General features: G+C 43.8%; 2 protein-coding genes across 5 annotated transcripts in view; one reads left to right on the forward strand and one right to left on the reverse strand.

Moving 5' to 3' along the window:
• Positions 1-7757: 7757 nt before the first annotated feature.
• NT5E (5'-nucleotidase ecto) lies at positions 7758-50817 on the forward strand. Its single transcript, XM_080934548.1, has 9 exons — positions 7758-8113; positions 30354-30576; positions 33412-33600; positions 42661-42858; positions 43856-44010; positions 45501-45606; positions 46375-46524; positions 47950-48150; positions 49008-50817. Exons 1-9 carry the CDS (start codon positions 7769-7771, stop codon positions 49169-49171), a joined length of 1731 nt encoding a protein of 576 aa, XP_080790674.1. The 5' UTR covers positions 7758-7768; the 3' UTR covers positions 49172-50817.
• Positions 50818-56393: 5576 nt separating this feature from the next.
• SNX14 (sorting nexin 14) overlaps positions 56394-71667 on the reverse strand; it is a 73670-nt gene continuing 58396 nt past the window's right edge. For all 4 annotated transcript variants that reach the window (XM_080934472.1, XM_080934471.1, XM_080934470.1 and 1 more), the window contains 11 exons: positions 69247-69330; positions 67996-68096; positions 66494-66605; positions 64847-64887; positions 64617-64736; positions 61278-61401; positions 60938-61102; positions 60648-60743; positions 59539-59630; positions 58920-58976; positions 56394-56545 (listed from right to left, as the gene is read on the reverse strand). In XM_080934472.1, coding sequence (XP_080790598.1) covers positions 56507-56545; positions 58920-58976; positions 59539-59630; positions 60648-60743; positions 60938-61102; positions 61278-61401; positions 64617-64736; positions 64847-64887; positions 66494-66605; positions 67996-68096; positions 69247-69330 — 1031 coding nt within the window. In that variant the 3' untranslated portion in view covers positions 56394-56506. The remainder of the gene's footprint in view (positions 56546-58919; positions 58977-59538; positions 59631-60647; positions 60744-60937; positions 61103-61277; positions 61402-64616; positions 64737-64846; positions 64888-66493; positions 66606-67995; positions 68097-69246; positions 69331-71667) is intronic.

Below are 71667 nucleotides of genomic sequence, written 5' to 3' on the forward strand. Positions count from 1 at the left end.
ATCTGCTGTTAAAGCTTGTTATCATTAGAAGTGAAGAGATTGCATAGTGGTTAAAATGCTTGAACCTAAGAATCTCATATTTGATCAAGTCCAATGTATAAGTCATCTGGGATGAGACACATCATTGGGATTTACTGGCCAGGTAGGCCATCTCTCTCACTGAAACAGTGCGCTCCGGGTTCAGAGGGAGATACTTCCTCAAAAATTAAGGTGGAGAGGGACAGTGAACATTGCCAGGACCTCCAGACAGACATACACGGGCGAGCACACACACACACACACACACACACACACACAAGCACACACACACTGTATCGCCTGCATTAAATTAAAGCCTCCTTTAGCTTTAACACTGCATATGCTGTTCCCTAGTATGTGAATGAGACTTTACTGGACCAGATGACAGTCTTCAAGCACCAGAAGAGAACCCGGGCAGGTGCACTGCCGTGGTAGAGACCTTGCCTAATACGCATATGTCCAATCCCCCAGTGTTAACTCGATTAATTAAAATAATTAATCAATGAATTAATTAAAGAAAACCCATGGAACAAAAGGCCAAGATATGTCTTTAATCCCAGCAACTGGGAAATAGAGGCAGGAGTTCAAGGTCAACATCAGGAGCATGGGAAACCCAAGACAAGCCTGGGCTGCAGAAGACTTCGACTCAAAAAAAAAAAAAAAAAATCAATCAAATACTAGAGGTCAAATTTTTGTGCTATAACCGTCGTTATGGTTGTTGACACTAAACAGCCATAAATTCGCGATTTGCTTTATTAACATTCTGTCCATCAGTTGGTTGAACTCCGTGTCATGGAGAAATCCATGGGGACTATTTTGCTTCCTAGACTTGGGAAATCTAGACTGCTGGTCTCACGCACACTTAGTTTCACCCACTCCTCACAGCCTCCAAAGGAGACCACAGGTGCAGGCTGTGGCTGTGGTCACCGTACGGTCACTGCATGGTGTGGAGACCAGACAAAAGGGATGTCAAATACTTGGCAAAAGAAAAGACCACATTCAGGTAAAATTGCAGACTGGCCTAGGAATGTAAAGAAAGGACTGTCACTAATGTCTGGACAGTACAGAGATGTCCTGTTGGCTTGAAGGAGGCAATGCCGGCAGCCTGGGGCCTTGGATTGAAGCAGGCAGAAGGCAGGACTTCTGGAAGGTCCATGAAAGGTAAAGCTGGCTGGGTAGGGTGAAACTTTTAAAGGCCAGATTAGCAAGCTTGAACTTGTTCCAATAAATTAGCAAAGGTCATTTAGATCTGCATGCAAACAGGGTTTAGGGATAACAGGCAGCAGCAGGGAAGGAATTTCAGAAAAGGTTATGTGGCCTCGTTTCAGTTATAGAGGGGGCTGGTGAAATGGTTCCATCAATAAGTTCTGGCCAGACAAGCTTGAACACCTGACTGAAGATCTTCAGGACCCACTTTAAAAAGCTGTGCAGTGGGGCTGGAGAGATGGCTCAGTGGTTAAGAGCACTGACTGCTCTCCCAGAGGTCCTGAGTTCAATTCCCAGCAACCAACAACACAGTGGCTCACAACCATCTGTAATGGGACCTGATTCCCTCCTCTAGTGTGTGTCTGAAGACAGTGACAGTGTACTCGCATATAGAAAATAAATAAATAAACCTTTAAAAGGCTGGGCAGTTGTACACCTGTAACCCCAGCCAAGTGGTTATGTCCAGCTCCAAGGAACTTATATCCAAAGATATCGTGGAGAGAATGCTTGGCGAAGACATAGGACATCACACAAAAATGTCCACCCGCTGGAGGGATCAGTGATGTCACATTTGTCTAATGTACCTCAACAGGTGCAAGAAAGAGAAAGTATCTCCCTTTCACTGTGTTCCTGCTGAACCTGTTCTGCTTCAGTCTAACCATGTGAGGTAACCTCAGGCAGGCCCAACCTGAGGGAAAGTATACGAATATATAAGCACCCTCCGAAAGTGTCAATTTAGGGCCGGCTAGATGGGCATGTAATTTTAAAGAAAAGTTTAATACCAGGATAAAACAAGACAGAGGAAGCTGAGAGGTATCACTGGTTAGAGGAGACTAAAACTGTGAGCAAACTGAATATACTATAACCACATCCTGGGACAGAGAAGGGGGGTTCGAAATCAAAATTAGAAGTATAGTTTATTGCTCCGCATTCATGTTGTCTGAGCTGAGGACCAGGGAGAGGCTCAATCATTAAAGTTCTTGAGGCTCAGACCGGAGTTTGGTCCTCAGTGGCTACACAAAAGCCAAGCATGACATCAATCTCCAAGCACGTGCAAGCACATACACAACCCAAACACACACACACACACACACATTTATGCACAGACACACAAGTTTCCAACAGTAAAGACTGCAGGGGATGGTGAAAGGCAACTCTTCTGTTAAATGTGGGTTTGTTTTATTAGCGTTTTCCTCTTCTTAAAAAAAAAAAAAAAACTAAGAAAAACAAATGATAGTCCTCACCCTGAAAGGTATTCTTCTCCAAAGAAATGAGCCAACTCAAGTCAAACTGAAATATAAAGGCAGGTTTATTGCAGCTCTCAAGGAAGTTCATCAACCACAGGGAAGGGGGTCAGTGAAGTCATGCAGAGGGAGAAAAGGGGAGGGGGAAGAGAAAGAGAGAAAGCCAGAGAGAAGAATGAGAAGAGAGGAAGCCAAGATGTTGGGATTATATAGAGAAGAGCCTCTCTATGAGAGGAAGTCCAGTCCCTGGGCTGGAAGGTTCACTTGAGCGACCCTGGAGGCTACATTTGCCTTGGTAAGTTAAGTGGGTACCTCAGCCACTTGCCCTGACTCTGAATCCCAACATGAGCTTCCAGAAAGCCTGAAAGGAGCAGGACAAAGCCTTTCAAGGTCTGGTCCCCAGAGGGTGTTACAGAATTGGTGTCTTGTTGGCAGCAGAATCTGCCATGTCCTTTATGCTCAGGTATTGACGTTTTTCTGAGCTCCAAACCCCATATAAGAAAGTAAGGTCGCCAAAGATGTCACTCCAGCAAACAGAACATGGGAAACTAAAGCAAAACAACAAATAGTTTTTGTTTTTTGTTTTGTTTTTTTGTTTTGTTTTGTTTTGGTTTGGTTTGGTTTTTTTTTTTTTTTTTTTTTTTTTTTGCTTTATGTCATATTTAAAAAAAAAAAAAAAAAGGATTGCTAGTCTAAACCCAAACAACTAAACATTTAGAAAAGAACAGGGTGAATGGCCTCTTCCTAGCACCATATTTGGCAATATTTATTAGAGACTTTCAGGGGTCCTGCCTGTGCTTTGACAATAAAGATGCAGACCCATCTGTGCAGACAAGGCTGTTGGCCTTTGGCTGGGGCAGTCTCTCAGCTTCGTCTTACCTCACCCAGCTTCCTTGCCACTCACTCCCCACCGCTCTCACTGTCCTCCCTCCTGCTCCATTCGGCCTCTCATAACTCTCATCCCCACTGGCCCCCGCCACCAGCTCTTCATTCTACAAAAAGCCTCCTCTCTTTCTCACACAAAAAAGCAATTAGCATGGTGGAAGAGTTTTCAAAGCATATTCTGAGCTGGCTCAGCAGCTAACAGTTGAAAATACAGGGTTACACCTTCTTTTGCTACAATATGTGTGGGTGTAGGTCACCCCAACATTTGTTTCATTAATTTTCTGTATTTGTGTGTGTGCCTGAATATGTGTGTGTGTGTGTGTGTGTGTGTGTGTGTGTGTGTGTGTGTATCTACAGTGCATGTGTACAGATGACAGAAGAGGCCAGAATAAATCATGGGATCCCCCTGGAAATGGAGGTTCAGATGCCTGTGAGTCGCCCAGGGTGGGCATAAGAACTGAACCCAGGTTCCACTGGAAAGCAGAAAGTACTCTTAACCGCTGAGCCATCTCTCCAGACCCTTCAATAATTTCTTGGATATGACATCAAAAGTACATTAAGGAAAAGGAAAGGGGGAAAGGGGTGGGGGTGGGGGAACCAGATGACATTCAGCTCATCGGTGGCACACAATGCTGTTACCAGCACTAACAAATTAAACAAACAGACAAGCAAATAAACCGAAGCACTTGTGCATCAACTTTGTGTAGTTCAGCAGTGGAAAAAAAAAAAGCCCAGGTATTTGTAGCATCCACAGTGTACCTGTCTGTGTCCAACAGGGCAGTGTTGGGGTAGGTTTTGGAGAGAGAAGAAAATATTTGGAAGCCTGGGATTCTAGTTGTCCTCTGAGAGGCCCTAGCAGCAACTGACTGAGACAGAATCAGATACACCCAACCATTGGACTGAAGTCAGAGAGCCCTATGGTTGAATTAGGGGAAGGATTGAAGACGCTAAAGGGGAGAGAGACCCCATAGAAAGACCAGCAGTCTCAACTTACACACACCAGGAAGCTCCCAGAGACTGAGCCACCAACCAGGAGTATACATAGGCTGGTTCGAGGCCCCTGGCACATATGTTGCAGAGGTCTACCTGGTCTTGCCTCGGTGGGAGAAGATGTGCTTAATCCTTGAGAGACTTGAGGCCCCAGGGAAGGGGGAGGCCTGGTGCAGTGCAGGGGAGCACCCTCTCAGAGGCAAGGAGGAGGAGGAATGGAATGAGGAACTATGAGAATGGGGACTTGGGGGAGGGGCAACAATTGGAAGTTAATAAAATAATAAAAAAAAAAAAAAAAGAAAAAAATGTCTGGAAGCCATATTCGACATGTAAAGACTTTATATGAGCTGTGGCTGAACAAAGCAGGTAGGCAGCATCCTATGGCAAGGAACCAGTTAGAAAGCTACCCCAGAGTTCCAGCAGGCTCTGTGGGCTACGAAGGTCCAGTGGTAAGCAGCTGGACCAAGGGCACATGCTCAGTCCGGAGACAGTGAGCCAGCCTTATCTTCATAGTATTTTGCTCCACCCTGCTTACTTTAGGGACAAGAGTTTTATAAGTTAGACTACTCCAGCAATGACATCAATAGCTCAACGTGCCAAGGGATTGCTGACTTGGTATATAAACGGAAAGTAGGTTCTTTTCTAGGTAACACCAGCTTGCCCCAAACTCAGTGTTCATGAAAGGGCATCAGTGGTCCTCCAGCTAGCCCTTATTGAAATGTTCCTATCTCTGTCTTCTTTCATTGTTTCCTTGTGTCGGTAGGAGAATTGGGAATGAAAGGAGTGTGTTTCAGGGACACACTCCATTTCCCTGCGTGATCACACACCACTGAACACCGAAATGATATCTTCAAGTTATGTTATTTGCAGATAGTGAATTCCTACAGATTTGAGTCTGTAGCTCAGTTGGTAGAGTAATTGCCTGACACACAGGAAGCCCTGGGTTCAGTCCCCACTACTGTATGAACTGCATAGTGGTATGTGCTTTTAATCCCAGCACCAGGAAGACAGACACAAGAGGAGCAGGGCCCCAGGTCATAGTTGGCAGTATGACGAGCTGGAAGGCATCTTGAACTGCATGTAACCTTGTCAGAGAAAAGGAGGAAGAGTCCTTCAGTTAAAACAGAGGCAAAGGGCACAGACAGAAGGACAACAAAATGGCTCCATGGGTCAGGGAACTTCAAGCCTCATGACATACACACACACACACACACACACACACACACAATTAATAAATAAATGCAACTTTTAAAGTTTGGGCTTTTTTTCCCCTTGGGTTTTGTTTGTTTTGTGATAGGGTTTCTCTGTGTAGCCCTGGCTATCCCGTAACTCATTCTGTAGACCAGGCTATCCTCAAACTCAGACATCTGCATGCCTCTGCCTCCCAAATGCTGGGATTAAAGGTGTGTGCCGTCACCACCAGACTGATACAATTTTTAAAGGAAATGTCTACAAGAAAGGACACAAATGGTCCATAAGCCCATAAAAAGATGCTTAGCATTTCAAACTACAATGAGATATTGCACTTGCCCTAAGGTGACTACCATTTAAACAAACAAAACATTGTTGGTGAAAATGTACAGAATCTGGTCCTTGCGTGTGAGAACAGGCAACATAGCAGGTCCTTATCTCATCTCCCAACTAAATTATTTCATCAGCCATGAACCCTGGTCTCTGTCTGGTTTCACCTCTTATGAATAAGCTGCTATGAATGCAGGCATTCAGATACACACCTGGTGTGAAGTGTTCCTTGGCCTCTGAAAGAAAGGAACTGCTGCCGTACTGAGTCTTGAAGACATTTCACCAAGTGAAACAAACACAGTCAGAAAAGGACAGCTACAAGGTGCTTAGCGTGATCAAATCTATACAAACTGGTAATACAATGTTGATTGCCAGGGGCTGGGAAGGAAGGAAATGGAGAACTGGTTCTGGTTGGTTGGTAGTTTGGTTTGTTCGGTTTGGTGGTGGTGGTGGTAGTGTTGAGGGACGGCTTCTCTAACATAGCCTAAAACCTCCTACATTACCAGACTGTTTTCCTGCCTGGACTCCCAAGCAATTACAGATGACTGCCACTGTGTTGGGTGGGGGTCACTGTGTAATGAGTTTAGAATAATACTAGAAGGATGAAAAAGTTCTGGGAAATGAACGGTGGTAAATATCCCTAACTGTACGCTTAGCACAGTAGCTGGTAATGTACATCCTATATATTTGCACGATGTATATTCTACTGCAATCAAAAAGTAACTCGGTCGTGGGTGAGATAGGGTCTTGCTGTGTAGCCCATACATGTTCATGCACTTTCAACTCTCCTTACTAAGTCTCCTGAGTGCATGCCCCAACATGAAGAAGAGGTGTGTGTGTGTGTGTGTGTGTGTGTGTGTGTGTGTGTGTGTGTGTGTGTGTAAAACAATGCTGACCTGGTACATTCTGGAGATGTATGGGCATTAAATAACTTCTATACAGTGAGCAGCACACAAGGGGAACCACACTAATACTCTTTCCTTTCCCAGAACTCTTAGCTCGTTAATTATTACGTCATTCAAATGCAGGAGTTAATCCATTAGACAGGGAATTTGTGCTGCTGCGGCGATTCATATTTAATGCTTTGTTCATAACAAATATGGGTTCCCACTATTACCGCTAGAAAGCTTTACACACACACACAAACACACACACACACACACCACAAATAGGGGAGCAGTCCCCCCCCCCCCCGACATCCCCCTCCCGCACAGCCGTCAGGGGTTTACCCCCTAGGATCTGCCTTAGCTTTCAGAGCTGGCCCTGTGCCGCAGGGGGTCTTAACACTAAGGTTTCCACTGTAGATAAATGAAAGGCTGCATCCCAAAGATTGCTTGGCTCCTGAGATTCCAGATGGAACAACGCACAACAGTTGCATAGCGTCTTGGCCCGTGGTGTGTGTCCAGGTCCCACCGCGACAACCTCACAGCGCACTTCCCGGGCGGGCTCTGGACCCCCCCCCACCTCCCACGTTCGTCTTCCTTTCCACCCCCTCTCTTCTTTTTCGGCGACGAGCCACAGAGCAACGCAAACCGCTGTACACTCTTCTAAACAAATCGATGGCCTCGAGAGTGAGGATCAGCGACGCGGTTCCTGCAGTTGTCACCGCCGCCCAGGGACTGCGGCACCCAGCCTCTCCGACGTGCTTGCTCACCAGGCGAACAACCTTCTCTCTGTTCCCTACGGGCCACGTTTGCTAGGCCAGCGGCTCCAGGGTGCCTCGGGCGCCAGGGTCGTATCGGGTGACTCCGGGAGAGCGTCTGCCGGCGGGAGGGTTTGGGGCTGGAGGAGGCGGGTCCGGCCCCGCCCCGCCCTAGTCCACCCCGCAGCCTAGTAAAGGCCCCGGTGGCCGGTGCTCGCCGGGCTCCGGGCCAGTTCACCAGCTCAAGGCGCTCTAACCAGCCATGCGTCCCGCGGCCGCTACGGCACCCAAGTGGCTGCTTCTCACGCTGAGCGCTCTGCTAGCACTGTGGCCCGCAGCCAGAGCCTGGGAGCTCACGATCCTGCACACAAACGACGTGCACAGCCGGCTAGAGCAGACCAGCGATGACTCCACCAAGTGCCTCAACGCCAGTCTGTGCGTGGGCGGTGTAGCCCGGCTCTTCACCAAGGTGCAGCAGATCCGAAAGGAAGAACCCAACGTGCTGCTTTTGGATGCGGGCGACCAGTACCAGGGCACCATCTGGTTCACCGTTTACAAGGGCCTGGAAGTGGCACACTTCATGAACATCCTGGGCTACGATGCCATGGTAAGGAGAAGGCTCCCCGGGATAGGAGTCCCAGACCCAGGTGACAGGCTGGAGGACTCACTAGTGGGCTGGCACAGATAGTGCTCACAGATGTGCAGGTGGAACCCGACATAGGCCAGTGCGCAGTGAGAATGCAGACGGGCTTCCCTTTGATTATTTTCTTAAACTGATGTTACTGGGGTCCTGTAGCGAACTGAGATTATTAGAAAAGGGACCCTGAAAATTATCAAGGGCTGGAGACCCATCTCAGTCTCCTCCACATCTCTCATCTGCTCAGTCTTCCAAAGAATGCTTCATCCTTACTTTACTGAAAGGAAGAAAGGAAATCGGGTCAAAAGTGATTCAGGTCACCAACCTCCGAGGAGGAAAACACACCTGATTGGTTCTGAGGTCCCAGCGCAAGGAACTCACCTCTTGAGGTGGATTTTCAGTTCTGCTACTTTTCTGTAGCTTTATACTAGTTACTTATTCGGCCTCCGTGGCCAAATCTTCTGTAAAATGGGAAGGAGAATATTGACCTCAAAGCACTGTGTGCACATAATACAATCTCTGTAACTGTTAGTTCTGTGGCTCCCAGGCACCGCCTCACAGGAGCAAGTAAAAAGGAAATGTCCGGGAACCCAAATGCTGGGATTTCGGGAACCGATAAAACCGCTCGCTCGACTGTAGAGATTCTGAAAGAGCCTAACTGGAGCAATAAGGGGGCTGGGGGTGCAGCTAGATTGTCAGAGTGCTTGCTTAGAATTCCAAACGCCCTGGATTTGATCCCTGGCACTGCCCAAACTAGACTTGCAGGGCAGGCCTGGTAAAGAATGGAGGATCGGAAATTCAGAGCCATCCTTGGTTACAAAAGAGAGGCCAGCCTAGCATGAGATCCTATCTCAAAAGGAAGGAGAAAGGGGGTTAGGGAGACAAACAGACAGGCAGACAGACAGACAGGCACACACACACTGCAAGTGGGGGAGATTGGTTGAGAGAGATTAGTCCTCACTTCCCAATACTCTGTTGGAGGTGATGCCTTACTTGTTGAGAAGAGGTAAAGAAAATCAAATAAAACATAACTGAGAGGTAAAAGGTAATTGAACCACCACTCACATGCAACCTAGTGCGAATGCATAAGGGTAAAAGATTCTGTCCTGCTGTAGAAAAAAAACTGGAGACAACAACAGTAATAAACAAACAAACAAAAAGTAAGGGCTTTGCAAGAGAAATAACAGGGCAGGTTCTCTGTGAAGCCAGAGGGTGTGGAGGGAAAATAAGGTGGGGAAGGCAAACTACCCAGTGCTCAGAGAGGTCAGAGAAGGGTGAGAGCTCCCTTCCTACCGAATATTGGCTTAGAGACTCCCCATGCAGGGGCAGTTCCAAAGGAAGGCTCCTTAAGCCTCCAGAGTCAACTGGGGAAGGCCTTGCTCAGCAGAAGCCAGGCAGAAGAATCTCAGACTTCAAGAACTCTGCAGTCTCTCAGCGTTCTTTTTCCACAGCTAGACCTGCTAGAAGCTTTGCAAGCAGTAAAGGCAACAAAAGCATGTCCATAATTGGATTGTTAACTAGCTCATGTCTCTACTTCCTCCCAGAAGGGTAGGATAAACACCGCCTGAGTTTGTTTTGATTTCGTGTATAAACCACAACTTTACAGCCTTTTCCTTTTCTAACACTCTTTTCTTCTGAGTTGTGTAAATATTCCTTGGCAAAAACATGTCCCTCTTTAAGACAGAGTGAGCTCGCCGTGTAGTTAGACGAGGCCACAGCAATGAACTACAAGTCTGAGCTCATCATCTTTGAATGTTTAGAATACTTTCTGTGGGATGGAATTGCTTTCTTACAGATTTCATTCAGAGTAACTGAAGTGGGACCTGAGGAAGAATTAAGCTACATTGGCCAGTGTGGAGAGTGGGAGGAGAGGGAACATCAAAGTCAGAACGCATGCATGGAGTGAGTTGTGGGTGGGTTGAGTAGGCACGATTCGACCTGTGTGCCCCATAGCTTTCATGGCTGCAGCACGGGTTCCATGCTGCAGCCTTCCTATCTCACAGGGTTTCCACGGTCACGTTTCTTGTGTTTTACTAAGCCTTGGGAGCCTAGCGCCCTTCTGTTATAAAACTTCGCTAAATCAGTTGCCTGCGGAGTCTTGATTCTGGGATGCTGGAGACCCGGATCAGAGTGAACAGCTGCTGTAGAGGGGTGTCTCCAGTTCCCGGTAAATGGAAGCCAGTGTAGCCTCGGAAATTAGAGTAGGAGCCCCCCTCCCCCCAGGTTTCTACTGTAGACCTATGGAGGACCAGGATGAGCTTGAGAACCCTTTGGGTTCTGCTGCTAGACAGAAACGGAGGGAGAAGATGGCAGAAACCGCCAGATGTCTATCATAGTGGAAAGTCAGTGTGCCCTGAGGTAAAGGAGGGAAACTCACCAAGCTATTGCACAAACCAGCTCAGAGGTCAGGAAAGCACAGTACTGGATAATTTTTTTTTTCTCTTTAGAAACGAGGAGAAAGGGAGACAGGAAAAGAACACGAGGAAGCTACGTTGCTTGGGGATTCTCGTCCTTTCTCTTTTTTGGCCTGGTTATTTCTGAGCCTCATGTTCCTTAACTGGAAGGTGCTTATTAGAGCTTAGTTCCCTACACCTCGGGTTTTGGAAGGCAGAGGACATGACATCTGTCATTTGTGTAGGTCTGACAGCCTTCCCTCCATCATCATTTCTAAATTCCACTGTCTAGACTGTTCCTCTCAGTTTTTTTTTTTTCTTTTTAAGTTCTCAGATATCCTGGTCTTGAACTTGCTGTGTGATAGAGGATGTCCCTGAACCTCTGATCCCCCTGCCTCTGCCTTCCAAATGCTGCTTCTGTGTTCCTGCCTTGGTGATTTTTCTATTGCTGTGTCAGAAATACCATGACTAAGGCAACTTATTAAAGAAAACATTTAATTAGGCCTATGATTATAGAGGGATAGCTCTCATGACGGCAGAGCAAAGACATGGATGTTATCAGGGACAGCTGGTCCACAAGCAGGAGGCACACAGAGGGGGGCTCATGGGGAATTGTGTGTGTGTGTGTGTGTGCATGTGTGTGTGCATGTGCGTGTGCGTGTGTGTGTGTGTGTGCGTGTGTGTGTGTGCATGTGTGTGCGTGTGCGTGTGTGTGTGTGTGTGTATGTGTGTGTGCGTGTGTGTGTGTGTGCATGTGTGTGTGCATGTGTGTGTGCGTGTGTGTGTGTGTGTGTGTGTGTGTGTGTGTGTGTTGAAGCCTCAAAGCCCTCATCTAGTGACACATTTCCTCCAAACAAGGCCACACCTACTAATCTCTCAGAAACAATTCTGCCAACTGGGGACCATATGTTCAAACGTGAGAGCCTCTGTTCTGTTCTCATTCCGGCCACCACAGTAACCTTGCTTTTATGGTTTTCCACCTCTATCTACATGTGCAGTGTCCCTGTGCATCCTGGTGTGCATGGTGACCTCTTCACACATCATTCTCTGGTCAGTTTGGAGATGGCCTCTAATCAATCCCCCTGCCTCACAAATTCAGCTGTCCCAGATGACTTTTACTGACTCCACTGTGAAGATTTTTATATTCAAGGTCCCAGTGTGTATGATTGGTCCTTCCTTTCGCAAAGGGTTTAACCCCCATTTTCCTGAAGGTTTAACCCCCATTATTTTTGTGACACCCTGGCAAGAACATCAATCTCTGTACTATTACTCCTTTAAAAAAAGAAAGAAAGAAAAGATATTTTTATTTTTATGTATGTGTACCAGATGTGTGCTGGTGCCCATGGAAGCCAGATCCTCCGGAAATGGAGCTACTGGAAGCTGCTAGCCATCTGATGTGAATGCTGGACACCAAGTCCCTGCCCCCTGCAAGAGTAGCAAGTGCTCTTAACTGCTGAGCCATCTCCTCAGCCCACATTGTTACCTGCCCAGCTTGTCAGTAGTTTGTGTCTTTCTAATAACCAGACATAACAAAAGTTTTTTTTTTTTTTTCTGTTTTCATTGGATTTTTGTTTTGTTTAGAAGCACTCGAACTTTGATCCATGGCCAACTTTAGAAATAAATTTGATGGTATTCTACCTGTCAACATTCAGCTCTGGGCCTCTTAAGAAGGAACCCCCATTGCGGGGTATATTCAAATAATCTTTAAAAAAAAGAAAGAAAGAAAGAAAGAAAGAAATCTAGTTTGTCTGTCTGTTTTGGCCTGTGCTCTGGAAAGCTTATGGAAGAATTTGTTAACTTTATAGTGCAGGTTGCCAAGACTCTCACTGGAAAAGCGATTGCTACCCTACCCTCTGCCTTTTAAGACATGAGCCTGTGAGAACTGTTGGTTTAATTCCCTCTCCAGACACCAGATAAATAGAAGCTGAAGCAGCACCCCGAGGCCCTTCTCTAGAGACAGGCAGTCCTGAGGAATGTCTCGATGCTGTAAGATGCTTCAGTGAGGAGCACAGGTGTGGAGGCTCGGCCCTAGTGAAACTAAGATAAGATTGAGATAGGCCTGGCAGATCTACAAGTTTAAGCTCTTTTGTCCGGTGGCCAGGGCCCCTGCTCTTTAAGTAGAAGAAGTTTCCTAAGAGACTGAAGTGTCTTTTGTCATTCATAATGAACCTAGTTAATAGCTGAGGCTAATAGTTTGACTAGCTAGGTTGCTTTTGAACTGGGGCTCTAGATAACCTCAGGGTGGAACCCCGGGCTGAGATGTTCCTTGGAGGGTTACCTCATCCACCCACCTGCAGGAAAGTGGGGTGGGACTGGAAATTAAGTTCTGACAGGCTCTTAAGAGTAGAATTTGATGAGCTCTGAAGTTGCTAAGCACATGGAGTTTCTGTAGGGTGGGGTGCCTGAAAAGGCACAGAGGCTCTGTTTGTCCTCGCCCCGAACATTCGTTCCATTTGCCTATTCCTAGGTGTATCCTTCATAATAAGCCAGTAATAATAACTTTCGAAGTTCCATGAATTCCTCTAAGTAACTGTCAAATGGGAGCATGGGGTCATGGAAGACCTCCGCTTTGTAACTAGTCCATTGGAAGTACGGGCAGCCCGGGCTTCTGGACTGGGTGTCAGGGTGGGCACGGTTTTGTGTGATGGAGCCCTGCAACTTGTGGGAAATTGCACTACGTTAAGACAGTGCCGGGACTGAATTGTTGAACACCTTAGTTAGTGTTGCAGAAAACTGGAGAACTGCTTGATGCCAAAAACAAAAACAGAGCAAAGCAAAGTGATTCAGCTTTGGCATGTAAGTGTTAACCTGAGTTTGAGCCCCTAAATTTGGGGTGGGGGGAGAAGAAGGCAGAGCCAGGGAGGGAAAAAAAGCTTCATATGGTGGTTGTAGGATGTGGAGATTACTAATGGCCCAAAGTTCACAGACTGGTTACCCTGTAACACGTCACATGGCTGAGTCAGGAAGAGCAATCCTGCCTCAAGGTAGAAAGAATATTGACTCCCAGAAGTTGTCTTCTTACCATCATCACAATAGTCACTTGCACACACACACATACACACACACATACACACTACCTCACATCACACTATAGCAATGATGACAATAATAAATTAACTTAAAATTAAAAAAATAAACCTCAGCTGCTTAAAGGAATCATTTGAGAAAGATGAGCAGAAATGTATGAGAAGGTAAGAAAGAGGAATGGAAGTGAGCCAGGCAACTCTCTAGAGATGCAGTAAAGGCTCTGCTATGCTCACCTGAAAGGCTGGATCCACTAGCAACCAATTTTAATAGGAAAGCAACTTGGAATATGGCTAAGAGGGCACATCTACTATTTTTCTGTTGCTGTGATAAAAAAATACCATGACCAGAAGCAACTTAAGGAAGGATCACTTTGTTTGGGCTTTCAATTACAAAGGGAAAGTCCAAATGGTGGGAGAAGTAGGTTACCAGGCAGCTGAAAGGAAAGCTGAGGGATCACGCAAACCAGAGAGAGAGAGAGAGAGAGAGAGAGAGAAAGAGAGAGAGAGAGAGAGAGAGAGAGAGAGAGAGAGAGAGAGAGAGAGAACTAAAGTTATTATAAATTCCTCAAACCTCTGCCCTTGTCTCAAATGTTCTGTCCTGCAACCTTCCCAAACAACACCACAAACTGGGGGCCCAGTTGTCAAATACGGGAACCTATAAAGGTCTGTTTTCATTTAAACCACCCCCAGGGACCTTGGGGTGTGACACTGGCTAGCTGAAGCTCTCCCTATTATTTAGCATCTAAGGACAGTTATCAGGTGGCTTTCTTTACTTTTCCTGAATGAATGTTTGGCCTTGCGTGGATGTCTGTTCGCCCGGTGTGCACTTCATCCCTGTGGAGGTTAGAATTGGGTATCAGATCCCCCAGAGTTACAGGTGTCTATTAGCTACCCTGTGGGTGATGAAAACGGAAGCAAGGGTCTGTATAAGAGCAGCCAGTGCGCTTAACTGCTGAGCCATCTCCCCATCCCTTTCCCAGGCTGGTTAATGCCATGAAACATCTGTATCCATGTATTCATTATCTACATAGATAATGAATCTGATCCTCCCCATAGGTGCATAGGTGCAGGAGAGCTCATGCTGAGAAGCGCTTGGCAATGGGTCGTTCATAGAGAGGAGTCTTTGCTCATATGCTGTAGTTGGGGATGACTCAGAAGAGGCTCTTGTCTTAGTTATGGCTTCTGTTGCTGTGACAAAGAAACCATGACCAAACGAAAGAAACTTTGAGAAAAACCGGGTTTATTTCATCTTACACTTCCAGGGAGCAGTCCACCCCTGAGGAAATCTAAGAAGGAACTCAAGTAGGACAGGAACCTGAAGGCAGGAACTGAAGCATGAACCATGGAGTAGGGATGCCTTAATCGCTCGCTGGTCCTGGATTAATCAGACTTGCCTATAGGCAATTTGAATGGAAGTATTTTCTCAACTGAGGTTCCTCTTTCCCAGATAACTTCAGCTTCTGTCAAACTGGCCAAAACAAAGAAACGAAACCAAAACCGCCTAAGCAGGACAGGTGTAAAGCAAAGATGTCTACAAGGGTTTGAGCCTGTGGCATCAAAGTATTGGGGTGGGTAGCCTTTGGTACTCCTACATCTCCTACACAGGGCCACAGGTTCTTCTGTTGTAGCTCCCCACTGTGCTCTTCCGCTCTCTGTTACTACTGTAAAACATCCGAGATTGGATGTCCTATAAGGAAAAGAGGAAACACTGTAACTCATATTTTTGAGCTCTGGGAATTTCAAGGTCAGGCTGTTCCCCCATCCTTGCTGATGGGAACTCACTTACAGGGTCCTGAGGCAATGCTAGACCTCACATGAGGAGGGACTTGTGAATGATATACAGCCAACGTGGTTTTTATAACAGAGCCATCTTGGAATAGCGTGGTAATCCATTCATCCGTTAAGCTCTATGAGAATTGAGCCATTTTTTTTTAGACTTTATTTTAAAAAACAAAGATAAAAAAAATTTAAACATTTTTGCATAAATGTATACAAATACAACTGTGTCCGTGCTTGGCTTTTTTTTTTTTTTTTTTTTTTTTTAACAATGAGCAAAAAGTACATGTAATACAGGGTGTAACCCGGAATTTGTCAATGTGTTCTTGGTGGGTAAGGATTGAGCATGACTTTTTTTTGTTATGTTTTCTTTTCTTTTCTTTTTTTCTTGGACTTCACACAGTCTGAGAGTTGTTTCTGGGGCAGTGCAAGCCTCTGGGGTTAACATCCCACTATCAGTGACTGCATATTATGTCTGTTCTTTTGTGACTAGGTTATCTCACTCAGGATATTCTCTAGATGCAGCCATTTTCTTAAGAATTTGGTCAAGTCATTGTTTCTGGTGGCTGAGTAATATTCCATTGTGTAAATGTACCACAATTTTTGTATCCATTCATCTACTGAAGGACATCTGGGTTCTTTCCAGCTTCTGGCTATTATAAATAGAGCTGCTATGAACATTGTGGTGCATGTCTCTTTGTTGTATATTAAAGTGTCTCTGGGGTATATGCCCAGAAGTGGAATAGCTGGGTCTTCAGGTAGTACTATGTCCAATTTTCTGAGGTATCGCCAGACTGATTTCCAGAGTGGTTGTATCAGTTTACAACCCCACCAACAGTGGAGAAGTGTTCCTCTTTCTCCGCAACCTCACCAGCATCTGCTGTCATCTGAGTTTTGGATCTTGGCCAATCTGACTGGTGTGAGGTGGAATCTCAGGGTTGTTTTGATTTGCATTTCCCTGATGGCTAAGGATGTTGAGCACTTCCTCAGATGTTTGTCAGCCATTCGATATTCCTCAATTGAGAACGTTTTGTTTAGCTCTGTACCCCATTTTTTAATAGGGTTGTTTGATTCTCTGGTGTCTAGCTTTTTGAGTTCTTTGTATACCTTGGATATTAGGCCTCTATCTGATGTGGAGTTGGTAAAGATCTTTTCCCATTCTGTTGGCTGCCGTTTTGTTTTCTTGACAATGTCCTTAGCCTTACAGAAACTTTGCAATGAATTGAGCCATTTATGACCCAACACCTCTGAAAGATTCTACTTCTCGATGTCACACAGTAGAAATGAGATTTCCATTTGCGTTTTGGTGGGAACAGTCAAGTCACAGACACTTTTGATAGTGGGGCTGTTTCAAGGTCTAACCAGAGGTGTTGAGCACGCTGGGCGAGCACCCCACTAAGTAAGTTCCAGCTTCGGTACTCACCCAGGTTTTACATCTCAGTTCTTGCACCCATGTGAGTTTGGAAGTGGGTTCTCCAGCCACTTAGCTTCTGCCCAACCCTCTATTTCTAATCTGCCAGTGTAACTCCGTGCGTCTTTGAACTTAATTTTACACTTCAGGGTAAGTTTGCTTGGTGACTTATTTCTGCCTCACAGATCTCACAGATACCTGGAGATAAGGCCATTATTTCCTGGTGGCGAGATAGCCTGAGCCTCCTCTCAGGCACCTCCTTTTGGCCACTGTCTTCAAGTGAAGAAGGTGTCCAGAGAGCTTTGCAGTCAACTGCTCCCCAGGTCTGCAGAAAAGATGCGCTGGGGAAGAGGAGAGGCGGCTGCCTACTTCCAGACTGCTGCTCTCAGGGTATTTATCCTGCCCACAGATCTTTATGGAATGCCAGCTGGGTGTCAGCTGAGTGCCAAGTGCTGAGAAAGATGTGCAGGGGATGAAACTTAATGCTTAGAACTTGTTTCCAGGGGGGCAGTGCCCTTCAAGCTGTGTTTAACCACAGAGCAGGACTAGGTTAGAGCCACTAAAGCATTAGGTGGAGAGTAAGGGGCCAGTGAGATGGCTCAGCTGGTAAGAGCAGTTGCCAATAAATAAATAAATGAATAGATAGATAGATAGATAGATAGATAGATAGATAGATAACGACTATAACGATCCAAGTTCGAGCCCCAGGAAGAGAAAGAGAACTAACTCCACACAGTGGTCTTCTTAACATATCTCCATCTACACAACACATCACACACACACACACACATAAGGAAAGAGAGAGGGAGCATTTATATCTAAGTGCATGCTAGGCCTCTCTTATTAAGGGCACTCCCAGAATGTTTGGAGAAAATGCAGATAAGCAATGTTAGTTTAAGGAACTTGGAAAAGCTAGTTCTACATGACTGTTTGATCCTGGCCCCAACTCCCTTCCCATGCTAAGTGCCTAACCCACATAACTGTTTTGTTTAAGAAATAAAGGTGGGCCTATGAGCTGGCTCTGTGGGTAGAGGTGTTTGCCCCCATGTCTAAGGACCTGAGTTTGTTCCCTGGAACCCAAATGGTGGGAGGAGAGAACTGAGTCACTCCCATAAGTTGTCCTCTGACTCTCACACATGTGCCCACACATAAGTTTGTCACAAACGCAGTGAATTAAAAATTACATTTTCATTATATATTTAGGTTTTTATTTTTTGAAACAGTGTCTCTCTCTGTAGCCCTGGCTGGACTTCCTTTGTACACCAAGCTGGCCCTGAATTCACAGAAATCCACCTGCCTCTGGAGTTAAAGCCTTACACCAGTATGACCAGATACCTTTCTAACTATTACTCAGAGCCCAGCCTGTGGGGGGATTTTTGAGTTAGAGACTTGGTTCTCACACCTCAGGCGCGAAGGAGCAGTGGCCACAGTCTCTATCTACTTCCTTGTTATCTGAGTCCCAGGCTAGATTGGGACATGGTGACACTAGCTCTGGATGGCTGAAGGGGGAGGCGGAAGTAGCTTCTGACTTCATCTTGCCCTGTCTTGACATCTACATTTATTAACAGAGACTTGGAAAAGAACCCATTACATTACACATCACTTATGCAACCCTTTGAACCTCATCCACAAATACAGCTGAGCACTGTTTATGTTCCCTTAGCGCTTGTTTGCTTTATCCTCATAAGTAGATTTTAAAGTTTTCTAGATGAGCTGGAGAAATGGCCCAGCAGTTAAGAGCACTTGCTGCTCTTGCAGAGGACCCTGGTTCAACTCTCAGTACCCCCATGGTGGCTCACAGCTGCCTGTAACTCCAGTTCCAGGGGCTCGAATGCTGGTTCCAGACACACGTGAGACAGATGTTCATACATGAAAGCAAAACACTCATATGCATAAAATAAAATTAATTAATTGATTACAATTTCTCTAGATGCTTCTATTCCCTCATATAAATATTGCTTCTATATATAATGTGAACATTAATTAGCTAGAATTCTCTGTCTCCCGGGAGATAAACCTGCCTGGACCTGATCAATTAATTCTAAACATGACTATGCCGTGCATATTTTACCTGTGTAAAGAGTCTGTATACTTTTAAATGATATAGTGTGAGATGCTATTTGTTCTTTTTTTATTGCTAGTCTTGATTCTTTTTTATCTTTTTCCTTTTTTTTTTTTTTTACTATTCTTTTATTTAGTACACCCCAACTGCAGCTGCCCCTCTCCCAGCCTTCCCCTACCTCAGATTCTTTCACTTCTCTTCAGAAAAGAACAGGCTTTCCAGGGACATCAACCAAAAAGGCAGAACCAGCTATGAAACCTGGCATTCTCACATTGAGGTTGGACAGGGCAACCTGGGAGAAGGAAAAGGGTCCCCAAGGTGGTCAAAGAGTCAGAGACAGCCCCTGCTCCCACTGTTAGGAATCCCACGGGGACACCATACTATACAACCATAACATAGATGCAGAGGACCTAGGTCGGACCCACATAGGCTCCCTGATTTCTGTGAGCCCACTTGAGTCCCAGTCCCAACCAATTCTGTGAGCCTGGTTCTTCTGGTGTCCTTGATCCCTCTAGCTCTTCCATGTTCTATATGTTTTCTAAAGTTTGAATCTTTCAACTGATGTTGACAAGGCAGATAAGCTGACCTGACCCCAGGATCCTTTCTGTCATCCAGTGGGATGTTTCACTCACCTTCGAGGGCCAATATCCCATTGGAAGTGGTTGTGGAAATGGAGGTGGTTCATGATGTCAGGGATGGATCAGTAGAACAAAACATACTTCAGAAAGCTGTTGTCGTGGGTGACTGGCAGCTGAGCCCCATTGTATAACAGATCAATATGTCTCTTTAAGTCTTAAATTGTAAGGCTGACACTCACTAAATAAATATGCCTCCTCTCTCTGATTGATAAAGGTACTTTTGAAATTATTCAGTTGTCTAATAGACTACAAAAGAGGTTCTTTTCTTCTGCATCAAGCATATTCCACTGCTCTTTAAATCGGCTCTTCTTGCCTTGTTTTGGTCTTGTATGGTCAAGCCTCTTTTCCTCACTTGGAACATTTTCACCACCTCTCTTCCTCTTGTTTCCAGGTCCCTATTCGTTTATACCATTGAGGCTATTTGCTTGTGAGCCTTTGCTCCATGGGGTGAAGCTTGCCCTCCGATAGTCTGCAGTTCCTAAAATGCATTGTGCACCTGAATCTGGGAAACTACATGTGTGTAGTGGGGATGTTGGCTATATCACTTTGAGTTCTCCACGGTTCGCATGTGTGAACTGGTCCAGGAGGCCAGTTATCTTTGGCCACTTACCCCAAATCTCACATGGCTGGCTTGCTTTATCTCCTGTGTCCCATCCTTCTTCCCCAGTCATGGTGGTTCTCCTCTGTTCCTCCCTGTGTCCTAGTCCTTGCAACTCTAAGGGTCCCACCCCATATCCCTTTGACCAGCCACCAGCTGCTGGTATCTTTATTGATGGATCAAAAACCAACTGGGGACATGCAGATCCCATTCATAAACAAGTGCCACAATGATATTAACAAATACATAGAGGTGACTTGAAAATTCAAACATAAGAAACAAAAATACAAGAACAGTTGTCTAGAGAGGAACTGGGAATGGGAGGTAACAAAGCAGTCAGCTAGATTTCTCACCAGTTGCCTAGCAACCTGGTCTCTCTCCCTATAAAACTAAGGCATCACATACCTACTATTTACAAAGATTTTTTTTTCCATATCCTGCCTTCTGGACAATTTTAAATGGATCACACATCATAACAGAGTAAAATAGAACTCATTTAAAAGGAGGAGATAGAGCTAATGGCCTTTATTTCTCGTTCAGTAGGCATGGCATGACTCACCTGGTATCCCAGGGGGCACAAAGACAGCTGATGTGTGAACACACTGCCACAATGAGGAGATGTGCATGAGGTCCAGTGGACACAATTCAAGAGCATCTCAGGGCATCTAGGGGATTTAGTGTCCCTAGAGCTTAGGGCACCTGAAAGTTTAGCAGAATGAACCATGCAGCTAAGGAGGGTCTGGGAGGGCAGGGAGGGTCTGCATGGTATCCGAGGGGATGGGAATGCTTGTTTCCTTGGGAAGCAGGAAGTCGGGTGGATTCAACTCAGAGGCAAGAGGTAGGTTGGTTATTTGGGGCACAGCTCACTCTGGTGGCCTGCAGTACATGGATGAAGCCATGGTGCTGCAGATGGACTGGCTAGAAGACCTCGGAGCGGACTGTATGTGGGGCAACTTGGTGGATCTCAGAGAGGCAGGGCATCTGTGGAAGTAGCATCACTTCGGGTCACTGGGGTAGAACATGGATGAGATAGAGTTGTCTAAAGTCATCCTGCATCTCTGGGTGTTTCCCGTACCTGGGGCCATGTGTCCTCTGGAGTGGTTCATTCACAGGCTCAGTGTTCTGTTGGTGGATGACCTAGCTGTAGCATCCTTGGTCAAGTAGATAGTTGGGAGCAGAGGAAGAGTGGAAGGGATGGAGCAATGGCTGCTAACATACTCCAGCTGACTCCATGGTGCCTCCTGAAATCACCCAAGGGGGCGAGGGCCACCTCTTCACTCCTTGATCTCCTGCCTGTAACCTATGTTGCTGAGCAGGGCTGATAGGGAGAAGCAGCCATTTGAATGACTGGCAAAAGGTTTGCACTTTCTGGTACAGTTGGAATAAATATTCTACTAGTTGGGCTAGGGAGGTAGCTCGAGGGTCAGGAAGGGGATATAGTCAGGCTAGGGATGAAGGAGGAAGCCCTGAGGGTCATTCTCAGCACTGCAGAAACCAAGCAAGGTCTCACATGCGATCCAGCACTTGATCCAGCACTTGGGAGGTAGAGGGTAGGGGATCAGAAGGTCAGGGTCGTCCTCGGCTACTTAGCATGTGGAAGGCCAATCTATACTACATTAGACAGTCAAAAGCAGGAAAAATAAAAATAAAACCTCCTTCCAGCAGTCAAAGCAAAGTGACCACCATATAGTAAAGCAGCCACAAGAGCTTCTAGGAAAAGACCACTATGATCAAACCACCTCAGGGCTGTTAGCTTTGTATTGACTGGGGATGGTTTTGTTGTTGTTTGTTTTGTACCTTTGGGGGCCATGTGCTTCCCTTGCTTTTGCTGCTGTTTCTGTTTGTTTTGTTTAGTTTTTTGTGGCTGTGATGCTCATTCCTCAGAGGCTTTCAATGCAGAACTTGTCTTGGTAGCTGGGCCTGGGGACTGTTTCTCCCAAATGAGAACCCCCTAGGCCACTGAACCAATAACTGCAGTCTTAAGAGTTTGCTTGCCTGAGATGTAGCCTTACTAATGTAGCCCCGGCTGACCTTGAACTTGCTATGTAGACCAGACTGGCCTCCAGCTCTTACAGACCTGCTGCCTCTGCCTCCCAATTGTTGGAAACAAAGGCATGCACCACCGTGCCCAGCCTTGGAGTTAATGTATTTATTCCCCTTTCTTTTGCCTTTTTCCCACCACCTGTTTATTCGATTCTTTGCTCACTAGCAAATGCTCAGTGATCACTTCCTCACTGCTACACACATTTCACAGACTGTAGGGACACATCAGTGCACACGGTTATTGAGTAACAAGGAGAGAGATAAAAAAGAAGTTTTTGCTGAACTCTTTCAGACTGTGGAGGAGCCTTTAGTACACAATCAGTGGTCACTGACCTTGGTGTCTCCCTCATACCACAGATAACAAGGAGCTTAGACCATGTTTCTCGAACATTCTCAGTATCTCCTGTACCCACCCTTTATTCAGCACAAACTAGAGGGTTTGTATGTGAGTGATGTTTGTATATGAGCTACTGGCACATTGCCTCAGAAAGTGTGGGCAGCATCCACATCCGAGTGTTGCTACCAAACATAGTTTAGAGAGGAAAGTCAGAAGGATTCTGCCCTTGCTTAAAATTATGCCTCTAGCATCCATTGCTGGGTAAAAGTACATTTTATTACTCATAAATAGATTCCACGCTCATAATTACTATCTTCGTGAAGAAAGGAAAAATGACTTATCTGGTTGATTGACAGCTGTTCCCTTCGGTGCTGGGTTAGGGGAGATTCTGAGGCTTGTTTCACATTCATCGGAAAAGATGGACTCAGTCAGTGAATTGGCATCTGCCACAGACAAGGAAAGGGATCTGGCACACTGTGTTACCTGGTATGTGTTTATATGTCGACTTGTGTAGGTTTGAGCTACTTTCCTTCCATTTCATCTGTATCCAAAAGTTACTTCAACATACAGTATATTTGAGATAAATAAATGAATTCAGATGTGGTAACTTTGTAATTATCTATAGGGGTTTTTTTTCCTGGCTTTTCCTCAGAGGGAAAGTAGCTGTAACCTGCAACAGAATGCATGTGAGTTTCAAGACAAAGTCTAAGCACAAGGTTTTCATCTCTCCTGATTACAGGGTATTCTTGATAGCTCAAGCAAGAAACTTGGCTTCAGAAGCTTTAAAATAGCTTCAATCTTCTGTCGGTAACTCATACAACATACTGAGCCTTACCGACAATCAACAGAAGCTTTCTCAGAAGCCAAAAGGAGCCACCCACAGCCCGTGTAAATACTACCGACCTACAGAAGGCAGAGGAAATGTGGCAGGATCCCTCAGAGTCTGTTTAGTGACCTGAAGCCTGACTCACAGAGGAACTGAGTCCTCTTCTCTGCCGGACATTTTCATTTGGTTTTGGTTTTAAGTGTCAAGCCGTTTGAGTTGTTGTAATGTCAGACATCCCGGGTGCCCTAGTCAGTGTTCTACTGCTAAGAAGAGACACCACAGCAATGGTGACTCTTACAAAGAAAAACATTTAATTGGGACCTTCTTACAGTTTCAGAGGTTTATTCCATTATCATGAGGGGAGCATGATAGCATGTAGGCAGACATGGTGCTCTAGAAGGACCTAAGAGTTCTACACTCAGATCCATAGGTAGCAGGAACAACACAGAGTCACTGGTCCTGGCTTGATTCTTTAAACCTCAAAGCCACCCTTCCCCAGTGACATGCTTCCTCCAACAAGGCCACACCTCCTAATCCCTCTTAAATAGTGCCACTTGCAAATGACCAAGCATTCAAGTATATCAGCCCAAAGGGGCTATTCCTATTCAAACCACCACACCAGGCTAGAGAGATAAGCTCATCTCTCTTATCTGGTGAATGTGCAAGGTTGTCATAGGGTTCCGACTGATTAAAATGGTTAGCACGAGCAAATAAGTCCAATTTGTACAGAAGCCTGTAGACTGCTTGACCACGGGTGACTAGAGCACTGTGATTAAGGGTGGTGATGGAATGTTGTGGATCAAGAACCAAGGTCATCTTGGGCTATCTTTAGTCTCTTTTCATAGCAACTATCAACCTCTATTTTTGACCTTACATCCTTTTGACTATTAGATATAAATCCTGGAAGTTATTTATCTACAAGTCTGTTCACTGTCTTACAAAGCAAAAAGGGAATGTGGTTCCGAATCATGGCAGGTTATTGCCTAAGATGACGATGGTTAAACAGTTAGTGGCAATGTCACAAAGTCAATGTGAAGTCTTGCTGTGTCAATCTGAAGTTATAATGCTGTTTTAAAGAAAATGAGAAAATAGTTTATTCTGAGCAAATATTGTGTGACCAAGGCCTCAGGAACACATATCCAAGTTACTCTTGAGTGGAATGTACCATGTGGGAGAAGTTTTGTGACATTTTATAGTCCTGGAACAAATTAAAGTCATGAATCAGTGTGCTTACAAAGTCTATAGAAAGCAGTCCTTGGGAAGTGGGCTATAGCAGATTGAGAAAAATCTCTTCTGCAGGATTAAGAACTGATGTTGGAGCTGGAGATGTAGTTCAGTTAGCAGAGTATTTCTCTAACTAAAGAAGTCCTTAGTTACATCCCCAGACCCACATAAACTGGCAATGACCTATAATCCTACTACCTCAGAGGTGGAGGCAGAAAGAATCAGAAGTTCAAAGACATTCTTATCTATGAAGCAACTTCAAGGTCAGCATGTGGTACAAGAGACCGTGTCTCAGAAGAAAAACAAAATCGTTGTATTAGGATTAGAAATGTCAAGTTTAGCAAAATGATAGATTCCAGGAGTTTTTATCAAGAGGATGTGAGGTCAGACATAAAGGTTCATAGTCAGGAACTATTAAAAGACTAAAGATAGCCCGCGATGACCTTGGTTCTTGATCCACAACATTTCATCACCCCATAATCACTGTGTTCTACTCGGCCAAGGTCAAACTGTCCATGACTCCTTCAGTGTAGAAGGGCTTCAGAGAGCTTTAGTTTGTAAATAAGAACTTTCAGGAAGGACCAAAAAAGGCAAAGGACCATCACAGGGGAGGATAAAAGTCATAAATTCTGCCAATGGCAGATCCTAGGTATTTGGAGGAAAAAAAAACTGTATCCATATTGAATATACACAGATAATCTTATTAATATTCTCAACCACTAGAGTCTCACAACTAGTTCAAGGTAATTTAAACAGCCTAAGGGAGACTCAAAACTCTTGGGAACGTGTGTATAAGCCATAGGCAAACCCCATGCCATTTTCTATCATGAGAGACTGTGGTATGTCAGGGGACCTAGAAAAATTTCCCCATGTCTCCTGAGGGGTGGCTGTCCCCTCCTTTATGTCAGTCCATCATATATTGCTTCACTCACTTGGACAGCTGTTTCCCAAGGCCTGTTGGCAATGCAAATGATAGGGAAGGGAAAACAAGATCCACCCACTTAACAGGCTCCTATAGTGCCTGCCACAGCGAGCCAGCAGTGCGGGGTCTGGTGAGAAGCGTGTTACTCCTGAAGAGCTGATATGAAATTCTCCTGACTGCCAATGGAATAAGGCAGCTGGACAAATCCCAAGTGGGGGAAAGGAAATATAGAATATTTACAAAGGGAATTTCCTACATGCGCATTTGTAGAAACAGTGAGTAGTCAGAGGGAAACTGGCACCTTGTGAGTGCTCTCCTGTGTGGCTACTACTTCAGCAGAGCATCCTGCTGTGATCTAAAGATGTGTCATCAAAGAAACTGACCACCCAGAGGGCAGGGGAGAGGCCTGCTGGGGCTCACCAAGGTGGCCTTCTCCATCAGACTGGATTCTCAGAGCATTCCTCCCCAGGAGCATCATTAGGTATATAAAGCAGTAAAGACACAACAGGGAGCAGCCAGGCTCTTCTGCTGGATCTGTGTGTGTAACGGTTGTCATTCATCCGTCATCTGATTTAGGAGAAGAGACAATAGAAAATCTCTATGATCTTAGAGCCCTTTGGGTAGTTTGGGATGTCATGCTTTTAGCCAGGGTCAAAGGTCAAAGTTCAAATCCCATCCTTCTGGCTAAACATCATGTAATAGTATAGATTCAAAAGAAGAGAAGAAAAGAAAAGAAAGAAAAAGAGAAGAAAATGGAAGAAAAAGCTAGATCTGTGTGTGGTGGTGCACACTTTTAGCCCTAATAATGAGGAGGCAAAAACAGTTGGACCTCTGTGTTCAAGGCTAGCCTAGGATGCATAAAGACTTCCAGGCCAGCTAGAGGTGCTTCGTAAGACCCTATTACAAAAGTAAATGAAATAAAACTAAACTACTACAATAGTTGTGCTGGTTAGTATTTGCCAATTTGACACAAACTAGAATCACCTGCGAAGAGGTTCCTTATTTGAGGAATTACCGCCTCCAGCAGGCTGTTGTGTGCACACATATGTGGGGCATTTTCTTCACTGATGACTGACGTGAGAAAGCCCAGCCCACCGTAGGCAGTGTCACCGTGAGCAGGTGGGCCTGCGTTACATAAGAAAAGCAAATCAGTAAGCAGCACTCTGTGGCCTCTGCGTCAGAGTTCAGTCTTGGGTTTCTGCCCTGACTTTACCCAATGATACACTGTCAACTGGAAGAAGTAAGTCCTTTCCTCTCCGTGTTCTGCTGTGGTCTCATGTTTATTACAGTAGAGAGAGAGAGAGAGAGAGAGAGAGAGAGAGAGAGAGAGAGGGAGGGAGGGAGGGAGGGAGGGAGGGAGGGAGGGAGGGAGGGAGAGAGGGAGGGAGGGAGGGAGGGAGAAATGAAGGAAGGAAGGAAGGAAGGAAGGAAGGAAGGAAGGAAGGAAGGAAAAAAAGAAAAACAAAAAAAAAAAAAAAAAGCAGGATTACAGCTATGCTTCTACCAAGGGGGGGAAAAAAAGCAAACAGTCTTCCCAGAATGAGCCTCACCCAAACACCACTATCTCCCTTTCGTGTAGTGATTGTGACAATTTCTCCTTCCTTCCACGTGGTATTTCAGATTCTAAGGAAGGGGGTATTTTGTCATACTTTTCCTTCCTCAAAGTTAGTGTGTTACTGGGCACACCTGAGGTAGAGTTCTCAACAGCTGCCTGAGAGAGGAGGATACCGGAGAGGGAGGGCCTCATGCCAGTGCTTCTGGCTTGATTGACTGAGATTGTCCTTCTCAGTAGAACAATGTCCCCAGAACTGCCATTCTGGGGAAAGGGAGACTTTGGATATGATACTTGAAGCCACAGGCCCAGATGACAAGTCTCAGAGGTGGTTTTTTGAGTCTGGAAAGTTGGTGTGCTGTTGAAACACCGAGGGAAAATGGACACATGACAACTGACACACAGACCACGAGGACTTGACAGAGGTTTGAAGTTTGGAGCTGAAGGGGGGGTGACTTTAGTCCTTTATCAAGAGTATTGAGGCCCATGAATAGGGCTGCTCTCCCCAAGGGGATACAAAAATCCAGATAGATAGTCAGCCACTCTCTCAGGGTTTGCACTCAAGTCAGGGAACACGATATTGAAGAGGCAACAAGGGAAAACTTGAACTGTCACCACACGCTAAGGATGGGACAACACTGAGTTTGGCCCACGGAAACCTGAGGAGCCGTGTGTTGCGCACGTCTGCTCTGAGCGTTCTGGAAGCTAATGCAAGACTGAATTTGAGGCCATCCTGAGCTACACAGTGAGACTGTCTCAAAAGACCCCAAAACAGCCAACCACATCCTTTTAAAAAAAATAATAAATTTAGTGAATATAGAAACATTCACCAAAACCAAAACTCTTTGTGTAGGATTATTATATAACACAGGGTATTCATTTCACCATAGGAAGAAAACTTGATGTTTTAAGAGTCAAAGAAAGAAAAACAAATGCCGGAAACTGAGCATTCTGGAAGCTAATGCTCAGATATCCATCGGCTTTTAGAGGAGTTAACTAGATAGGAGGAGGGGGTGAGTGGGTAGACCATCAGCACTTATGAACTTCCTCGGGAAGACTGTAGGCTGTGAATACCTTCAAGCTTCCCGGAGGAGTCACACACAGCCCTTTGAGTGACAGGCGTCCAGTGAGTTCCAGTTTGCCAAGTGAGGAAACAACATGCTGAACAAGACAAAAAGGCCCATGTAGCTTGACAGTTTAGCCAGGGGACATACAGCAAATGACCCCTCAACATAGCCCTGGAATGAACTAGTGTCATGTGACTGGTGGTCATGTCCAGTCAAGGTTTTTTTGTCTTCTTATTAAAACATTGTAATAGAGGTACTCGGGGATTGCAAAACAGCAAGGAAACGTCATTCAAATTTCTCCCTAAAAGTTCACTTCCAGGACAGTTTGCCCTACTCGACATGTGTCCCAAACTTGCCCAGGCCAGACTCCCTCCCTACCCTCATTCCTAGACATACCTGGAGTATGACTGAATAGAACTTACTTAATGGTTCAGGGGAGAAGGAACTTAACTCCATTGTTTGGAGAGAGTGGTATACGTGCAGCTTGGGGAAGGCATGGTCCTAGGTTGTCAAGTGCACTGTTCGAATAGCGTTCGAACTTAGCATGTTCAGTCGAAGGCTGCCAAGTGCAGTGTCACAAGTCGGGTGTGTGCATTGCACAAGCCAGGTTCATTACTAAACCATTTGTTGTGCTTACTTAACTGCCTCAACTAGGAAGAGGGAGTGAGGTGGAAGAAAATGTACCATGGCCCTTGCTGGCTTCAGTGACCAGGACCCAGTGCTTCTAGGCCTCTCCTCGGATGATCAAAGTGGAGCAGACTGACAGACTGAGCTTGTGCTGATAACCTTAGTGAATGTAGGTACCGAGGAAGTAAAACTGTCTTAGCAGCCAAACCAAGTGGGCGACTGCCCAGAGCTGGGGTTATCCAGGATGCCAAGTGAGGAAGGGGGTAGACAGGGCTTTCTGAAGAAAACTGTTGTGACTCAGGGTGAGACGAGCATACAGACTGTACTTGACGCCATCCCCACTCCAGCCGAAGCCCTGTGCACAGAACCTGCTGAGGTCTCCTGGTCACCTCTCCACAAAGTCCTTCCTTGGCATACGCTGCTGGGGAGGAGGCTGTCTGAGAGGTTTCTTCTAGAGACGTCTTCTCAGAGAAAGACAGAAAGGAACATCAGGACCAGGCAAGTGTGCAGTGTGAACTTTACAAGTGTGAAACAGGCTATCACAGACTAGTATATGAGGAAGAACGGTCCATATAAATGTAAGCACAAGAGGGAATAGGTGTGTGTGGGGGGGTACACCCTTGAGTGTGGACTGCTCAAGATAGAGATGTCCTTGTCATTTCAGCAGCCACACACACTGGTTTTGGTGGTTTCTGAAGCAGCAGCTCAAAAGGTAGCTAAGGAAAAAAAATTTATTTATTTAATTTTTTATTTATTGTAAATGAGATCATAGGGTGGTTCTATGTGCACTGGCTAGGATTACAGCTGACGTGGTCAGACTCGAGATCACAAGAACTATAGGGAACATCAAGCTATCTTTACTATAAACAAAGTTTTAGTTTTAGTTGGGAGACTTCCAGAAAACACCTGGGAAAGGATAAGAGGGAGCCGTTAAGCACGGCTCATTGCTATTTTAACATTCCCATTTTATAACAAAGTGTTTTTTCTACATTAAAGGGACTATTGTCAGCAATAGTTGTTCATTGTGCTGAAAGTCTTGATTCTCAGCAGGCTTCCAGCAGAGCAAGGGACTTCTTTCTCTTTCCACTTACCCATAATGTCCCCATACCTTCTATCCTGCTCAGGGTACGGGGGTGACCTGGGGCTGACTAGAGCAGGAAGCCAACACCCACTGTAACAGAGGCTTCTGTCAGTCCTGGTTCTCCTGGATGAACCGGAGAAGTCCTCGAGTAGATCAGTTGTGAGGACTTGAGACATGACCCAAGGGAAGCGATGAAGAAGGGATTTCTGGGGGTGTGTGCATTCCACTAAGGTGCTGACGGGTTGAATGATTGGGTCTGACCTGTACAATGGGGAGGAGCTGGGTAGGGCCTGGAAAAGGTGGTCTGTGGAGCTGTCTGGTTGGAGGATGGTGGGACGGGTTCCCACTCACAGTGTGTGCTGCGGGTGTTGCCGATACACACATTCACAGCAGCTTCACTGGACGAGGAGCCTAGGGCAACAATGCTGTGCCTACCTGTGATCTACATGTCTCTGGGCTCAGCCCAAGGGCCCCCTTTGGAGGTAAGGTGAACACCAGGACATGTATGTGGTCAAGTCTCATAGAGCCCAGCCCATTTTGGGGGCCACTGGGCTAACATGATATACTTAAAAATATGCTCTTATTGGAAAATTCAGGATAATTTTTTTTCTTTTTCATTTTACTTAGGCACTGGGAAATCATGAATTTGACAACGGCGTGGAAGGATTGATTGATCCCCTCCTCAGGAATGTCAAATTTCCAATTCTGAGTGCAAACATTAAGGCACGGGGGCCGCTAGCGCCTCGGATATCCGGACTCTTTTTGCCGTATAAAGTTCTCTCTGTCGGTGGTGAGGTTGTGGGGATCGTTGGATATACTTCAAAGGAAACCCCTTTCCTCTCAAACCCAGGTATCTCCTACTTTCGTGGTCCCTGTAGCTTGGGAATAAATGTGGTAAAGCAGAGCTTTGTGCGGTAGAGGATGGTGCTTAGCAAACCGAGGCGGCAGATTCGGGGCTGTTCTCAGTTACCATCTGAAGGGCTTCACTGTCTCTGCTCGGTGAACATCTTTGTTGACGAAACAGTGTCTCTGTTTAATTCTGTGTGTTCAGAACTGTAAGTGAAACCCGGCACAAGCAGCTGCCCGAGATCTCTGGTCCCCCAACCAAACAGTTTTCCTAGTGCTAGTGCGCAGAGTGTGCACACATGTATAACATCAATTCCCAGCACATTTAATTTGAAATCCGCCCCGCCCCCATGCATGTGTGCATTCTAAAACACATTCTGTGACATCTGTACATGTGGTGTTCAGACCTGAGGCATTTCTCAGAATTATTTCGTTGCTGAACTAGCCAAAGGAGAGGATAGCAGCATTCTGTCCACATCCTTCCCCCCTGCCCCCTCCCTCTTCCCTCCTTCCCCCTCCCCCCTTCTCCCCTTCCTGGGGAGCTCTGTGCCTCACACTGTTCTGGACACTGGAAATGCCAGTCGAGGAGCCTGTTTCTCCCTGCACTCACATATTCAGTGAGGGAATAAGTAAATGAGGCTGTGTCAGACGGTAGCGTGAAGAGGAATGAGACAGGAGGGGAAGGTGCTGTGTAGCAGGGGGAGAAAGAACCTTGCGATTTTAGAGGAAGGCCCAAGGAAGGCTGACAGAAAAGGGGGCTGTGTTGGTTAGTATTAATGGCCAGCCTCACCAGAGTCACCTAGGAGACAAATCCCCGGGAATATTTCTGACGTGTTGTTTCAACTGAGGTGGAAAGACCCACCATAAAGAAAGATGGCACCATTCCCTAGGGTTGGGTCCTGGGTTGCATAAAAGAAAAGGACAGCTCTTATCAATCTATGCTTTGTAACTGCAGATGTCATGTGACCAACTGCCTCAAGCCCTTGCTGCCAGGACTTCCCCACCTGGGAAGTATGGACTGTACCCTCAAACTGTGAGCCAACCGAAGGCTCCTCCCCCCAAGTTATTTGTGTCCTGCCCCGCCCCTCCCCCCGGAAGTTGTTTGTGTCCTGCCCGCCCCTCCCCCCGGAAGTTGTTTGTGTCCGGGTGTTTTATCGCAGAGATAGGAAAGGTAACCAAGGCAAGGACCCAGCACTGGGGGCTGTCCGGGGAGCCCCAAGCGTATTGGGGTTACAAACAAGAATCAGATCGTCCCTGGCATTCCTGTGAGGGACAATGGTAGCAGAGCATTATCAGTGCTGACTAAGCTACTTCAGCCCTGCCAAGCCAGCTGCTAACTTCTCAGCTGCTCTTCTGGGACCTCCACGGCTTTCATGCTGGGATTTGCATCTGTGGAGCTGGCTCATAGTCAGGACTCAGTAGCTGCATCAGGGAAGTGGAGCCCAGAGCACGGTAATGGACAATGGCTGCATCTCCAATAGTCGGCTGGTGTTTGGAGAAACTCTCGATTTTTACACTGGGCTTTGCAGACTTAACCTTTTGAAACCTCTTTATGAGACTTTTTCATCTGGGGCACCTTCGTTTCAATGCCGGGTCTTAGAAACTAGCCTGAAATCATCTAGGTCCACTGGACTGCCTTGCAACAGAGTGCTGGGTGTGACCTCAGGACAGCATGTTGGTGGTCCCTCGTGACCACTGAAAACCTAATGACCTAAGTTTGGACTACAGGCTTGGTTCATAGGATTCCCAGGGGCTATGCTGTCCCAAGCCCGAGGCACTCATTCCTAGCACTGGGCGGTATCGTGAGCTCCATGAGGTTTGCTCCCTTCCTAGGGCAGGCAGTGTTTGGATGGGACGTCTATGTGATACAGCGCTCAGCTCTACTTCCACCCTAATGCAGCCGCCCCTCCCTACCCACTAACATTCACTGCCAAGGGCCAGCAAGATGGCTCTGTGGATAAGGAAGGGGACTTGCCACTGAACCTGAAGCCTGGAGTTCAGTCCCTGGAACCCACATGGCAGAAGGAGAGATCTGACGTTCATAACTATGTCACACCATACACAAACCGGAAGGAAGGAGGAGGGAGAGAAGGAGGGAGAGAGGGAGGGAGGGGGGAGGTAGGGAGGGAGGGAGGAAGGAAGGAAGGAAGGAATAGAAAAACCTCTTTTTGAAATTGGCTTTCAAAGCCTACTTGGCATTTTAGGTCTGAAGACAGAATACTCCGAGTTTCCAGGCAGCAGGTGTGAGCACCATGCTTTTGTGCGCAGACATTTTTTTCATGGTTAGTGTGAAGGCCTAAGTGTAAAAGGAGATGGAAACAAACCAAACCTGAAGTCCCTTTATGAGACTCGGTTTATGCAACCATAACATGGAAAGCCCAGTGAGATGGTTCAACAGATAATGGTGCTTGCTACACAGCCTGATGTCCTGAGTTCAGTCCCCAGGATCTGTGTGGTGGGGAAAAAAAAGAACCAACTCTTGAAAATTGTCCTCTGACTCCCATGGACGTATTGTAGTATGTATGTGCACACAAAAATAAATGTTACTTATATATGTTGGGTATATATGTTACTATATGTATGTGTATATCTATATGTATCTATTTGTATAATTCGTATGTACCATCTACAACCTTAACCCAATGCAGTGCTAGGTGAATACAACCCAGGACATTGGTTGACATTTTTCTTGACTGCCAAGGCTTTTGTCCCAGATGCACTCATACATTTTGCTCTTAGCGAGTGAAGAGCTTTAACAAGAAATTACTCGTTGTGTGTTGGTATGTAAGTAGTGAGATGATATTCTCTTAATATTCATTTTATTAATCTTCCTCCTTAGGGACAAATTTAGTCTTCGAAGATGAAATCACTGCGTTGCAGCCCGAGGTGGATAAACTAAAAACTCTGAATGTGAACAAGATCATTGCCCTGGGACACTCTGGGTTTGAGATGGACAAACTCATTGCTCAGAAGGTGAGAGGTGTGGACGTCGTAGTGGGAGGACACACCAACACCTTTCTCTACACAGGTAATTGCTTCTCTGCATTCTGCAAGCTAGGGTGTTCCTTGAGTGGGCAGTATGCAGTGTGCAAGCTGTAATATGCAGGGTCCCCATAATCTGCATTGGATGAGGACGGGTATCTCCCTGGGAAACGTCCCAAGAATTCATTTATTTCATGATTACAAGTCACTGCTACAAGCATATCACATGTATAATAAAATGAAAACATTACGGATCTCCAGACAAAGGTCAGTCAATGGTAGAGTTTTTAAAAGATAAATACTTTTTTTTAGATGTTTTCAGCGGTTCTTGAACCTGAATCCAGGCCTCTCCGTATTTTAAGCATCTCCATACCCAGCTTTTGGTTTTCTAAGACAGAGTTTCACTATCTAGCCCAGATTAGCCCCAGTCTTATGATTCTCCTGCCTCTCAGGAGGACAGTGGAATTATAAACATGCATTCTGTATCTGGCTTGGAAAGTATCATCACCACCACCACCACCACCACCACCACCATCATCATTATCATCACTACTATTGTTATTTTCCTAGAACTTCTTGGAATTTTTAAAGGCTGAATACATGTTATATTTGGAATCAGAAAGTGAGATACAGTACAAATATAGAAAGAAAAGAAACACGATATGGAGTCCAAAGTCCTCATTCCTAACTCACTTGAATGACCTTGAACAGGCCTGATCAGGTCACCTGATCCCCTCTGGGCGCATTGGCTTCCTAACGGGGAGTCTATCACAGTTTTGAGGACTAAGAGTCCGGGAACAGTTGACGTCACTGGTTTGGGTTGGGGGGGGGGGGGAACAGCCCGGGAGAGAATCAGGAAGGGAAATGGACATATGCAGGAAGGCCAGGTGTGTGTGGTGGCCCTCCCGTTACAACCACTGTCTCTCTCAGAACTAACTGTAGCCTCCAGAGAACAAATATTTTCCGAGGGTGATGGCTTCAGTGACCTTATCACCTCACATTAGACACTGTACCTCAATGCCACCACAGGGAGGGTTAATAAGTGCTTGCACAGGAACACAGAAGGGACAAGCCACATCCGAGCCACAACCGGTTCAGGTGGCTCCTCCTACTTGGCTGCTCTTACTTTAACTGTATGACCCATCCAAACCCAGGGTGGGGGTGGGGGGCTTTGTAACTTTTCTCCAGGGTAGTAGGAGAAGTCTACAACTCCCAGCAGGAGCAAGCTGGGCTCCTGCCGCTTCATCCTTGTGAGCCACCGTAAGCATGGCATTTTACAAGGCCATCTAAGATCTAACCCGTATATATTCAAGGTGTCCACTCTCACAGATAAGTACAAAGTAAACCCAAGATTCCCAAAGCGCCCAGAGGATTCTGCTTTTATTGTTGTTGTTCTACTGTTTCTTCTATTGTCATTTTGTTTCATTTTTTCACCTTGAGACAGGACCTCCTGTTGTTCCTTTCCATTGTATTTATGGAGACAGAGTCTCACTTTGCTTTGCAGACCTGGCTGCTGAGGACCCTTGTGTGCTGACTAGGGCTAACCTTGACTGTAAGATCCCACTTCTAATAGCGAAGGGAAGCACTATGTCACATGCATACCATGCCACAGGTGGCTTTGATATCTATGTGTGTGTATGCACACACACACACAAACTTAAAATGACAGGAACCGTTCAGAGTGCCACCCCTTACTGAGAGGATGCAGTCATCCCCCTTGACACTGATGTATCTTTACACCCATCTGGACCACTTCAAGCATCATTTTGGGCACCCCCAGGCTGTGCTGTGTGGCTACTGATTATGGCGCCCCACTAGCCCAGGAAGCTGGCAGGGATTCGGATTATCCTTTTGCTCTTACAGCTATTGTTCCAGCCAGCCAAGTCCTGCAACACAGGATGAGAGATCTGAGGATTAACTGTAGCTTGCCCCCCCCCTGTGACCCCCGAATCCAGTCTCCCAAACACTGGCCTGGGTCTATGTCATTTGTTTCACATTTCAGAATAGATTACCAAGATTACACTTGTATCCAAAAATGTATTTTGGCTCTGTTTTGCGGACTAAACTTAGCAATTAAAGCCCGTGATAGGAGATGAGACCTACTTTTGTGTTTAAACAAATTTTTGCCAGCCTTAAAGGAAAGAAAGAAAAGATTTTCAGGCAGGCTGACAAGATAACTCCGCAAATGAAGGAACCTGCAGTACAAGCCTGGAGACCTGAGTCTGAACCCACATAACGGTGGAAGAAGAGAAACCAAAAGCTGTCCTCTGATCTCATGTGTACCACAGCATAGCCTCATAGTTATCCTCTCTCTTTCTCTCTCTCTCTCTCTCTCTCTCTCTTTCACACACACACACACACACACACACGGAGAAAAACTTAAGCGGTTTTTCACTAAACCATTTTATGAAATTACCAAGAAACTAAAATAATAGTCTGTTAAATATTACTTAGTAAACGTCGTAAAGGGGATACAGCTCGTGGAAGTGTAGATCCTTTTGTGTTTTGAGTCTGGATCTCACTGTAGCCAGGCTAATCTGGAACTTACTCTGTAGCCCAGGCTAGCCTCAAATTCATGGCAGTCTTTCTATGTAGGCCTCCCAAGAGCTGGGAATACGGTCATGAGCCACCATGTTCAGCTGGAAATTTAAAGTTTAAAAAAGTCTCAGCATATGCCACGCACACAGCCCAAGGGGAAAGGTCCCCCAAAGCACCTGAATGCCACCCTGACATTTTTCTGGTCTTTTATTTAGCCTTTTGTGCTTGTTACCATCCACCAAATTAGTTTCCTTCTTGTTTGTTGTTAACTTGTTACCCACATTTTAAAACTTCCAAGTTAAACGAACATGGCTAATTGTGCATGTGTTAGTTACCCTTCCAAGAGAAAGTCTGCCCAGGTTCCTTCCACTAACCCTGTCATGGCCTGAAGTCACACTTCCCAGCCAGGAATAGCTTCCCAGCCTTCCCAGTGGAAGAGCTTCAGGAATGAGGCTCAAGAGGCAAATGGTCTCTCTGAAGGAGTTACACTGCAGAGTCACAAAACCATCCGGAATAAAAAGTGGGGAAGTAAGTTCAATCTGGAGCCTGCAGCAGGCATGCCAGAGGACTGCCCTGTCTTTATGAGTCTTGAAGAGACTCCTTGAGTGCTGCTTCCTGTCTGCCTGCCCACAGTTAGCTGGACATTTGGTTCTTCTCTTGGATAAGGGTGGTCATCAGTTTCTAATCTGCAGCTCAGTAAAGGGCTCAGTACTAGGAACGTGTGACCCCTTTCTTTCTGACGTACTGCTTCCTAGAAAGGCAAGCATGCATAGAAATTAACTATTTACTCTTCAAAATTTTAGGAAGGTTTTTTTTTTTTTTTGTTTTGTTTTTTTGTTTTTTTTTTTTTTTTTTTTTTGGTATAATGTCTGCAAGCTACTACAGTAAAGTGTGGGGCTCACACAACCTGCCCCTTACCACCGTACCAATGGCTTCCCAGCAGACTCTCATATCACCAAGTGGTTAGTACCCAATTTCCTATCTGTATCTGCACACCGGCTCCTGCCTTCATCCTGTGACGAGGGTGTCTGCGTGGACAATAGATTCAGGACCCCAGGCTCACAGAATTCTTCTCCAATATCCTGAATGACTGTCACCCCCACTCTACCTCAGTCATCTCACGTCTCAGAAAAGGCTGAGACTTGGTCACTGGCAGACGGCTTCAGAACCCTGCTCTTGAACCACCCCCCCCCGGTCCCTTCCCACTCTTGGATGGTTCCTAGGGCTCGCTCACTGTGAGTCCCTTTAGAAGCCTTCAGAGGTACAGAAGCTTCATGGCTCCTGACCAGTCCGGCTGCTTTCCTATTCTCTTGCTAGCCTGGGTGGCTAGTGTATGAGATGTAAGTATGCAGTGTTGCTAAATGGATGTAAATAAGTACAGCCTCTCACTGTGTAGACCAAGCTGGCTTCAGACTCACAGAGATCCATCCACCTGCCTCTGCCTCCCAAGTGCTAGCATTAAAGGCATGTGCCCCATGCTAGAGTCTGTACAGGCCTTTTAAAAGAGTTGATTGGTCAGGTCTTTTTTTTTTTTCCAAATGACTTTATTTTCAGTATGATTGATACCAGACTTAAGCACACATTCACTAAATATGAAATTTGCATTATTTATATATTTAAGGAACAGAGATTGTGTTGAGAGTACAGAATTAGAACGAGTGGGAATTCACAAAATAATTATACAGTAGCTGAACTAGAAGCTGCTGTGTGTTCTTGACCTTGGGGAGGAGTAGATGTGTCCCTGCTGTGTTGGAGTGACAAGGAAAGATGGGACCATTACTAGTGGGCCTTTCAGTCAGTGTGGTATGTCTCTCCCCCCCCCCCCAAGATAAGGTTCTATACCTGGCCTAAAACTTGCTAGGTAGCCAAGGATGACTTTGAACTTGTGTCCTCACGCTTCCCTCTCCTGGATGCTGGGGTCATAGGCATGTGCCACCACATCTCGTTTGATGCCGTGCTTGGAATCAAGCTCGGGGCTTTGTGCATGCTCATCCCAAAGACATTGTTTATCTCTCTATGATGGACTTTCAGAGCATGGCTTCTGAATTTTTTTTTTTTTTTTTTTTTGCTCAGGATATTTTTAGCATGACCATGGGTATCTGAATATTTTAAATTAGGCATACATGTCAAATTTTAACAAATAATGAATCAGAGAGAAAATTATTTTATTTTTTAAATTTATTTTTGTTGTATGTATGTATATGACATGCACATTTGTAGGTATAGGTATGTATATTTTAGAGCACACCAGTGGAGGTCAGAGAAAAACCCCAGGGAGTTGGTTCTCTTTCTATTGTGGATTCCTGGAATAGAACTCTGGCTTGTATTCCAAGCATTTTTACCCACTGAGCCATCTCATCAATTCCAGAAACTTATTTTAAAGTAATTAGTTGGTATGTATGTTTTTTTACCATTTATTAAAGACTAAAGCAAATATGCATATTAATAAGATGTGTCTGCTTGTTTTTATGTGGAGACTAAAGTCTTGGCTGAATATTTGCTACTTCAGCATCTTCAATGCTTTTATGGAGTTGCTCAGTATTATCACTTCCGGGTGTGACCACATGTGCAGAGCAAAGTGTACATGTGTGTTCAGAATCAAGACTACAGTGAAGTCTCAGATGCAGTGTGGGTAATCATTCTGGGACGAAGTTCCATCCTGGGCAGGGGATGGAATTTTTGGTCATCGTATGTTCAGAAACCTGCTGTTCAGTCACAAAACCCTCTCTCATGTGAGGTCGTGACCCACAGTTTTAAAAAGCTAAGTTTTAAGCCAGATGTGGCACCGGCTAGTAATTCTAGCACTTGGGAGGTAGAAGCAGGAAGATTAAAAGTGCAGGGTCATCGTCACCCGGTCTACGTGACAGCATGTGTCAAAAACAGAAACAGAACAGGGCCAAGCAGAGAGATAAACACTTAATCCCAGAACTTGGGAAGCAGAAGCAGGCAACTCACTGAGGCCAGCCTGGTCTACAGTATAGTGACCATCCAGGAATACACAGTGAGACCCCAACCCTCTGCCCCAATACACACACATGCATACACGCACGTGCTAGGCTTTAGATAACCGTGCCTTTCCAGAACAACCCTAACATTTGTCACATGCACAGGACAGAGAGAGACACTGTTTCCAGACACTTGATAAGAACTGGTGACATTCGGGATTTCCTGTGTGCACTGGGAACCATCCAAAGGGCAGAGGTCTAACCAGTAGCCTTGGCAGTGATCTCCCTGGGCGTTTCTTAGGTCAGCACAAGGACTTTCCTCATTCCAGCGACCACTCACTCTCATCCATTTAGATGGCCCCTGCCTGGCCCAGCTTCAGGACCCACTTCCTTTTGAGCAAAACCACATCATTTCGCACGCACACAGCAGTGCACAGCAGCTGCTCCTCAAGAGGCTGCTTTCCACGATGAAATGAGTCTATCAAAAGCCCAGCTCTTGGGCGGGACAGATGGCTCAGCAGTTAAGAGCACCGAATGCTCTTCCAGAGGTCCTGAGTTCAATTTCCAGCAACCACATGGTGGCTCACAACCATCTGTAATGGGATCTGATGCCCTCTTCTGGTGTGTCAGTGTACCATCGTATACTCACATAAGATAAATCTTTAATTAAAAAAAAAAAAAAAAGCCCATCTCTGAAGAGAATGATACGTAAATAATTGCGGTTGATCCAGCCCCAAGCTGGGCTGATATAAGGAAAGCTGGTCGAGTCCTGAGAACTCACAGGCCCCCTGCCCTGAGCACTGAGTTTGTCCCAGCCTGGAATCTTGCCCCACTTTAGCTCTGCTGTTTGATGGTCTTGCGTGCGGGATCTCACTTTTCTTTCGCTGGAATCTGGCTTGGGATTGTGGAGAAGGCTCGATACTCTTACAGGCTCAGTGTGTTCCCGGTTCAGTAAATGCTGTCTGACAGTTGACATAGCCTCTTTGGCCCAAGCTTTCTTTAACAAAAACTGATGATAGTGGTGTAGCTTCCTCAAAAAAAAAAAAAAAAAAAAAAAAAAAAAAAAAAAGTCATAGGGATTACGTGAGGTAGAATATGAGCAGAAGTGGTCACGGAAATACATGTCCATGGGAAACACCCCAGCACAGCACAGAGTAATAAACGTGCAGGCCTTTGGAACAGCGTGGAAAATGTGCAGGTCCGGATTGTTTCCCCGGCCGGTGGTTCTCTGGAGTTGCCAAACGCATGGAGGAGTGAGGGAGACTGGGCCTTGGAGATTAGCAGCCAGACCGGCTTATTCCCTCAGCCACAAAGGAAGCTGCTGTTCCTGACCAAGTGTGTGTGAGATAACCTTGACACATCTTTTGTTCTCAGAAAAGGAACATCAAGACCTTTCTGAACTTGAGGAGGTGCTCCCTGCCAGAGGGGAGCTGGGTTTGCAGAGGGCACGCTGAGCTGAGGCATCTGTCAGGACTGGCAGGTTCCTAACTTCAAACACTCTGTTCAAGCTACTGCCGTGGAAGGGAGAAACAAAAACCAAAAACCAAAACCCAAAAAAAAAAAAAAAAAACAAAACAAAAAAAAAAAAAAAAAAAAAAAAAAAACCACAGCTGGAAATCCTGCTTGCCACTCCCTTTAATTTCCAAGAAAGTGCGGAATGCCAGATTTCTTCCATTTGTTAATCCTTTTTCCACTTGGATGGGATATTCTCTGCCACTCTGTGGACAGTTTGGGGAATTACAACTTTCCAAACATTGCCCAGAAGAGAAAATCTTGGCAAAGCTAAGGGGAGGCTTCCCTAAATACCTGGTCCCTGCAGTGAAGGGCAGGGTCTGTCCTTGCCCAAAGAAGCACAGAAGGGGAGGAGGGTTAGATTAGTAGCACCCTATCTCCCTGACATTCTGCAGTGCCTTGGATGATCTGCAAGTGCAGTAGGTCCCTGGCACCGGGAGCAGCTTTGTGTGTGGAGCTTGTGCCCTGAACTGTTATGGTTCTAGAATTTGACAGAGGCAGGGCAGACAAGGCCTGGAGTAAGTTCTTCCTAGTACACCTTCTTGGCTTTTCTTAGGTAAATTAAAAGACCCTGAAAGAACTTGGGACACTAAGGCACAAACCTGGCCCTGCATGTAAATTTTCTGAGTGGCCTGTTGCCAGAGAATAACCCACAGTGGGCTGCTCGGTGCGGCAGAGAGGACATGAGGTCAGTGTCCCTCGGCTTTGGTGTCCAGTCAGCTGCTCATCACAGCCCAGCACGTGCCCTTGGGCATCTGCTATGGTAGTCAGTCTTCTCAAGCGTAAAATACAGTTCTTAATGTGGCCTGCCTCGTGGGAAGCTTGGAGAGAGAAATGAAATGACAGCCCCAGCCAGCTCTCCGAACTGATTCATGTATGAAATGAACACGTGCTGAAGCTCTCTAGACCTTTTGTAAACATCCGATAGGAGCCATGGGTGTAGGGGGGTAATAGGAACACAGAGGACCATTCCGAACAACCCAAACTATGACACTTCCACAGAAATTTGATATAAATTATGATTCACGTAATGGGACATACCCATAACCCCAGCATTTATGAGGAAGGATGAAACAGGAGGATTTTAAGGCCAAAGCCAGCTTGGAACTACACAAAGTATACATCAAGGAGGGGTGAAGCTAACTTAAGTGTACATGCGAGGGAGGGGGCTTAGCAGGTAAAGATGCCTCTGCCAAGCCTGAAGACCTGGGTTTGATTCCTGGGCCCCATCCATATGACGTCTACATACACACAATAAAACCTTAAAAATAAATTCGATTCCTGGAAAGAAATTAAACATGGCAAATGATGTGATACTGGGCATCATGCCTCCTCTGTGGCCACTCTCTCCCTCAGGCAAACGAGGAGGCCTCTGGGTGATGAATAGCTCCCAAGTCCTTCCTGTGGTCCCCCCATATAAAGACCTGTTGAACATGACTGAAATGAAGAGCTGAGGAGATGGTGTGGTTGCTTGTTGGTCCGCAGGGTGAATACGGCTGCTCCAAAATACCCTAAGAACAGCTCAGTCATCCCTCCTTGGTCCTCGCTAACGACTATAAGCTCGTGAGTGTGTGTGTCAGGTTTCTAGAGAACGCCTTCATCTTATAAGGGAAAGAGGCATACGGGAAAATTTTGTACCTACTATGCCTGGCCACTGCACACTGAATTGTCACCCTGAAGAATGAGAACTGTTAATTCACCCACTTTGGGTTCCCTTCCCATATTGCTTGGCAGGCATTGTAGGGTTGTGCACAGAAACAGAAGTACATCAAAATGGCTTAGCTTCCATTCAGCTGGGGGAGCGGAGACCCAGTCTGCATGAAAGTGGGATAATCTTGGCAGTGTTCTATGTCTGTATGACCCACATCAGATCACCAGGCACAATGCCCCAGACTCAGAAACAGCTTAGTAAATGCCTACTGAGTAGAGAATGGCAGGATTTATATGCCAAAAGGGCATTTGGAGTCAGTGACAAATGTCCCATAGGGCTCTGAAAGACCAGCCACGTACAACAGCAGATGGCGAGTCATCAGGTAAAAAATCTGGTCATTGAGCTGGTGGCCTGCCATAGGCAGAGGCTGACCTGATCAAATTTGCTTCTTTTATTTCAGGAAATCCACCTTCCAAAGAAGTGCCTGCTGGGAAATACCCATTCATAGTCACCTCTGACGATGGACGGAAGGTTCCTGTGGTCCAGGCCTATGCCTTTGGCAAATACCTGGGCTACCTGAAGGTTGAGTTTGATGATAAAGGAAATGTTATCACTTCCTATGGAAATCCCATCCTTCTGAACAGCAGCATTAGTGAAGGTGAGATCTGGGGAGAGTCCCCCAAATGAAAAGTTACGCAGCGGCAAGATCTTCCATCCCCTTCTTCTGTTTGCTGGGTCTCAGGAAAGGACTGTGATACTTGGGAGGAATTTAGCTTCTCCCTTGCACTCACTCTCTTTATTCATAAGGAAATTTCAAATTCCAAATTTTTTTCCAAGTCTGCTCAGTGCCTTACTGCTTCCTCTGCTTTGCAAAAGCTTAGTCCTGTGAGGCAAAAGCCACCGTCTGCTCCTAAGGAGGATTAGACAACCTAAGAAAAGCGATTCAAATAAGACAGAGTAGCGCTCAAAATCTGCGCCCCTAACAAGAAGTAACACTGTGGTATGCGTCTCAGCATCTTCATTCATGAAACAAACAAAGACCTGTTTTTTTTTTTTTCCTGGTTTTGTTTGTTTTGAGGCAACCTCTCCATATATAGCCTAGGCTGGAGGCATATTGTATCCCCACATCTGTCAAGAAATACCTTGTTTTTTGAGACTCAGAATAAATAAAAGAAGATTGTTATACCATCCGTTTTCATATGATACATGGACTCAGAAGGATGTGCAGTGAGGCCCTACTGTGTGCAGGAGAGTCTGTGCCCATAGCCTAGGCTTTTCAACAGCTGGAGAGAAAGCAAGCTGGGAACCATACCCTCAGCAGATCCTCTGTACTTGTACAGCCTTTCAAACCTCATGGCAAGACCATGGTGTCATCCTAGGTGGGTTGACGAGGCTCATGCAGATGTTGAGTTGATGTTGAGATGCTCAAACCATCTTCAAGGTAAGACACACCCAGGTGTTAATGTCAGCAAACAAAATAAACATTCCTCAGGGATTTCATAGTCACAACCAAAATGCACAGATGTGAGCAATGCACACTTCCAGCAGGGAAGCCTGACAATGCTTGGTTTCTCTAGAACATACTCACTAGGAGATCTACCTGAATTACGGGACTTTCCTCTCACGTGCACCTTTCTGATGTTTTTTCTTCCTAGATGCGACCATCAAAGCAGACATTAACCAGTGGAGGATAAAGTTAGATAATTATTCTACACAGGAACTCGGGAGAACAATCGTCTACCTGGATGGCTCCACTCAGACGTGCCGCTTCAGAGAGTGCAACATGGGAAACCTGATCTGTGACGCCATGGTGAGCCATCTTCAGGGCAAAGAGGCTGCATCGAGGGAGGGAGGAGAGGAAGATGGAAAGAAGCTGTAACAAGGCACAAAGTTAGAGGCTTTGGTACAGTCAGCGTCCAGACAGAAGCATGCCTGGTTTCATACTGAATACCTTGGCAAGAAGACTCAAAGGGATTCTGAGATCATCACTTTTATTGTTTTACAAAAACAAAAACCTTCTAAAATATGTCTCTCTTAGATGTCCAAATTTGACATGCTTCTTTCCATAAGATGATCTGAAGACAGGAAGTGCACCAGATGTTGACACAGTACATTTGCTTGGACCTGAGTTAGCAGGGCAGGTTTTCCCTGGTTTGTCCTCTTAGCTCTAAAGAGCACAGACGGAAAAGACATAGTTATGGTAAAGTCCCTGGCTACAGCAAAATCATTCATGAAGAGCATTTTTTTTTCTGGGGCCAATTAGCCAAAGTGACGTTGTGAACTGTGTGGAGGTCTTTAGGGTAAACTGTTCCCCTCCAACATGAGGTCCAGGCTAGCTCTTGAGCACCAAGAAATCAGTATGAGAAACCGCCAGACAGAAACATCTAGAGGAAAATCTAGAAAGAAACACCACAAGGTACTACCTTATGGAAAGGGCTGAGGTAAATATAACTTACTTTTTGTGCTTGCTTTAAAATTAGAAAGCATGCATTTTGGGGGCATAGAGTTGGCTCAAGGCGTAAGAGTACATGAACCAGGGTTCAGTTCCCAGCACTAGCTCAGTATAACTCCAATTCCAGGGAAACTGATGCTCTCTTCTGACTGCCACAGGCACACAGTGGTGAATACATACAGGCAGAACATTCACACACTTAGAATATAAGATTAACAAACCTAAAAAAATAAATAAAAGATATAAGGCTATATATAGTGGTACATGCCTTAAATTCTAACGTTCGGGAGTCAAAGACAGGTGGATTTCTCTACATTTGAGGCCAGCCTGGTTTATACAACAAGCCCTAGGACATCAAGAGCTACATAGAGAGACCCTGGCTCAAAACAAACAAAAGCATGTGTTTCCACTCGATGTAACTCAACGTGTGTTTTGTAAAAGGAAAGCAAGGGTGTGCCTGATTTGCTTGCCAATTCCTGGCATAAGGCAGGGAATGGACAGGCTGGAACCTCCTGCTGTCCTGGAGCAATCTTGACACCAGCTGGAGAGAGCCTTCTGATATGTGTCCTAACTGGGGGATAGGTTTGAGGAGTCGGTAAAGAGTCCTTTGTCCTATAGGAATGACATGGGTCTGGTCACAATATATTTTTGCTTCTGATTCATTGAAGGCTAATAGAAGATAGGCTAATAATTGTTTTGTGGTTAATAATGTATACAGTGAGTTTTAGTTACAGTTGGGAAATCCATGGGGACAAGGGTGTAGGGGAAGAATACTTTATTTTCCCAGTTGATTCCTGGAAATGATACCAAGAAAGAAGACCCAAGTAACTAAGCTTCCACTATTGTAGATCAACAACAACCTCAGACACCCAGATGAAATGTTTTGGAACCACGTGTCTATGTGCATTGTAAATGGAGGAGGCATCCGGTCCCCCATCGAAGAGAAGAACAATGGTATGCACCTGGGCCCGGCTCTAGCTGTCTGCATCATCTCTTCCCCAGCTGTGCCCGAAGCACCCTCTGCTGCCAACCGCAAACCAAAATGCTGGTCCTATAAGTTTGTGTTAGCGTTATTCAAGCCCAGTGCTTGGGCAAAGGAATACATATGCATTCTCACATATATTCACGCAGATGCAGGTATCAAGCTTAGTAAAATCCAAGGTAAATTTCTGGTGTGCAAAGCTATTGTTTCTGTTTTATAAAAGGTACTGAACAGTTTTACTTCTGGGAAGAGAAAGATCAGTGCACAGATCTTCTATGCTGGAAGACATACTTAATATATTTACAGATGCCCGAGGTCCTGTCATATGTTAAAACAAATCTGCTAGACAGATACTGAAAACTCTTCTTCCGTCTTCCCTAACATACTGTAAAACCCCTTTAGTATAGGACCCCTAAACTCATTTTAGACAGTAGGGCAAGTGGCTAGGACACACTGCTTGTGTAGAACTATGCAATGTTTAACCAAGTACTGAAGATTCAGCCCAACCCAGGAGATCCAAAGCTAAGAACAGTGGACTTGGTCCTTTGCAAGCTTAGCCCCCTTGCCCAGTCGTGAACAGCAGGCAGAAGCTTTCAGTATATTCCCTCCCAGAATTAAACACGGCTGCTGGGACTCCCCTCTCCTCCCCTCCCTTCCCTCAGCCCAAAGGGAGCTGGTCTCTGGGTAAGCGTTTTCTTAAGCTTTTTTTTTCCTTTTTGTTTCACTTCTAACTACCAAAGGTACCATCACCTGGGAGAACTTGGCTGCTGTGCTGCCCTTTGGAGGGACATTTGACCTCGTCCAATTAAAAGGGTCCACCCTGAAGAAGGCTTTTGAGCACAGTGTCCATCGCTATGGCCAATCCACTGGGGAGTTCCTGCAAGTGGGTGGTAAGTGGCACATCCTGTGGGGCACATTGTCCCTTGAGATGAGGACATCTTGTCTCCTTACTCACCCCTGCTATGGTTGGGCTGCTTTGGATTTTTCTCCCAGTCAACTCCATCTTTCCTAGAGTCACTGAGGTTAGGCTGAGGTCAAAGGTCCAAGCCCCTGGTGATGAGTGATATTTGCCAACCTTGGTGTGGACATCAGAAAAGGTATTTATCTACCCACGGGAGAAGACCTCCTAAACACTAGTCAGATCAGCTGACATGAGGTCTTCATGTAGGAATCTTACTTGTGGGTAGATAGATGCAAGTAACATTCTGTTTGCTTGTTTGCTTGTTTGTTGAGACAGGGTTTCTCTGTGTAGTCTTGGCAGTCCTGGAACTCACTCTGTAGACCAGGCTGGCCTTCAACTAAGAGATCTACCTGCCTCTGTCTCTTGAGTCCTGGGATTAAAGGCATTCACCACAACCATATAACACAGGTAACATTCTTAAGCAGAAACAAAAGCTCTCTTGATTATTGTTAACTACCTGTGACCATATTTGGGATCAAAGGAACTAAGGAAGAAAAAAAAAAAGACAATCTACTCTAACCTGCTGGGATGAAGGCAGGGTGCCAACCCCAGTGATATTAGAATGACCTCAAACTCACTATGTAGCCAAGTTGGCTTTTAACTCTTGTTCTTCCTGCCTCCATCTCCCAAAAGCCGGTAACACAGTTATGTCCCACTGTGCCTGGCTTTGTTTTATTTTGTTTTTGACGGAGTATTTACTTTGTCAAAATTTATTTCATATTCACTCTAGGCTAGACTCAAACTATGTAGCTCTCGAATATGTTGCGATCCTCCTGTTTCTGGGTTGGGAATTCCAAGAATATATATACCTCAGCCTCATTTTCACGTTAGTTTATGGAACCGAACACTGGGTGTGGATGTCTGGCAGGAGATCCTGGCCTGATGTCTGTGGGGCAACGCTGGCATAGAGAACATTTTTCCAGGGCAGAGATGAGGACCTGTGGTGGTCTCACCCTCTACCCAAGTGATGAGTACGAGTATCTGTGTAAATCACCAAATCCCAAATGACTACATCCAGTCTTCAAAGTTGTTGTAAATGCTCCATTGCACGCATCCCTTAATTTCTAAACCCAGTGACTCATCACTGGGCCAATTAATTCAGGATTATAAAAAGGAAAAATACAGGGTTTCTCCCAGCAAAATCACCCTTGCCTTTCTGAGGTCAGTTCTCCTGGAGGACTCCAAGATGAAGCTGAGGGTAGCTACACCATCACCAATATTTCTAGTGAAATTTCACTCAAATGGTAACGAAAGTGGCACAACCTAGATCCCAGTTCTAGATCTTGGCCAAAATCCCTTTCATAGGCAAAAGTCCCTCTGGACTCATCAAAACATGAACTCATTTCCCTTCTAGGAATCCATGTGGTGTATGATATTTCCCGAAAGCCCTGGGACAGAGTGGTCCAATTAGAAGTTCTCTGTACCAAGTGTCGAGTGCCTATCTATGAGCCTCTCGAAATGGATAGAGTGTATAAAGTGACCCTCCCAAGCTATCTGGCCAACGGTGGAGACGGATTTCAGATGATAAAAGATGAATTATTAAAACATGACTCTGGTAAGCACAAGTGTCTCTTCCCCTCCTGCTCCTAAAGGTATTCAGCACAAAACTGTGCAGAGAAGAGTAAGACAGAAGAGACCCTATGTCTTTGTTGCTGGTTCCCTCCTGATTTGGGGGTTGCTAACAACAGCACAGCACTGAGAAGCATCATGCCGTCCCTTCCCCAGCGCATGGGATCCCATCTATCCAACTCCAGGGAAGACACACTGTGTTAGAGACAGGGTCTCTCTAAGTAGTCATGGCTGGCCCGGAGCTCACGGAGATTCTCCTGCCTCTGATTGGAATTAAAGGTGTGTCCTGTCACACCTGGCCCATGACTTTTTTTTTTTTAAACAGTAAACTACTGTGTATTAACAGTGTCAGGTATTAAATAGCTTCAATTAATGAATCCACGTGGCATGATTTAAATAATAATAAGATTCTTTGGGTCACTGTGGATTTGTCTCAGCAAGTCTTATTTCTTTATCCATGCTCTTCTGGAAATGAAAGTTCAGTGTCCCATCATCAAGTATGTGAAGATAATGTTGAACAGACAGCATGAGAAAGAAAGCCACTTTTATTTCTCAACAAACTCTTGGCCCAGGTCCCCAGTGGTTCTGGAGTCTATTACAGTCGTGATGCCAACAGCCTCTTAGAAACCTTAGAGCGAAGTCCATGTCTAGAACGGGAAAGTACAATCAGACTCTGTGAACTTAAAGCCACCAGCATGTTTGTCTTCTGAGATGTTTTATCCCTGGAATCAAGAGATGTCTTCTCTTTCTCAATTCTAAGGTTTTTGGAGACTTAATTTCCCTTCTTACTGTTATAGATGACTTTTTTTCTAGATTTAGAATAATATGTTTTTCCCTCCCCAGGTGACCAAGATATCAGTGTGGTTTCTGAATACATCTCAAAAATGAAAGTAGTTTACCCAGCAGTTGAAGGGCGGATCAAGTTCTCTGCAGCAAGTCATTACCAGGGAAGCTGTCCTTTAGTAATTCTTTCGTTTTTGGCAGTGGTCCTTATTTTGTACCAATGACAGGAAGTCTCCATGTCCTTGATGTCAAACTACATTTTTCTTCCAGTGATATCCGTATCTGCCTCTGGAAACTTGGCTTAGTAACAGCGCTCATCATCCTCAAGGCTCCTAGCAGATGCTCTTCACAAGGAAGAGACTGTAACATCATTTGTTGGGGCCAGCAACTCAGTGAGCAGATAGAAAGTCAAAGTGAACCAACAGGGTCCCTCTGGTAGGTGGGGGTAGGGGAACAACTAAGTGTAGTTTGCATGTCCACATAATGCATCTGGTTACCACTGAGCCACAAAAATAATTTTTCCCTTTCTATTCATTTCTAATCTATCAAACAATTGATGTTTACATAGAGCTTTATCATTGCCAGTTCTGGTGGCACATGCCCATGGTCACAGCACTTGGGAGGGAGGAGAGGGTGGCTGCAAGTTCTAGGCCAGCCTGATCTATGTAGAGTTTCAGTCCAGTCAACTAGACATCAAAACTCACATAAGCAAACAAAAACATTATAATTTACAAGCAGATTTCTGTAGACAAGTGTGATAAACAGAAAGGGTTGACTTGAGTTGTTCAAGGCCGTTCATCTCCAAACAATACGTCTAAGACCTGTTCCTAAATCTTTTTACCTCAAGTCCAATACTCTCTCCTACTGTCCAGTCTTCTGTCCCTGCCAATGGCCCCAGAGGACAAACCTCTGTTTCAGCCCTCCATACTAACCTTTCTTTTGGGCTCCTACTGTCTCTCAAGTTTGAGAAAGTAGTGATTGGACAGGATTCTTTCCTACAATACCATGTGCCTTTGATGAGTCATAGAGAAACTGTATAAATGATAATAGGTTAGCCCAGGAACTACAAAAGGTAGTCAGGGCAGGGGAGAAAGGGAAAGGAGAGTATGTCCAGAACTGATACATTACGGAAGAGAGTGTGGGTATTTGGATATGTCACATAAACACTAGTTAAGGAGCAAAGCAGAGCACTGGTTCTCATTAATTCCTGGGCTATTTCAAAAGCCCTGCCTCTCTCCTTTCTTCTTCCTCCCCTGAAGATGCCAGGAGAGAACTTCCTAAAATAAACTGTAATTCTAAACCTGCACCTGCCCTGTCCAAGATGCCAACGCAGCTCTCACTCTCACACAACGGACATTATGGGGAAATCCAACGATCTGCAAGGCAAGAGTGAAGTGGCATACAAAAATGTTTCAAGTCACTGAGACTCAAACCCCAGGCAACCACTGTAAGGCATACTCCAGCCAAGATATGAGAGGACCGGCAGGACAGTGAGCCCTATGGGATGCCCAAGAGATACCCAGACTGATGGAATAATCTATGCCCACAGAACACCAGACTAAGATGGTCCTGTGACCAACTGAGCTTGGTCAACACTGTAACAGTAATTAAGAAAAATTGACTGCAAACCAGCAGCTAGATGTTTGGACAGGGAACATGTTTGTTTCCCTAGTGTTTACAAATATTAAGTACTCTTGACACCAACGATTTAAAATTTTTCAATCCTTTTATGAAGTTTGTTGTAGTGAAACAATGCCTTCAGTTCTTTGAATGTATAGATCAGTTATAAACAGAAATAGGACTGTAAAAAATAAAGGTACATTTAAGGTATATTTTTATGCTTGGTCAGTAAATGAGGAGAAATCTTATTATAGCATAATTTTTAAAGAACATTTTATAATTTTTCTAAATATGTGTATATGTATATTTTATGCAGCAGTATTGAGAAATGACTTTGGACTACTTTGTAATTGTAAATCCCAAACAATAAAGCTGAAGATATACTCCTTTGTCTTTGGTCTTCCTCTCTTAAACACGTGTACTCCAGGGGAACTTTTCACCAGGATCATTTCTCTTGGTCACAAACTTGTTGACATCCAGTAGCCCCTCCCTTCTCTCACTTCAAAATTGAGAAGAAAAATTATTACAATTTTTTAAGCAGAAAAGTCTTCTCTATCTGTCTGTCTCTGTCTCTCTCTCTCTATGTGTGTGTCTGTCTGTCTGTCTCTCTGTGTGTGTGTGTGTGTGTGTCTGTCTGTCTGTCTGTCTCTATCTCTCTCTCTTAAGGAAGACTGAAGTCTCAACTTTTCTTCAACAGGTCTTGCTTTACCCCTTAGTGAAAATTGACCAGTCTCTAGATAAAAAATTAGAGGTGGGGTTGTTGAAACCTGAGATTCTAGACATGACTGTAGAATAAGGTCACGGCAAACCAGATACATGCAATCAACGTCAGTCTTTGTTCTTAGCCTTGGACTTTTGTCTAAATGTGTTAATGTTCTGCACTGAGCTTAGGTGGCACCATACTTAACATTTTTTATTTCAACTAACAATATTGGGATTATTTAAGGTGTATTGCATGAGGTTTTAAAATGTGTACCAACACTGTGAAATGGCTTTGGCCAATTACCAAGGCCTTTTCTGTGCTTGCTCTTAATTTCTCAGTGACTACATTATCACATTCCTCCTTTGTCATCCCTCTCTGGTATTCCCTTTGTCTTCTTGATGTATCTCTCTATTGACTGGATTTAGAAATATAAAACATAATACTGGGCTAAAGAGCCAGCTCAGTGGCTAAAAGCACCTGATGCTCTTGCCGAGGACCCAGGTTCAATTCCCAGCACCGACAATGCCCAGCTCACAACCGTAAGTTTTAGCACCATGTTCTGGCCTCTAAGAGCACCAGGCATGCAAGAGGTACACAGACAAATATGCAGTCAAAACATCCACAAACATAAAAATAATAAAATTACAATTAGGACAGTATACAATCACCTATCTATAGCAGTAATCAGTGGGATCAATAAAATTACAATTAAGATGGTACGTGTCCTGGCTGGTTTTGTGTCAACTTGACACAAGCTGGAATTATCAGAGGAAGGAGCCTCAATTGAGGAAATGCCTCCATGAAATCCAGCTGTAAGGCATTTTCTCAATTAGTGATCAAGGAGGATGGGCCCAGCCCACTGTGGATGGTGCCATCCCTGAGCTGGTAGTCTTGAGTTCTATAAGAAAGCAAGGTGAGCAAGCCAGGGGAAGCAAGCCAGTAAGAAACATCCCTCCATGTCCTCTGCATCAACTCCTGCTTCCTGACCTGCTTGAGTTCCAGTCCTGACTTCCTTTGGTGATGAACAGCAATGTGGAATGTGTAAGCTGAATAAACTTATCCTCCCCAACTTGCTTCTTGGTTATAATGTTTTGTGCAGGGATAGAAACCCTGACTAATACAGTATGCCATCATCCATCTATAGCAGTAGTCAGCAGGATCAATAAAATTACAATTAGGATGGTACACAATCAGCGGGTGGCAAACACCGCAGTGTGCCAAGACTTGTTTCACGTTGGCAGTTAACTGTACAAAAACTAAGATCATCACAGGCCACATCCCTGCCTCCAAACTCCTGTCTACTCTGTCTCAGCAGCATCTTCCCATAACAGATCTTCTGTCTCTCACATCCTCTGTGCCTGGTACTGCTGGGGTACAAACAGGAAGCACAGGGATGAGTAAGACATAGTTCTGTGTCCATAACTTATTAAAGTGACAGAAAACGATGTTAGTTCTAAAAACAGATATTCAAGCTTCTCTCTGTCTAGCCATTATCTCTTCCTGTCCCTAGGAGGCATTTCCACTGTTTGGTAGATTCTGTGCCTTGCAGTAGGAAAGCTAGTATACAAGGAAATGCTTGTCTTCTTTCTCTGTTTTGACCTATGGACTATGGATGTAAAGGTCTCTTGGACCAGGAAGATCCAGCATCCTAAAGATAAGAGCTCTGGAAGATATATACTATCTCTGACCTTAGGGTAGTCATCTGCATCCATGGGAAAGACCTGCTAGAAGAACCTACATGTCTGCACATAGTTGATAGTGTTATTGTACTCTGAAGGGTCAAACAAAGCTATGGATAGATTCAAAATGAAAAGAATCTAAAACGGTGGATTCTCTCCTATGAGCTGTAATTTGCAAACTGCCACAAGAGGATGCTGTGGATGCATATGTATTTTTCTTATAGTGTACTTCTATTTTACCTACATATGACTTACATATGATGGGTACACATACACATGCATCCTTTAGTGTTTTGGGCATCAGTTCCAGGACTCAATCCATGCTTAAAATCCCTCACAAACATGGTACAGTGTCTGCATATAACCCAGACCCAAGGTCCTGTTTGCTTTACATCATCTCTAGATTGCTTATTGTATATAATACTGTGAAATTATGTGTTATACTATATTGTTTCAGGAATAATTGCAAGTTTGGAACAGAGTTTTTTTCTTAGTATTTTGTCTATAGTTGGTTGTATCTGTGGTTGGAGAATCCAGAAGTAGAGAACACTTAGATTTCTTTTTCATAATCAATTGTTCTGTCTGATAGGGAACAGAGTCACAGGAATTTAAATCTCCAATGTAATATTTGAATGAGTAATAAAATTCAGTTTTGCCTTGGGGAGAAAAGGTAGATATAAAGTAAATGTTTTTTCTAAGTCTAATTTGTCAAAAAAATTTCATTTCTGGTACTAGATAAGTACATGGGAATATACCTGGTACTGAAAGTATAAGGTCCAATGTGAAGCTTCACAGCTGCTGTTCCTAATACCTAACTTAACTGCATACAAGTTCACTGAGCTATATAGTCTTTGGGTCTGGTTAATTTCAGTGTGTGTCTTTTTCTGCAACATTTTTATAATAAAGTGTATTAAAAAATTCTTTAAATGGAGTCTTTTGAAATATAATGGCACATGCATAGTAATTCCAGTATGCATGAGTTCAACAGCTCTGGGCTATGTGGCAAATTCTAGTCTATCCCAGACTATATCATAAATCTCTGACTCAAAACCCAAAAGCATGAACTATGATAATAAAGTACCCTGGCAGCCTCCCTTTCAATGGTGAGCTGTTGGGACTTGCCTCCGTGTCCAAGATGACACACATTTCTGATTGCTGCACCGTGCTGTGACACACATGCTGAGGGCAGAGGACAACTTGGAGGAGTCTGTTCTCTTCTTCTGCCAAGTGGGTTCCAAGGATCAAACTCAGGTCACCAGGCTTAGCAGCAAGCGACTTTACTTACAGAGCAATCTTCTCATGCTCTCCTTTACTTTTCATACGGCCATCAATCCTGTTGCAATATGGTCCCACCCAAGTGACTCTTTTAACCTAAGTTTCCTCCTGAAAGGTTCTGTCTCCAAATAGTCACTGTAGGATTTGCAGTTTTAACATAGGAGTTTGGGAAAGACATAATTGAGACCATAACAATGAGTAAGACTTACTGAAAATGTGATATATACATAAATTATCTAAGTACTTATGTGTAACATATATATATACACATTAGTCATTCAAAGTTAAATATATCATTCATATTATAAAAGGGGAAAGAAATGACAATGCAATTCCTGTATCTGCAAAATGTTTTGTATGCAGCATCGCATTGCATTTCCATGGTAACTGTTGCCTTGCCTTGTAGGTGGTGATGTTAGGCCACCAGGTAGAAGTTACACTTGGATTTCTCTAGTCTTCATCCCCTTGTTACTGTTGAAAAACAAAGCATCTGTTTACAAAAGTAGCTACAGCCCCTCTCAGAAGCCTTAGTTCCCCTAGTGTATTTCAAATGCTTTACTGTGCCTATTCTTCCCCATTGTTTTTGTGTCTTAATGAATGAGCTTTACGAAGAACATGTTTTAAATGTGCTGCTACAAATAGAATTACCAGAGGGAGCTATCTGGTTGGAAGAATACAATAAAGTTAATGCTAGCTGGAAAACCCTTTGAATGTTATAAAGCACAGTGTAAGACTGTCTTATATGTGCTCTAATTTAGATACAGGTAGAAGATTGTGGATTTATGTTAAATCGATACATGATTGGACAGCAGAGAGGTAGGTGGAGAAAAAGTAAAAAAAAAAAAAAAAAAAAAAAAAAAGGAAGATTGACAGATTGGAGCCGGGAAAGCAGACTTAGATCCTGGTGGCTGTAATCGACATAGGTAGATAGAAATATTTAAAGGAATTCTATAGGTCTTCATATCATATGGAAGGGCAATTTATGTCTTTGTCTACTGGATTGTAATCTTATTGTGTAGAGGGTTTGTAAATTGAAATTCTATTTTATAAACCTGTTTGAAAAGTTACCAGGCTTTGAAGTGATGTTTGTAATGGGCGGCAATTCTACCCAGGAGGCAGCAGAGCAGGGAGTGAACCACCAGGAAAGAGAATCTTGTGGATAGTGTAGCTCGGGGACTGAATGACAAAGCATGTGCACAGCTCCTCTCTAGAGCGGTGTCCGAGGAGTGAGACTGTGGGGGCTGATAAAGAAATGAGCCTTTTTATTTTTAATATTTACTGTAACCGGATATTTAAAAATGTTAAAAGCAAACATTTAATCATTTTTATTGACTTGCTAAAAATATTCAATTTTATAATAAAAGGTATAAACTGAAGATGTCCACTGCTGTTAGTATACTATATATTTATGGTTTCAGATGTAGTCATCATTAGATTAAGTGAGTATATCTTGCTAAATGCTGTCAAAGAATGTGTTGTGCATATATATATATATATATACCTGAACCACCAGGTAGACACACAAGGAGAGACTTTGAACCTTGACCCACTTGCTTCTTCACACTAAATGCAATTGCCTTTGAAGTAAAAGAATACAAAGATTGTTGGTCTTACTTATTTGCTTTCATTCAAAAAGAAAAACAACAACACAGGGCTGGGGAAATGGCTCAGTAGATAAAATACTTGCCAAGCAAAACTGATGAGCAGATTTTGAACCCCCCCCCCGTGTCTACATAAAAATCAAAAGGCATGTAGGCATGCCTATGACCCCAGCACTCAGGAGCCGGAGACGTGGGAGGGCAGAAGCAGAAAATCCAAATCCCCAGGAGCAGCAAGAGAGCCTGCCTCGGGAAGCAAAGGGGACAGTAATAGAGAAGACAGCCAGGGTCAACCTCAGGTCTCCACACAAATGTGCACACATGAACTCAGTCATACAACACATGAATACTGTACAGAGAGACGGGGGGGGGGGGAGAGAGAGAGAGAGAGAGAGAGAGAGAGAAGAGAGAGAGAGAGAGAGAGAGAGAGAGAGAGAGAGAGAGAGAGAGAGAGAGAGAGAGAGCACCAAAAGCCCTAGCAATAAGTGGCATATGTTCTAGTAAAATCAAGACAATAAATACAAAACAAAAAGCCATAATACCTAAATCACTTTTATTGCTATTAGTTAGTCTTCATTAAAACAAAAAATATATTTCAAACACTAAAGTACATGATATTTATAAAAATATACAAAGTGAAAAGTACAGTTCCATTATACTGGCATGTTATTCTATACCAAGTGTTTACATCCAGGATGTCATGGAGGCAGCTTCCTTTTGTACCTAAAGTAAAAATAAATCCATTTAATAGGAGATAATAGCATAGGGTTTATTAATTCCCCAACAGCTCTACTATAATAATATTCTAGGTGAAGGCGCACATACACACACACACACACACACACACACACACATGCACAGAGAGAGAGAGAGAGAGATCCAAACAGCAGTGTTTTGTCACTGACCTAATACAAACCTCAGAACTGAAAGCTTTCTAGTATTCATTCCAATGCAACTTAACATAAACTACCTAACATTTCTACCCTCCTTAAATACATTTACTATTACTAAAATGTGAAAACTTACAACAGCCCAAATATGGTTTTCCTACCCTATAGAAGTGAGTCTGAATTACAATGCCACACCTCTGACCAATAGTTTTGGGTTTTGTTTTTCATCTAACTAAAGGGGTTAGGCAAAAAGTAAAGCAGCTGGGAGATGGCTCAGCAGTTAACAGCTCCTGCTGTGCAATCATGAGAACTAGAGTTCTGATCCCACCACCCATGTGACAAACCAAACACCGTGCTTGTAACCACAGTTCACCACAGCTCCTAAGACAACAGGAGAATTGCTATGACTTTATTTCCACATGTGCACTCAGACACATTCAGACACACACACACACACACACACACACACACAGACACTCACACTCACATACACAGATACACACTGACATACATACATACACATACAAATAAATCTTTTTTAGAAATAGAGATATGGTTGCTTCTTTGCCCACCATACTGGACAGTAAGTCTCTACACACTCCAATTGCAGTCCACAGAGAACTCAACGTGGAGCTAACTGGGGATAGGGAAGAAGAGCAATCAGTGGTGGACCAAGCAACAAATGCTGAACCCTGCATGCTACAATATGAACCTGCCAGACAAGACATGCCCTCAGGACAACAGCAGCAAAGCTGTTATGGAACTAAAAGAAAGTTTTTTGATTTGATTTGAGGGCTGCTCCACAGCAGGGAACTCATGTCTGTTACTATAAATCTGGTCAATAATCAATGGGTGGAGGAGTCATAGACCCTAGGAGGGAGCCCGGTATTGTTGCTAAAAAGCCTTGTTGTCCCAAGTACCTTCTAAATATTTGTATTTAAACCATAGATTGGCCCTGCTCTCAGCCCTACTCACAGGAGCTTCTCTGCTGTGGGCAGCAGCTACAGCACAGTGAGAGTTAGTGACTGTGAAAGTTCAGCCCTAAATGGGACATGTGTATCAACTCCCACCTCCCAAGGCTCAGCAAACATCTAGGAAGAGGGAATGCCAGAGCCTGAAGATGGAGGAGTGCTGTGATGGGGAGGAGTGTTACACTCAAACTCACAGTCACTGTAGGCACCTGTACAAAATGAAACAGTCGTACATAAGGCTCTAGGTTCAATCACCAGCATCTCAAAAATAAATAAGTAAATATCAGCCTGCGTTCGGTCCCTGACGCCCACAAAGAGAGAACCAGCCCTGCAAGTTTTCCTGTGAACTTCATACTTGTATTGTGGTGTGTTTATATATGTATTCACATTCATACACACATACACAACCAATTATCAATTTAAAAAGAAACTAATAAATAAATAAACAAACAAACAAACAAACAAACAAACAAAGCCAGCAAAACTTCCAGGATTCATGTGGGAGGGGCTCAAGAGCCTCACTCCTGAGAAACTACTGGAAGTTGATGGCTGAGAAAGAGAATGACCCTGTCTGTGGGGGGGGGGGGTGTCCTTTATAGGAATGCAGCTACTGGTAGGCTGCTCATGCTCCAGTGGATGCCCCCACACCCATGCACATAAAGTTCACACTAGTTAGACTCAGTGGGTTATTTTAAAGGAAAAGAAATTGGGAGGCAGATCATTGAGAGGGGTCCAGAGGGAGTTAAAGGGTTAATGGAAAGTGTGCAGTATCCATGCATGAAATGTTAGAAGAACACAATTTTCAATTATATTTAGAAAGAAGAAAAACTCAATATCCTCAATATTAAATATAGTAAGAACACCATGGTCTGACCCCAAATCATTTTGTGTTCTTGGACTCATAGATCCATGTTGAAAAAACATTCAAGTCTCTGATGTAGATAGCAGATAATATTGCAGATGATTATCTGAACATCTAGGCCCATTTAGATGATAAGATTAGTCACATATTCAGCTGAAAGCACATATCTGCTTATAATGAGAAATGGAAGACTAGGCCGAGACTGTCCCAGGCCTGCTCCTCAAATCTACTCTACGTCTGGGCATCTTGGATGCAAACAGTACAGAGAGCCACTTGTGTCAAGTTGTTCAAATGCTTGCAGTCACAACGGCTCGCTAACATTCTTGTCTCTAACTGTGCATAGAAGAATGAGTAAATTACTACTTTCCAGTTACCTTATTTAGCTCTGGAAACAGCTCCTGTATCACAATGTCCAACAAAACATAGGTCAGCTGCAGCACAAAGACATGCAATAAAATGTAAGGTTCTAGACAGTAAAACTGTGGTAAATCTCTATGTAAGACGGCAGGGACAAGCTGCACAAAGGCGTATCTAATGCCACCAAGAATGCTCCATCCTTAAATGCACAGTAGAGACCTTTATGAATAAAAAACTGACAATATTTATGCCTCACCCATTCTATGTAAATTTTTGGACACATTTTAGACAAACAAGTATAAAATTGATATTATATTAACATTTCAACAAAAATATATAGCAACTATAACATAAAAATGTTAAATGGTTATTCTATGACTTGAATTTCCAAAATGTTTACACTATGTCATAAATTTTCTATACATCCAAAATTTTTCTAGTAGGAGGATAGATTAACTTTAAACAACTCTGTAGGCCACACGAAAGAAAGATAACCAACAAAAAAACAGTATGTGCAGATTTTCCTATCTGAAGGTTTAGATTATTTCAATTAGGCTAGATTTCATGTAGTGATTCATACAGGTAATAAACTGACATCCTGCTGCTCAGTAACCACACCAACACTAGCCTCCTTACCTGCTTGTTGAGCACCGGCTGCTGCAAGCCATCGAACAGAAGTCTGATGCTTTCGTACTTGGTTTCTTCACCAATACACTTGACTATCAGATCTAAACAGAAAACCCACATATGAAACGGCTCATAATGACTCATCACCAACCGCCTCTTAAAGTAAACCTGCCTCCTCTGTCCCCAGACACTGTGTGAAAGCTCCACGTCAGTACTTCTCAAATCAGTTTCTACAAGAACCTCCTAGAAACAAGTCTTATGGTCAAGTAAACAACAACAATGTAATTGTTACTAACCCCCCTTTCAGAAGTTCACACTGCACAGGTCACCATACTGTAGCATAGAAACCAACTACGGATAAGTGATAAAAAAGACTTATTTTTAAACTATTTACTTTTAATTATGTGTTGTTTGTGAAGAGATGCGCACATGAACACAAGTGCCCACAGGGGCCACAAGAGGGTGTCAGAGTTTCTGGAGCTGGAGTTATAGGGCAACTGTAAGCACCTAATGTGATGCTCTCTCCAAGAACTGTACGTACTCAACTTCCGAGCCGTCCCGCAACAGCCCAAGCAAGACTTAACCTCCTCCAGATGATGATTGTGTGTTTATGTACATACATATAGAAATACAGAGAACAGATGTCTATGACTAAATGTGGGGGACATCTGTAACCTCATCATCTGAGAAGCAAACATAGATCAATACAAGTTTGAAGCCAACCTGGTCTACGTAGTAAGTTCCAAGCCAGCTAGAATCACACGGATGACCCTGTTTCGTTTGTTTGTTCAAAAAACCCTGATTATTGTGTGAGTAGAAATTGCTTTGTCTTAAATTTTCAGGGTGAGCCAAGTATATAAGGCTCCTACGTGTAAATACCAACACTAAAGAGCCTGAAACCACAGAAGTGTTGCAAGTTCAAGGCTAGTCTGAGCTGCAGCTCAAGAATCTATCGCAAACAAAGTATTAGTAGTACCAGCAAAAGAACAAATTACATTTACTAATGAGTTACACTATTTCTAAAATAAAACCTCACAATAACAATTCGTTTCAATAACTATACTGCAACTTCAAAGGGGTGCCAATTTATATAAAACTGAGTTATTTAAATATTATACCTGGAATGTAATTCATCATTTCTTCAAAAGTCTGTTTTGCTCCTTTTTGCTTATCTTGGAGAGAGCGAGGTTCAGTGTTTTCACAAAATATAGCATCTAAAAATGAGTACAGGAAATTTACACAATTATTTTCCAATTTATACAAAAGTATATATCCTAGTAGTAGAAATTCTGGCTAAAAAAAATCAACGAAACCAAAGCCCACTGAAAAACAAAAGGCCACAATCCTTACTCTGTCAGCCCTAACTAAAGCACAAGCACAAACATGGACAGACGAGATGAATACGAGCCTCTGAGAAGTGTTATGAGGGAGACCAGCCGGTGCTCCTGGAACAGCTGCTCCAGCTTGCACTGGATAGAGTAGTCCGTGTACATTTCCAGCGTGTTCTTAAAGAGGATGCGAGTTCCCATTAAAAGATGATGAAGCCAATCTGGAACTTGAAAAACTACTCGTCCTGAGGAAAATCAATTGAGAATCAACTAAGTTCATTGTTGCTCAGGATAATAAGTGGACACAAGTAACAGTGGTCATGTTCAAGGCCAACACAGTAAATGTGTGAGAGTTGAGGTGGGGCTGTATCGGCACCATGAGGCAGTTTACTGAAGAACAGCACGACCGAGAGGCCTTACCTACATACATCAGGTAATCATAGACCCCGTCCACAGCCATCATCTCCATGAAGTAGTTCTGATTTTGTTTTCGCTCTGTGTTCTCAGCACGGTTTGCATTATTCTTAAACAGATCATTGAAAAGCTAAAATATGGGTTGACATAATAGAGAGAGACATAGTTTATTACATTTATGGACAATAACCACTAAGGTTAAAAGAATACAGCAAAATGACACATTAGGAAAGTTAAAATCTGCTTTCAAAATTTCACATTTGTGACCAAAGCTACAGGAAAAAAAAAAAAAAAAACACATATTTCTCTCAAAATATAACATAGGAGTTTGTAACATATTGCCATAAGTTAATTCACTAGCCATAAAGAGTCTTTTCTTTTCCTGTTTTCCCCATTTCTTGGTTGTTTGCTCTGTGGTCCTTAGATGTTCTACACCTAGAGCATTAAGTAAACCAGACAAATGTCCTGTCACCAAGCTGTATCTCTGTCCCTCATTTTTACTGTTTTTTTTTTTTTTTTCAGTGAGATGCAAAGACAGGGCAAAGCTATGCAGCTCCGACTGGCCTCAAACTCATGAGCCTCCTTTCTCAGCCTCCTGAGGCACGGTTCTACAGGCATGCACCCCCACACTTCCTTCCCTTGTGCCACTGCTGTTGGTGGCTTTTTAAGACCTTAGCCCCAGCTGGTGGTCTCACACTTCGTCCCAGTTGGCCAGGAATCCAGTATGTAACTGAGGCTAACTTCAAATTCTTGACAGTTCTCCTGCCTCAGCCCAAGGATGCTCTCCTTAATTTGTGATGTGTATAAATATATTACCAATAGCTAATTTAAATACTGGTATCATTAAAAGGTAACAAATTACCCACTAATGGGTGGATATAAAAATGTTCATCTCTATACAGAGTTCATTTGTATAGTTCAAGCCCAAAAAAGTTGAATCAATACGGGGGGGGGGGGGGGGTGTTCTGGGAATTAGTTTAGTTGGACAAGTACTTGCCTAGCATGCATGAAGCTTGGGTTCTGTCCTCAGTACCACACAACCCTGTGTGTGGTGGCACATGCCTGTAATTCCAGTGCTCATGAGGTAAATGTAGAGGGAACAGTTCAAGGTTACCTACCAGCTACAAAGTGAGTTCAAAGCCAGCCTAGACATAGCTCCTATGCCAAAAAGGAAAAAGCAGCCCAAGTAATAAAAAAATTATGAAAAGCGATGACTCTTTCTAAGAGTCAAATATATGTTGGGCAACTAATTTTAACAAAATCATTGGTTTATTCATTTATGCACCCATCGGACAAACATTAAGACCTATGTGGTGGAGATCACGCAGAGCAGTTAGCACAGATGCAGCAGAGGTAAACAGTCAATAGAAACAGATGGAGAGACATGAGCCAAAGCCAGGCCCGACAGCACACACACCTTTAACCCCCACAGTGGGGAAGCAGAGGTCTCTGTGTTAGAGACCAGCCAGGACTACCCACTGAACCCTGCCTGGGGTGGGGATGATGGGGGAGAGGACAGGGGAGAGAAGATAAGAGAAATACAATAGTGGCCACCACAGACAAAGTGTATTTGACTATATCTGAAGATGAGTCTTCTCCTACCCACCTACATTTTGTTTAAATTTTCACTAGAAAATACTTACATTAAGTCCAAACAAGAGAGGGAAAAACCTAAAATCCAAACTTCAATACTTGTTGCATACCCCTGTCTAGAGACTGAACATATCTGAAATAACTTCGGTTCAAAACAACAGCATTTCTTGGAGTTGAGGGCTCAGCTCAGTGGTAGGATGCCTGCCTGCAAACTCGAGGCTGTGGGTTTGGGTTTGGTCTCCAGTCCAAATGTATGTTTGTATGTATGTATGCATGCGTGTATTATATTTGTATGTATGTGTAAAAATATGTATATATTTATATATAAAATAAAAAACCTATCAAAAGTTTTTCTACTTTTTCACCAAAAAGGAGATGAAGTATTTGTATTGTACTTTGTATTTTTGCATTAATATAATTTACCTGCTGCTAACAGTCTTTCAAATAATTCATCAGGCCTGTAATGCTAGAGTCTAAGGTTTCCTTTTAGGCTGGAGAGATGGCTCAGCGGTTAAGAGCACTGACTGCTCTTCCAGAGGTCCTGAGTTCAATTCCCAGCAACCAACAACACCATGGCTCACAACCATCTGTAATGGGATTGGATGCTCTCTTCTGGTATGTCTGAAGACAGCTACCGTGTACTTATATATAACAAATAAATAAATAAATAAATAAATAAATCTTTAAACAAAAGTTTTCCTTCTATAAAGGAATATATATTTTAATAAATATCTCTGTATGTTATAAGCTCTTCTGTTAATTTATTTTCTTCCATGAGGTCAAAGTGTATGAAGATATGATGACCCATTGTTACATATTACCAAATTTTCTTACCCTAAAGACCAAGCCACCAGCCAAGTAAACTTCCCGCGTGACTATCTGCCTCAGCTTCACAAATGTAGCCCTGTATATAGCAACTCACTAACAACTCACACCCCAGCCTCACTACTCTTTCCTTATGTTTACCCAGGATAGTTCTCTGTGATGCTATCCATCTGAGAGCCAATATTCTGTCACTCACAGGTGTTTAGAGTGAGGCCCACCTAGAAGAGATTCTGACATCTTCAGACAGTTTTGAGTTTCGACATGAAGGTAGAATCCAGGAGAGAAGCAGGATAGCTCCGGGAACACAGTGTACGCCTGTATCTGTCTTTAACTGTCTCTACAGCCACAGCTCCTACAGCATGGGGCTGAGAAAACTTACAATGATGTCTGAAGAGAGGGAAAAATTGAGGCTCATGCTTTAATTTTTCCTCTTGCATATGTTTTTCTCTCTATGTTTTTCTTTAATGGAGTTTCTATGTTCAACACAGGAGAAGACCATGGTGGTGGTGGTTGTGAGGGGATGTCTCAAGTGCTTTGTCTGAACTGTCCACAGAAAATAGTGACCCATGACTGAAAACAATAGTAGACCTGGAGTAGAAATGTTTTTTTTTTTTAATTCTAAAAGTAAACTACACATTCTTTTAAAAGTCTGGATGTGTTTAAACAGAAAACTGGATAAGAAATAAATAGGCTTGGCTGGAGATGGATCAGAATAAACAGACAGAAATAGTGGGAATGGGGAAGAAGGCCACAGGAGAAGGTTAGGAGATGCTGGAAACAGAGAGAGATGATGGCACCAGAGCTCCAGGGAGGGCAAGGCTGCAGAGCCGGAGCTGAGAATGGGCCACCCTGCAGCATCTCCTGTGCAGCCTGCACCACCATCTGTCTTCAGGACCATCCACTGTCTCCTCACACAACTTATGATACCTTCTTGTTGTTTTCAGAAGTGGGGCTGAGAATCGTCAGTTCTGGCCGACTCGGTTTAGGTTTTGGGGATTCACAAGAATTAATGAAACTCATGATGAAAGGCTCCAAATGCTGACCCTTCTGTGGGGACAAAGGAAATATGTACTTTTAGTATCACAAAAGCCACCACACTTCATCATTAAATAAATATGCCAGCATCATTTATAAATATACATTAGTCCATATCTCACCTCTTTCATTAATTTCCCAGGAACTGACTTAATAATTTTTCCTGCAGTTAAAAATAAAATATTAATTTTATGAATGAATAACATACTATTCAACTGTTCACACGAGTATTTCACTAGGTAGTTTTAAACAGAAAGAAGCCAAAGCTGGACAAGGTATATAATTCTTCATTTCTCACTTAAGCAGAAATTTACAATAAAGGTGATACCGCAAACTACAAGAGACACATGTGGGATTTACTGCAGACACGAGGCTGCCTACAGAAGCTGACGGCTGTATGAATACACAGTGAGGAGATGGTGGTTCTCTATCTGATGTCTCTCTGCATCAACACTCACTAGCTTGTTCCCTCGTTGTTTACTGCTCCTCTGGCTTCCTTCCTTCTTGTCCTTGGTGCTGGAACCAAACCTAGGGCCTTTTCGTGTTGGGCAAATGGTCTACCATTAGCTGCATGCTTTGCCCAAAAACATTCTCTGAAAATTTTCAGTGGGGCTGGAGAGGCAGACTAGTGTTAAGAGAACTTGTTGCTCTTCAGAGGACCTGAGTTGGAGTCTCAGTCCATTCTGAGTGGCTTACAGCTAACTTTAACTCCAGCTCTAAGAGATCTGATGGCCTCTTCTGGTCTTTGTGGGCACCTACACACACACACACACACACACACACACACACACAGGAGGGGGAGGGAGAGAGAGATAAAGAGTGGGGTGTAGGGAGGGAGAGATAGAGAGGGGGGTGTAGGGAGGAAGAGAGACAGGGAGCGATTACATACACACAAGTCAGAAAGTTTTAAAAGTATATTCAAAACATTTTAAACAGTGAAAAATATATCATACTTAAACAAACACTAAAGTTAGTCAAGCAATTAAGAATATTTTGGAAAACATCAAGCTGGTGGAATAGTTTACATTCTAAGTTTTTAGATTAAAACTTTCTGTTCTAGAAGGTATAGCAGCACACTCCTGCCACTCCCAGGGACTGGCAGAATCAAGAGTTCAAGAATATCCTAGACTGTGTAGCAAGGCCTCTTCTCCAAATAAAGAAGAAAAAATATACATTTTTACAAATTACTTATTGTTTGTATCTCCAGGTTCCCTTATCAAAAATGCTAAACACCTGAACACTTTATCAAGTATTTAGAAAATGAACTGTAAATTAGTCAAAACTGTCACATACAACTTAAATTTCTTTTAGAGGGAGGAAAAACTACTCAGATGAGTCTTCAAATAAAATGTGAAAGGCTATGATTTTTAAAAGAAAATTTAAGTTACACATATAATGAATGACGGCGAGGTACCTCTGCATCTGCTAAAAACACCGTCACTTGTGGTTTTATATGCATAGCTAAGAATGGGGCTAAGAAATCTGTTGCTCGGTGATCTTGCTGCACAAACTCAGAGTCCACTTACACAAACTTAGGACAGCCCCAGGTCCCTAGCTGACACATCTTATAGGACCGCTCTTACTTATGCAAGGGCACTGCTGGCTAATGCTTTCTATGGCAGAATAAGTGGCTAGAAGTGACCAGGAAAATAATCAGGATAACGTATCTCTAAGTCCTTTGGAAGTTGTCACGTGGCCATACTATCAAAACCATTTCTACATCAGCTCTCAATTTATCCTCTTATACATGTTTCTCTCAAAAGACTTACCAAGATTTACATCTGGAAGTATCTTATCCAGAAACTGTGTCTCCCCACCATTGGGGGAGAGAAAGTCAGCCAGAAGCTGGCTGTTACTCAGTTCCGGGTGCTGCACAAGTTTCTTCAGTGAACAGAAACAGAGGAGGGAAATGAATTAGAAATCTAGAAGGAAAATCAAAACTGCTCTAAAATGATTGCAAACAAACAAAAAGCAAAACAAGGCACCAAAATGTGTTCCCCTATTCTAACCAAATGACTTTTAAACTAATTCTGTTATTCACTGAATAATTTACAATGCTTATGGTTATATTTTGTAAATAATTATAGTTTATGTAACACAATGTACATATATGGAGAAAAATGGAAGTCAATTCTAAGTGGCAAGTGGTAGAGAGCTGATCCCAGGAAAGTGAAAAACAAAACCTACCACCTGAATAACAGAAATAACAAGAACAATTCCCAAGCTAAGTTAAGCATAAAATCAGAGTCTGAAATTCTTAAGATTATATTTAATTTGGTATATTTATTATACCAAAAGTTTTCCTCCTTTTAAATCTCTCACATCAAGTTTTTAATTAGCATAAAACTAGTTAACACTCTCTCCAGGAAATATCTAGTATTTTATTGATCACTAATTTAAAAAACAAACAAATGAGTACGGAGGGTCACAGACATAGCTCAGTAGTAGAGTGCTTGGCTGGCATGTGCAAAAGCCTCAGTCTGATCCTCAGTATCCTCAAACTGCAATGAAACAATGTATTCCTATCAAGACTCTTCTTTTAAGGCCCAGATGTGCTGTGTATTATGTAGACCAGGCAGACCTTAAACTGAGATCTTCCTGCCTCTGCCTCTCACATGCCTGGATTAAAGACCATGCCACCATGCCCAGCCAAAAGTCCACTTTAAAATCCACATAGAAAAAGGTGTGTTTTGATTCTGTACAGGGACAGGTATTACAGGGGAAAACATGCATGTACAAGGGACTTCTGCATATCCATGTTTACTGTGATGTTATACACAACAGCCGACTTACAGAATCAGACTAAGTGTTATCATCGGGTGAGTGGATAAAGAAATGTTATGAATGCACAGTCCTGACTCACTCGGTTACAAAACCAAAGTGATGGCATTTGCTAGAAAATGGATGGAACTGGAATCATCACGTTAAACAAAATAAGCAAGGTTCCAGAAAGACAAACACCATGCATTTTCTCTCCTGAGAGTCTAGATTTTTTTTTTTTTTTTGGAAGAGAGCTCTTTGGGAAGAGGAACACAGCCATCAGGAGGTGGAGAAGGGAGAAAAGAGAACGAAGAGATATGAGCGCAGTGAATATGATCAAATACTTCCACACATGTGGAAACGTCATAAAAGAACATTATCTTATACAATAAATGTCTGCGAATACAGAGGAAACAAGTGAGGAAAACAGAAACCAGCACATGCACATGGGAGAGGAGCAGCAAACCAGGGTTAGGTCAGTGTCTCAATCAAGCGTGAGAGTGAGCTGTACCTGTAGATACTCCTGAAACTCCTCTCGCTTCGACTTTAAAAACTCATAGTTTTTGGGGCCAATGATCCTTTTGGATGGAAGCTGAGCATCAGGAAATGTGCCTGAAATTGGTACATAAAGTTCTTACTATTTCAGCTGTCTTAAACACTTAATTTGACAGAACCATGAAGATTCAGATTCACCATACTGCCTTGGGGAGATGTGACATCATGTTTTCAGTAATCGTCATGCACTCAAGAGTTTCAAGTTAGAAATTCAGACCCAAAAGTCCCCTGCTATCTAAAATATTACTCTCCCAAACATTCTATCAAGTTTTTACACTTCAACATAAGTAAAAGTGCTTTGAGTCCATGAGAGATGGGAGGCCTTAGCGGAGGGGCAGAAACTAGCATAACATGCAGCGGTAGAGTGGGGCAGGGATACCAAGGGTAAAAGATTTAAGCAAGAGTAAGGGCAGGGGTGGGAGGTCACTCAAACAGAATTCCTAATATAAGGACAAATCTTGTGAAAACAAACTTCTTTGGCCAGACAGTGCTGTGCACACCTTTAATGCCAGCACTGAGGATCCAGAGACCGGTGGATCTCTGAGTTATAGGCTATCCTGGTCTATTGTAGGACAGCAGAGCTACACAGAGAAACCCTGTCTTCAAAAACAAAGGAACAAATAAAGAAACCCAGTACTTTGTAAGCTAATACAAAAAGCTAGGACGGAGGTAGCCTGTGTGAGTGGACAATGCTGGTCCAGAGGCAATCAGTTATGTACAAAAACTACCAGGCATGGGATGCCTCCCTATGAACTACTGGTCAGGGAGGTCCCTGACGAACAACATGGGCCATTATCAATATTGTAGCTCGTCCACCAGAACTAGATGCTAAGACCTTATTACTGGAGATACAACATACTTTGTTTTAAATGTAAGAAATAAGACATGGCTAACAGCAGGAACATATTTAACACAAATGAAATGATGATTCTTTGCCACATCAATATAAATAAAAAGTAAATTGGATAGCACTTTTCCTAATGTACAAACAGCTGCCTTTAATCTCATCAAAAACAAAATCAATGCGCACTGTAAAAATTTAAGATATAGATAAGAAAAAGAAAAAAAAACAGAAAGCCAACATTCTTATTTTCAATAGAACTGTCAACATCAACTGGTACATTTAAAGTTGTTTTTTAAAATCTCAAATAAGAACTTTTAAGAAGGCCAATCACCGAATTATGCTTTTTATAAATGAGCCACATACCATGAAATTCTGTTAGTTTTGATTCAAGTACATAGAATTCAAGATATCTTCTATAGACAGACCAATGTTCAGGCTCATGTCCAACTGCAAATTAAAAACAAGCAATTTTACAACACATTACAAAAAGTAAAACATTAATAATACTAAAATGGAGGATATTACATTATGATATTTTAGGTATCGCATAATCATAGTTCATCCCATATTTTAATTCTAAATTATCTAGAACAGACTGATAAATTTCATCTTTTATGTCAAACAGGTAGTTTTCTATAACACAATCATAAAGCTGGCAGGAACTTTTAAAAATATGCAATTACTATTCTTTAAATGTATAAATTATTTATTTTTGTGTGTTGATTAATATACTTTTCAACTTTTCTCTTTCTTTTTTTTTTTTTGAGAACAGGGTTTCTCTGTGTAGCCCTGGTTGTTCTGGAACTCACTCTGTAGACTGGTCTCAAACTCAGAGATCTGATCTGCCTTTTATCTGTCTCCAAAGCAGAAGACAGCTTCTGGGAGTCAATTTTCTCTTTTCGCAAGTAGGTTCCAGAGTTCTAAGTCAAGTTGCCAGACTTGGCAGCAAGCACCTTTTACCCTCAGTCACTTCACCAGCCCATAATATCTGGAGATTCAACTTCCCTGCGCACCCCTCCCCCCCAAAAAGTCAGTTCAGCAAATGCTGAAAAGAATACATGATTTTCTCCTTCGGAGGTCATGCTTCCTAAGGACTCTGTAATGTTCATGACAATAGTTACTTTTAGACTACGTTTACATTTTAACTATTAGGCCACATTTTTAAAAATAGAGCATAGAAATTGAAAATGTTTATCCAAAAAGTCCTGTAACAAAAGTATATGGCCGATCCAAATGAGGCGCGGAGCAGAATCAGACTACGGTAAGGACAATGACTTGGACAGAGCAGAGCAGAATCAGACTACAGTAAGGACAATGACTTGGACAGAGCGGAGCAGAATCAGACTACAGTAAGGACAATGAATTGGACTGAGCGGAGCAGAATCAGACTACGGTAAGGACAATGACTTGGACGGAGCATGAGCTGCTGCTGCCCAGTGAGGACAGGAAGCGCCACAGCAGCCACTCACAGTCACCTGCTCCTGACTGGTGCTGTGCTCCTGATCTCGAGCAGTCTCACTAACGTCTAAACCCGCTGCCCTTCCCTTCCTTATCTCCCAGATGCTTCTTCCTGGACTTTAAGTTTCTATTGTCAGTCCTAAAATGCTCAAGCCTTTGAGTTCCCTTTTACACTGCACGTCTCACCAGCTCGGCAAAGCAAGCGCAATGGCTAAGCTACTATGCATGTTCACTTCTCAATGACAACCACGCCTGGGACAGCCAAAGGACAGACAGCAGAAAGGAAGACACTGGGAAAGTTGTGTCTGACCATGCTCCATGCAATTCTACTTCGCCACTGACATAATGAGGGCGGGGGAAGGAAGGTGGGGAGATGCGGGAGGGAAAACGTGACCAAAATATACTGTATGAAAAGTTAAAGTGTAAAAAATGTAGGAAGGGGATGCTGTTTAAATTGATAGATGGCTCTTGATAGCTGGGAACAATATCGTAGAAGGAAAAGCAGTGTCCACAAGTGAGCTCTGCGTGTGTGCCATCGGCTCTCACACACTAATACAGTCAGTGTAGTGGCAGATGTATTAATAACTAAGTAACAACAACTACTGACAGAACAGTAAGAAGAGGGACCAGAGAAAGGGCTCAGTGGTTTTGAGCACTGGCTGCTCTTCCAGAGGACCGGGATTTGGTTCCCAGCACTCACAGCGTGGTTTACAGCCACATGTAACTCCAGTTACAGGCCAGGCACATACATATAAACATATAGGCAAAACTCTCACACACAAGATAAAAACAGATAAATCTTAAAAAAGAAAATAGTAAAAGAACTTCATATAAGATTCCTTTTGTTGGGCTCTAAGGTGTCCACCACCCATTCAGGGTTGGTTGGACAAATCAGCTGATAGCAAGTGACCAAGGGAACACTAAGTGCTCTAAGGTGTCCATCACCCATTCAGGGTTGGTTGAACAAATCAGCTGATAGCAAGTGACCAAGGGAACAGTAAGCTTTCATTCTGTTTCTGTACTGGACACTCATGTGTCATCACAATCAACAGTTACAGGCAACAAGTCAGTCAGTAAGGACAGACATGGGCATCTTAAGAAGGCTCAGAACCAGATGTGTGGGGTGGGTAGGGTCTGGGTGGGCGGACAAGGTACAGGGTGTGGAGGGTTAACACCAAGAGGGGAGTTTCCCCTTCTAAGGGAAATGGGGGGAGAACTACAAGGGTATTGGAAAAAAAAAGGGGGGGGTATTGGGAGGAGAGGAGGGGCTGATATTGGGCTATAAAGTGAATAAATAAATTTAATAATAATTTTTTAAAGGTTCAG

The sequence above is a fragment of the Micromys minutus genome (assembly GCF_963924665.1).
Source record: "Micromys minutus genome assembly, chromosome: 21".
Classification (NCBI taxonomy): domain Eukaryota; kingdom Metazoa; phylum Chordata; class Mammalia; order Rodentia; family Muridae; genus Micromys; species Micromys minutus.

Excerpts from the sequence above, each read along its gene's own strand:
- NT5E (XM_080934548.1), top strand. The coding sequence starts at position 7,769 with ATGCGTCCCGCGGCCGCTACGGCACCCAAGTGGCTGCTTCTCACGCTG. Across the intron at positions 44,011-45,500 it reads ACCTGATCTGTGACGCCATG|ATCAACAACAACCTCAGACA; the intron begins GTGAGCCATCTT and ends CCACTATTGTAG. Across the intron at positions 46,525-47,949 it reads GGAGTTCCTGCAAGTGGGTG|GAATCCATGTGGTGTATGAT; the intron begins GTAAGTGGCACA and ends TTTCCCTTCTAG.